This window comes from Sphaeramia orbicularis, chromosome 4 (assembly GCF_902148855.1).
Source record: "Sphaeramia orbicularis chromosome 4, fSphaOr1.1, whole genome shotgun sequence".
Classification (NCBI taxonomy): Eukaryota; Metazoa; Chordata; class Actinopteri; order Kurtiformes; family Apogonidae; genus Sphaeramia; species Sphaeramia orbicularis.
In genome coordinates this window covers 58348246-58420334 of record NC_043960.1, presented here as the reverse complement: position 1 = coordinate 58420334, position 72089 = coordinate 58348246, and the positions used below count along the sequence as shown (strand labels likewise).

Sequence of the window (72089 nt, the reverse complement as noted above, 5' to 3'; positions counted from 1 at the left end):
CAGACCTGCTCATCTGGAACAGCTGTGGACCTTACCTGCACAGGTGGGCGGAGCTTTGACTGACACCAGCTGACATCAGTTCACTCACTTTGAGCTCATTTATCTGTCACTTGTATTTGATCAGATCCTGATGATGTCAGACTGGTGGGAGGAGCCAGTCGCTGTAACGGTACAGTACAGATCAAACATCATGGAGAATGGAGACCTGTGGGATATGGTGTGTTTCAATATGAACCCTTTAGCCTGAAGGCAGCAGATGTCATATGTCGTCGACTGGACTGTGGATCTGCTGTTTCTGGGAGAAGATTGGAGTTTTTTTATCTTAAGTGGTTCATCAGCCCCTACTGTCTTCTGTCTACGTCTACACTGACGGACTGTGTGGCGACAGATTCTAGGTACACTGACTACGCCCTGTCCCTCACCTGTTCAGGTAAGTCTACTGATGATGGTCCTGATTCTGTCAGAGTTCTTCTATGAGTCCATTCAGGGGTGTTTTATCTGAGCTGGGTCAAACCAAACCCAGTCAGACCAGGTCCACACATTGGACAGTTGGACTGAAACATCAAACACATGCAGCTGAATTCAGTTCCAGTCCATGAACGTGGTCACATGACTCTGCTTTCCAACAGGCTGTTGAACAGCTCAGAAGGACTGAGTCCATTTGTTTGATCTGGACTTTGTGTTGGTCCATGTGGTCTTTTTCCAGCTCTATGTGGGTCTGCTGGACTCTGAGGACACCATGGGATCCTCTGTGTGCATCAAACAAACTGCTTTTGACATGACACATATTTACTGTTCAGTCTGACTTCAGAATGTTTGAGTCCAGTCTGGATGTAGTCAGCGCCCTCTGTTGGAATCCAGTTCAACAACAGCACACACACACTGTGTCCTTCAGCTCCACATTCAACACCAAACTCACTCTGTAGTTTTTAGCTGCTGATCAATAACAAATCCAAAGAAGCGAACAGACTTCTGACCTGGATCTGCTGCTTTACTGTTCAACTCACTCATGACTTTTCTGATCCATATCACAGGATGGAAGGATGTGAGCCTATCTCAGAGTGGGTTCCTGTAGTTCCTGGTTGCTATGGTGATCACAGTAATAGATCTAAACTTGTAGATATCGTATTGGCTGATGCTGTTGTCAAACCTCGTGCCTGTGCATACACAGAGACAGGAAGTGTGTCATGATAAAAATCAGCTCAACTCAGGGAATTAATGTTTCTGTGGCTTCTGCTGAATTAAAGGTGGGGTGTGAGATGTTTTCCTGCAGCATTTTTTACGATATTGCTTAAAATTCACTTCACACCCCGACTACAACCAATGCTCTAACACAAAAATAAAAAAAAACTGTCACCTGTGGAACGGACAGGACTGAAAAAACACCATCCAGTCATTTTGAGCGCCCAATTGAATGATTGAATTCAACACTAAAGGGCCTTTTATTGGTGTGTTCTTTGTTCTGGTGTTTTCTTTGAGGACGTTGTGTCTCTGCTTGAACTGGTCCATTAGTCCTATTTAGTTCCTGTGTCACTAATGACTGACAGGAGGCTTTGACAGAGTCCACCCTCACACTGCCGTCTGTCCAGGGGCTTTTGTGTCTTTAAACATGTGTGTGTGTTGTTGTGGGTCCACAGACTCTGTCAGACTGGTCCATGGTTCCAGTCTGTGTTCAGGTAGACTGGAGGTCCGATCCAACCAGTCCTGGTCCTCAGTGTGTGAAGAGGATTTGGACCTTAACGATGCCCAGGTGGTCTGTAGGGAGCTGGGCTGTGGGGCTCCTGGGCTCCTCCAGGGGGGGGTCTATGGAGAGGGGGAGGCTCCAGTCTGGACCAGTGAGCTCCAGTGTGAAGGAAATGAGTCTGCGGTCCTGGACTGTAGAAGGTCCAGCTCAGCTGGGAAGACCTGCTCACCTGGAACAGCTGCTGGACTCACCTGTTCAGGTACCAAGGGGGCGTGGCTTTCATATGACAGACTTTTACACATCCAATGAAGGAAGGAGCGAGATCACAGGCCATTCCGTCCCACAGCCATTAGAATGCATAACTGTTCTTAGTCCCCCACCACCACCACCACCATATCACACTGTGTGCATGTGCAAATATATTGTAAATATGAATATAATATTTTAATCTAATTATACACTACTGGTCAAAAGTTTTAGAACACCCCAATTTTTCCAGAATTTCACTGAAAATGCTGCAGTTGAATGTCTCAGTGTACTCTGAAATTAAACCATAGAGCAAATAAACTATTGAAGTTAAAAAAGAAATCATGGAATCAATTTAGAAACCAAAATGTATTCTAAACTTTGGACTCATCAAAGTGTCCACCTTTGGCAGACAGAACAGTTGAACACACTGGTGGCATTCTTTCTACAATGGAAATCAAATATTCTTCAGAAAGTTGTTCCCAACTGTTGCAGAAGTTCCCATAAATGTGGAGCACTTGTAGGTTGCTTTGCCGGTAGTGTATATATACTGTGTGTGTGTGTGTATATACGTATATGTATATGTATATATATATATATATATATATATATATATATATATATATATATATATATATATATGTATATATATATGTGTGTGTGTGTGTGTGTGTGTTAGGGCTGGGCAACTTAATGCGTTATTACCGTGTTAACGCATTCATTAAATAACACTGACAATTTTTTTATCTCCCGTTAATGCCGTTTTATTCTAACTCCTGTTCTTCTGCCTCTGCTTGTGTGTGTGTAGTGATTAGCTCGGCAGATAGACAACAGGTTTACTAAGAAAAGCCGGACGCCCAAAACTTCTGTCCAAATCTTTTGCTGTAGACTCACTGTAAAACTGACACATACATATTAAATATGACTGAGGTCTGTTCAGTGCCTTAGTACATAAAATAAAATATTCACAGGCAAACGTTTTTGGGGCCATACAAACAGAGTGAAAGGAACGTGTCTGTTAATTCCTTCTTATGTCCGAACTGACTACAGTAACACCGAAAGGACAAAACATATGTTAGTGCAACTTATTCTGACCACTAGAGGGCCCCCTTTGCTTGATTTTAACAACTGAACATCACATATTATTGGGTTTATTAGTATTAGTACTGATTAGTGGGACTAAGACTCCTGTCAGTCACTCACAACCTGAAATAAACGTGTGGACATAAACATGTGTAACAGTAGCAGTCTGTTCCATGGACATTTTCATTTTAAATGTCTTCAGATGGTGGGGGTGAGAAGGACACAGGTGTTTGGAAGCACTGACATGCGGAATTATTTTTTATCACTGGAGTACTTCAGTCTGAAATATCACTGAAAGGAAATACATGCTGTTGATGCCCCCCCCCCATATAACTACGCGATTAATCACAGAAATCCACGCAATTAATTGCGATTAAAAATTTTCATCGCTGCCCAGCACTAATACATGTATATATACACACTTAAATAAATGTAAGATTTTTTGTCTTCATATTTTTATTATTAAATTTAATAATTTCCGCTTGGGATTAATAAAGTATTCTGATTTCATGTTTCACCAATGGCCTGACTTACCAGTGCATGCCAAAGATATGGACAGAGACAGACAGACAGATGGACAGATGGACAGATGACCAACTGATGACCATACTGATAATAAGTGTATATTTTCAGCCTGTCCTCCCTGTACTTTATTTTTGTATTTGCTGCTGTCAGCTGTTTATTTTCCCCACAGTGGGGTCATTAAAGTCTTGTCTTGTCTTGTCTTCTCTTATTCTATCTCATCTTCTCTTCTCTTCTGTTTGTTTGACTCACGTCTTTGTGTCTCTGCTCACATCCAGCTGGTGTCAGGTTGGTGGGACAGTCGAGCCACTGTGCTGGTACTTTGGAGATCCAATACCAGGGAAAGTGGAGACCAGTAGGAGACCGCTATAGACCCTGGGACCTGAAGTCTGGATCAGCTGTGTGCCAACACCTGGACTGTGGATCAGCTGTTTCAGTCAACAGAACAGATAATTCCTCATTCAAACATGTGTGGTTTGTCTCAGTTCCTTGTGTGAAGCTGACGTCTGGACTCAGGGACTGTGTTGGACTACGTGGTTACCACAAAAGCTCAACTGGTTTGGACGTGGTGTGTTCAGGTACAAATGGACACAAACTGTGTCTTCAGCTGAATTCTGAGTGCCCAGATGGTTCTGATTCTGACATTTAAAGTTACATCTAATGAATCTTTTCATTTCATCAGTTGATTATTTTGTCTCTGTCCAATGTTTTATCTGTAAAATGTGTCAAATATTGACTTTTGAAATGTCTGGATAACAAATGAATGTCTTCATTTTAACCAGATGAGGCTGAAAACACAAACATATTTCACTGAGTCTCATTTAGGACAAAAAGGACCAAATGCTGATATGTGAGACTCTAAAACCACCACGTTTGTCATTGTTTACCCATGAATCTGTTTTCAATGTCAGCTGTCATCTACATGACAGATTCCTCCATGTTTTCACTGGTCCGTGTTCATCACATCCCAAACTCATTTGGAGAAACTGATCTCATGAAATCACATCGTATGTCACGCCAGTTCTTATGGCATTTGGTGTGCTACATGTACACATTTTCAACTTTTTGCGCATTATACAACACCATTTGATCGCTTGTCAAGTCACACTAAGGTCTCCGGTTCAAATAACCCTAACCCTCAGTGCCTGGTGTTTGACGCAGCATGAACATACATACGGAAAAGTTATAATGCAGGGGTTTCAAACTCATTTTATTTCAGGGACCACATTCAACCATATTTGATCTCCAGTGGGCCGGACCAGTAAAATAATAACATAATAACCTGACAACTCCAAATTTTGTCTTTGTTTTAGCGGAAAAAAAACCCAAAAACATTAAATGATGAAAATACTTACTTTTATAAACTAACCAAACAAAAAAGATGTGAATAACCTGAAAAAAAAAGAAATTTCTTAAGAAAAATAAGTGCAATTTTAACAATTATGCCTCATTTTATCATTTCTACATGTGCATTAGGGATCAGATCTACAAAGACACTAAACACTGAGGAACAGGAAGAAAATAGTTCAAATTGTACTTAATTTTCTTTAAACATTTCTGGTTGTTCATATTTGTTCAGGTTATTCCTGTTTTGTTTCAGGATAGTTTGTAAATGTCAATATTTTCATAATTGAATGTTATTTTTTGCACTAAAACAAAGACAAAAAATTGAAGTTGTCATTATTTATAGGCACAATGTAATATTATTTTTTTCACATCAAACCCAGAAGAAAGTATGGAGTCATTATATTCTGTAAGTTATTACGCTGTTATTTGACTGTAGATCATATTGGTCTGTATGTGGAACCTGAACTAGCATAAATTCGGCAGCCTTGACTGTGGAATTTTTGCACTTTGTAAATTCATCCCACGGGCCGGATTGGAACCTTTGGTGGGACGCATTTGGCCCCCGGGCTGCATGTTTGAAACCCCTGTAATGATGCGTACAGATAACACGCTAATTAAAAGCGCTGTGTATATTTACACGAGTCATGGCATCATGTTGCATGTGGATCAGATCCATCTGTGTCTCTGAGGAGGATGGATTCTCTGACTGCTTGTTTGTGCTCATGTGTGCTGCTTGGTCCAATCATGTCTCTGTGTGTGGACAGATCTGCTGCCTCAGCCCAACATCTCCCTGTCTGACGGGGTCTTTGAGGTCTACCAGCAGGGGTTCCGGCTGCTCACGGGCTCCGACTTCACCATCACATGCTCCGTCCAACCGCAGTACCCAGGAGGCTCCTTCCAGCTGATCTCCGACACCAAGAAGCCCCTGAACCGCACCCTACCGGCTGTCAATCACTCCGCCCACTTCCTGTTGTCTGCCATGGGCCGCACCCACCGAGGGAACTACACATGTGTTTATCACGTGGACGTTTTCAACCACAGCTTCTCGTCGTCTCAGAGCCCCGCCCTCTATCTCACTGTCGGAGGTAATGTCAGGACAAACGCACACAAAACCAAGGTTATTATCGTTAACAAAAACTAATGAAATGATGAAAACTAGAATTGAAAAAACATTTTTGTTAACTGAAATAAATAAAAACTATAATTAAAAGAAAAAATAATAACTAACTGAAACTGTATTGTGTGCTTACAAAACTAACTAAAACTTATAAAAATTCTGGATAAAATTCCCTTCGTTTTCGTCTTTGTCAATGTTGGATTGATACGAAAGCAATTTATTTTGCTCTAGCAATTTTAGCTAATGGCACCATACGGCGCTTGACGGTCCGTCACTTGTGGTTTCCAGTCGTCTTCTGGTCCCCACTCTACCTGGAAACATGGAGACTAAAGTTGGGAGAAAGCAGCAGAGTCCTGTCTGGGATTTATTTGAATACGACGACAGAGAAGAAGAGAAAAGAGACGACAAAAACTAAAATTAATACTAAAACTAAACTAAAACTAAGCATTTAGAAAAAAATGAAAACTAATAAAAACTAGCAAACCTGCTCTAAAAACTAATTAAAACTAACTGAATTAGAGAAAAAAAAAAGTCAAAACTAAATAAAACTAAACTATAATGAACAATTCAAAACTATTATAACCTTGCACAAAACACCCATAATGCATCAGTAACAGTCACATGACCATGTTCCACAACATTCCCAGTGAGCAGAGTGAACAGGTGGTGTGAGCAGAACCACGTTGGTAGAACTGAGATCAGGTAAACCCAGTCCAGTTGAACCAGTCAGAGACTGGGCTGAATCAACAAACACTCCTTTAATCTGAGCTCAGTTTAGTTTAAAACCAGGTTTAAAATGAGTCCATTCAGGTTGGGTGTGGAGCTCATTTACATAAACACTAATGTCACTGTAACTATTACTGAGGTGTGACGTACGGCGGTCACATCCAGGTCCTGTTATGTCCACATATGAAGCTCTAAAGTATTTCTGTCCAAGGGGTTTCACGTATCTGTCCACAGGTGCACAAATCATTATCTTAAGAGTAAGAGTTTGGTAAGCACACTTTTACAGAAGAGCCAATCAGACCTCCAACACACACAATAAACACACACTTACATAGGATTCAAAACAGTACGAAGACCTACTTAACCTCCTGAGACCCAGGAAATGTCAGCAAATTACCAGCTTTTTTTGTTTTTTTTATTAAATAAGTGCCTATATTGGAAACATCATGATGCAACAGTTTTTTCAGATGCAGTTTTTAAAATTGTTATGGAATGTCCTTTGTGGTGAACAGTTTTCTTTTCTTTTTTTTTGTATAAAGTTGTGAAACTCTTGTCCGCAAATGTGGACAGAAAACCCAAAGCTGGGTCTGAGGAGGTTAAAGAATACTAAGGATAAGAAAACAGTCCCTAGACTCTCCCTAACTCTGGTTGAACACAAAACCAACGTGATATCATGACTCGTGTAAGTACACAATATCCACTTTTATCTGGTGTGTTATCTGGACACTTTATAAGCTTTCCATGTGTATGTTCACACCACGTCAAATACCACGCACTAAGGGTTAGGGGTTATGGTTATGTGAACCGGAGATCTTGGCGTAAATGAATAAAGACTCATTTATGCTCGCTTTATGTTCGTTTCTAATGTTGTCACGCCTATTATTTTACTCGAGATCACAACTGGGCTGAATGTGGAACCGGAACTAAAACATGTATGACACCTCAGAATCTTAACTTTAGTATAATGTTTGCACTTTCCAAACTCATACTGTGGGACAAATTAGAACCTTTGGCCTTTGGTATGTTTGCCCCCCCGCCACAGTAGTGCATCTTTGGACAGGACTGTCCAGGGGACTATCCCGTCCAGCAAGGCCCTTACTAAGCACCAAGTGGGCCTTTTTGGCACACTTGTGGAATAATGTCAAAAAAAAAATTCATACAGTTTGTTTTCAATTCTTTTACACTTTTTTTCTATTTCATCAACTTGAGCCATAAATAAAAAATACCAAATACTTAGTAATTGTCACATTTTCCAACCCTTTAAATGCCGTGTTTGTAATGTAAACAAACCTTTTTTTTTTGGATGCAAAAAACACAAAAATATTTTTTTTAATATACTACATAAAAAGTGGATCACATATTATTTGATTTTTTCATCCTGGCATGTGTCAATGATTAACTCCAACATTGGTTAATTTGCATTATTATTTTTGATGGTAGGTCAAATGTTCAAAAATACTAGTATCTGTCACCAAGTGTGCCAAAAAGGCACACCTACAAATCAAACTATTAAATATTATATAATATATGTAAGAAATGGTGCGTTTTAGGCACACTTGGCAGACAGATGCTGGTCTTGTAATCTTCTTTTGTTTAAAATGTGCACATTTTAGTTGGTGGCCAGAATTTTAAAGATCATGCAAAAATGAACAACTTTTGAATTCTAACCTTATTTAAATTGTGAAAAATAATATTATGTTTTTTAACACGAAGTGCAAAGTGTGCCTAAAAGATGCACCTGGATACCAGAGGGTTAACTCAAATGTTAACCCTTTCATGCATGAATTGTGAGAACCTTAGTCAAGATTTCTTTCTTCAGTGTTTTTATTCCTCCTTAGGCATGAAAAAAACAACGCGATCGAGTTTTTTTTCCTGTGGAGTTACAAAAATATCCATGCATTTAATTTTTGAAGTAAAGAAACATATGTTTATAACCCAATATCAGAAAGTGATATAAAAACAATGAAATAAAAACATTTTAATGCTGCTAATCTGATGTCTTCTCACATTTTAACATATTCTAACGCTAGTAATTACTCATTTCATGGATATAATATGCAAAAAAAAAACTTCTTGTCTAAACAAATAACAATTGATTTACACTTAAACATGTTAGTGCAGATCAGGTTTATTCTGAACAGCAAAGTTACAGTACTGGTCTGAATGTCAGTGTATGGGATGGTGCATAAGTGTCCACTGTGTTGGCTGATATGGAACTAAAACAACAAAACCCATGAATATATAAGAGAACAGCTGGAGAAGAACTGTCCACTGGAGTGACCACGGTGCATGAAAGGGTTAAATACATGCCAGTCATTTCAACACGTCCACAGCAGTAGAACACACGTTAGCTTGGAACACCACCAGTTAGCTTAAGTTAGCTCCACCACAACTGAACTCATTTCAAGTGTTTTTCTTGCTTAATATTAGAATAAGTTTCGAATCCTGACTGGTTTTACACATATTGAAATTTTACATTCTACTAATAAACGTATTAAGTGGGCTAAATTGTGTAAGCTAAGCTAGGCTAAGCTAAACAGCCCTGCTAACTTCCCAGGGTTTTCAGTTGGTGAAGAGAGCGGATTCACAGACTTACTGAACAATTCACAAACTTTTGTCCAGTATAAATCTATAGCTTCCTGCTACAAGTTGGTTAAAGTTTCACGATTTATCTCTGTCAGTCTCTTTCTTCATTTTCATGAGTCTTAAGTCGACAAAAAAGCAGGAGAAAGAGGACTCTCATGTGAGAGTACTGTACTAGGAGAACTAAGGGGCAGTTATGTCATTTAAACTTACAGAATAACCTGGGGTACATCAGTTCAGCCAAACACAGATTAAGGATGTTCAGAGAAAGAAAATACATTTTCATCAATATGGAGAAGCAGATTTTTTCAAATGAAAACAAATCATTCTATAATGAGTCAAACTTTGTGTTTTTAGGACCGACAGAGGAAAGAATCTGTCTGTCTTTCAGCTGGCTCGGCTTTCATTTACAAAATGTCAAGTGGTCTGACAGATACAAATGTATTATTCTAATGTTGATGGTTCAAAAGTGAAGCTCTAAATTGAAATAATCCTCATTGGCTGAATCAAATGGTAAAAAGTTGAATTTTTTTTAAGAGTTTCATTATCTTAGATAGATCTATTTAACAAAATTGGCCTTTATAAAAGTTTAATTTCTCCAACAAAAGCAGCTGTTTGATGATTTGTGGATTTTTTTTTTTTCCTCCAGTTTCTTAAATGTGAATGTGTTCCAGTTGTTTCCAGGTCATTATTGATCTGATCAGTTCTTTTCTCATTGTGATCAGCAGAATACTGACAAACACATGTTCCATGGACGTTGGTTTAAAGTTTGTTTTTATTGTGTTTCAGACTTGGTGACACATCTGATCATCAGGGTGGTGCTCATCGTCCTGGCTCTGCTCATATTTGATGCTTCCCTCTTCTTCTACTATAAGGTACGTTCACACTGGAAAAAATCGAAATCTGACCAAGTGGATTTGTCTCATTTCTGTTCCAAAGATCTGATCACACTTAAAATCAGACAGAATCACATACAGAGGAACTGTTCAGTGAGACAGAAGAACTGATTTAGAGACAATAGATCTGGAAAATCTGATTTCAACAAATCTGACCAAGATCATTTTCACTTGTTCCATTGGCAGATTTTTTGCTTGAATTAAGCAAAAAAAAAAATCTGCATATTTCTTGAAATATGATTTTCTAGACACCACAAACAGAGTACATCGTATGACTCAGCGCTGAGGATCCACACCAAGCAGGAAAATGGATCCAGACATTCCAATGCACATCACAGAAAATGGACTGGTGTCCTCTGACTCTAAAGTCAAGCAGATGTGATTCCTCAACTCTATGTAAAACCCCATATTAACAGTGTGTTTACCTCTGATCTCGTGTTGTTTACAATCGTCTGTGTGCATGTGTATTTAAAAGTGTGCCTGAGGTAAAACCGAAGTCCTGTGATCGTAAATCTGTCAGTTCAGTATGTTGACCAAGATGTGAGCTGTCCTAAGAACTTTACCACTAACCAGTGACATAAAGGAATCCTAACTGATACTGACTAATGTGGGATTAAATTTAAGAATTCAACTATCTAAATTAAAATAATATTTCAACCCCACATGGGGTCGCCTGAAATTTCTAGTAATTGATTAAAATAAAAGTAGAAAACTTACTAAGAAAAAATATATGAGACAATCATAATCCATAGCAGACAAACTGAGTGTGAAACTGCAGCACTGTGGTTCTGTTTATCTGTCACATGTTCACTGTGGTCAGTTTCAGATGCTGCAGCTCTTTCATAATTCATAGTTTCAGTTCTTGTTTGTTCAGTATTAATTGTCCTCCTTGTAAATCACAGCTGGACTGACTGGACAGATCCTGACCAAGGAAAATCCAGTTCTCCCTTTGTGCAGTAATCTACACCTGGATTTACCGCCTCTGTCCATAATAATAGACATTATATAGACCAAAGGTGTCAAACATGCGGCCTGGGGGCCAAATCTGGCCCACCAAAGGTTCCATTCTGGCCCTGCAGGATGAAAGTGCAAAAATGAACCTGAACAGTCCAGGTTGTCCAGATCCTTTTGGTTCAGGTTCCACATACAGACCAGTGTGATCTACAGTAAAAATAACAACAACACAATAACCCATAAATAATGACAATGACAAATTTTCTTTGTGAAAAATTATGTGGAAAAAATTTAAGTGAAAAAAATAACATTACACTGTGAAAATATTTACATTTACAAAACTATTCTTTCACAATAAAATGCAAATAAATAGATAAATAAAAACAAAGATGAACAACCTGAAATGTGCAATTTTCACAATATTCTGCCTGTTCCTAAATGTTTGGTGCATTTATGGATCCACTGGGATCTGCAGTTGTGTTAATAATAAGAGATGGAATATTGGAGAAATTGTTCAAATTTTAGTTCCAAACTCCAAAATTTGAACAATCTTCTGCCTGTTACCAAATGTTTATGGAACATTGTGTGTAAATGTACATATAGAAATAATAAGCTGAGGTATAATTTTTTAAAAATTGCACAATTTTTTTAAAAGAAATTTCTGTTTTTTCAGGTTATTCACATCTTTTTTTGTAAAATGTAAATATTTTTATAATTTAATTGGGTTTTTTTTTTAACTAGAACAAAAATAAAAACTTGGATTTGTCATTATTTATAGGTTCTTAAGTCATTATTTTACTGGTCTGGCCCACTGCAGATCAAATTGGGCTGAATATGGAACTGAACTAAAATGAGTTTGACAGCCCTGATGCAGACTAAATGTCCTCTAAAATTAACCTGGATTTGAAACATAGGATAGAAAACTATTACATGATCAAAAACTAATTAATTTTACCAAAAAAAAAAACCTCTTCTTTTTGAATGTCTGGGGTCGCCAGAAATTTGTGATGTTAAAATGGGGTCAGGAGTAAAAAAGGTTGGAAACCACCGGGTTAGCAACAGCGCTCTGCTCGGGGTATTTCCGACGTGTAAGTTATACGTCACACTATCCGCTGCATCACCGCCCCTTTAATCTGGGATGGCAGGTCCGCTGTGCAGAAGTCCGGCCTGTCTCACCTCTGTTAGTCCTTTGTCTGTGGAAGTCGGTCAGTGGTGGAAAAAAGGTGGGATGACCATCGGACCTTTTTTCCTGGATCTCTGTGTGGAAGTGGCTTCACACACACGAGTCTGACCTGGACATGTTTGCTGTCATGTTTTTTCCAGGTCACCGTGAGGCGGATCAGAATGAAGGCTGACCGCTGAGATGACGGACTGTCACAACCACAGCAACAGTTGTTCAAGCCAGAAAGTAATTTAGGTGTAATTTTGCATATTGTGCTTCATTTAAATAGTAATCGACTTATTTTGTCTATATATTAGGATCGTAAAATAGTTTTGCATGTAATCTTTTGCTAATATTAATTTAGCGAAGTATTTGTAAAAAATCAGCCGGTCTGTGTTCTGTTAGTTCTGTCCTGCTGCCGCAAGATGACCCTCTGCTGTAAAGCGCAGTTAAGTGTAGTAAAGTGATGAGGACACCTGCAAAGCACAGCTCTGAGAGGAGACACTTTGAATTCAACAGGACAGAGAGCAGCAGTATTTCTAACCGTCGTTGTCATCTTAGTAGTTGCTGTTTAGTTAATTTTGAAACTTAATTTGGATATAGAGGCAAAACACGCTTTAACTGTCAACTTAGGTTTTTTTGAAACTGTTTTAAATTTTTCCTTTGTCTTGGAATAAAGAGACAGATCGCTTTATAATTTGTCCTTTTTTTTGTCTTCCTTTTTTCTAATTATACTTGAAACCAAGGTTATAATAGTTTTGGATTTTTCATTATAGTTTAGTTTTATTTAGTTTTGACTTTTTTTTCTCTAATTCAGTTCGTTTTAATTCGTTTTTAGAGCAGGTTTGGTAGTTTTTATTAGTTTTAATTTTTTTCTAAATGCTTAGTTTTAGTTTAGTTTTAGTATTCATTTTAGTTTAGTCGTCTCTTTTCTCTTCTTCTCTGTGGTCGTATTCAAATCAATCCCAGACAGGACTCTGCTGCTTTAGTCTCCATGTTTCCAGGTAGAGTGGGGACCAGAAGACGACTGGAAACCACAAGTGAACACAAGTGACGGAGCAAAAAGTGTCGTACGGGGCCACTAGCTAAAATTGCTAGAGCGAAATAAATCGATTTTGAATCAATCTGACATTGACAAAGATGAAAACAAAGGGAATTTTATCCATAATTTTTTATACGTTTTAGTTAGTTTTATAAACACACAATACAGTTTCAGTTAGTTATGGTTTTTTCTTTTAATTATAGTTTTTACTTATTTCAGTTAACGAAAATGTTTTTTCAATTCTAGTTTTCATCATTTCGTTAGTTTTTGTTAACGATAATAACCTTGTTCCATTCTTCCAGGAAATAATCTTCTAAAAAAGAAACAAAACCAATAAAAAAAAATGCCTTTTTAACAGTATCGTGATATATCGTATCGTAGATCCTAGTATTGTGATTTGTATCGTATCACCAGATTCTTGCCGATACACAGCCCAGGTCTTTGTAGGACGTTGTTTCGGTTGGTGTCTGTCCGACTTCCAGCTTTAAGGTTCAACGTCAGGGCCACTTCCTGAACTCTCAGATCCAGGCCTGGGTCCAAACCTCTAACAGCCTTGATTGGATTAGAGGCCGTCCAACACACTTCCATTGTTTATCGACTCAGTTTAGAGCTCACACTGACGAATCCCCAACGTCACGATCTGGACCTGGACGGCCTTCGGATTTAATCCCACAGTTTAGGTCAGCTCTAATGTAATCAATACCAGATTACAGAGAAGGAACTCAGCGGTCGCTTCGCTTTCTTATCGGACTCCAAAGTGTCAGCGTTTTCTCCATCCTTAAAGCCAAGGCAGGAGGTCTGACTCTGACACTGGGGTGGACACAGAGCTGCTCCGAGGCTGCACTCCTGAAAGTTGATGTTTTTTTGCGTTTGCGATCATAATTTCACATCATGTCGAGCCGATCAAACAAGTAAACAGAGTCAGAAAAAAAAATCAGAAATTGACAAGTTTATAAAGTAGATCTGAATATCTAAAGAGTTTAATACATTCTGCAAAGTTATTCTAATGACGAACATACGCACTATTATTGAACCTCAGCTGTGAATTTACAGCCTCTGCTCCTCTACCTCCTTCTTCTCCTCTTTCTTCTCCTCCTCTACCTCCTTCTTCTTTTCCTCTTTCTTCTCCTCTACCCACTCCTTCTCCTCCTCCACCTCCTCCTCCTCTCTACTCTGTCACCTGACATAAATATGTTGATGCATGGCATATGAACAGATTCTGAACACAGTGATCGTACAGTTTGATGGTCCAGTTACTGCCTGAGTTAAAAAGGTTTTTATTCAGTATGTGTGTTGAGCCTCTGCAGTTCTGTTCTTTTGAACTAACTTACTCTTTGACTCCTACAGACGTGTCTTATGACCAGTTTTCTTTTCTTTGACATCCTTCACATCCTAATTACCAAGCACACACACACACACACACACACACACACACACACACACAAACACACACACACACACACAAACACACACATGTCCAAATGCACATGTAAATGACTCCACTGACATTATAATCAGTCTAACTGATGTGACTCAGACAGAACAAATGCAAACATGTTGAAAACGTACGTTAGCGCTCCAACTAGCAGGTTCCTTTCACAAGTAGATGGAGTGACAGCGGGGACGGCCAATCACATGTACGTTAGCAAAACCAAAGCACCAATCAGAGAGCAACATTTACATTAGAGGTGGGACTTCTAACAGAGACCGACTGTTAACCCTTTGTGAGCCAGAATCCTTGACTAAACACTACAGACAGAGGTTGGATTGGTAGGAACTAAACAGCAGTGGATGGATATTAGTAGGGACAGGTCCCTAGAGTCCCCACACAGTTCTACACCCCTGACTTAAGGACGGAAAGACTAATGGGTTAGTGCTAATTAGGATATGACTGGGGTGGGACACATCTGAAGAAAAGTTAGTGATGAAAGTCAAACACTGCTTTAAAGATCTGATTCTGTTTCAGGTTTTTCAGTTCAGTTTCAGATTATCATGATTAGGAGATATTATCACTTTTATTAATCACTGTATTTGTAGCAAATATTTGGAGTGCATATAAATATTATAGATACCCCCACCATGGAATGTATGTTTTCATTGGGGTTTGTTTGTTTGTTTGTTTGTTTATTTGTTTGTGTCTGCCTGTTTGTTTGTGTCTGTCTGTCTGTCTGTCTGTCTGGTTGGTTGGTTGGTTGGTTGGTTGGTTGTCTGTCTGTCTGTTCGCAAGATAACTCAGAAAGTTATGGAGGCATTTTGACAACTCTTGACTGTGATGGTCTTTATGGGTTAAAATATTTACTTTAACAAGCTAACCTTTGGCAATAAAATATAAATAACCTGAACAAATATGAACAACCTGAAATGTCTAAAGAAAATTAAATGCCATTTTAACAATATTTATTCATTTATTTATTTATTTATTTGCACATCATAAAAAAGCAGGAGAAAATTAAAAAAAAAAAAAACAACAACATTCAAACTACTAACATCATTGTGCAGGAGAGGCTAGAAGCCAAAAAAGGCTTATGTGAATACCTCCTCGGAAATGAACAATACACAGAAAAAAAAGGAAAAAAGAATTAAAAAATACAATACAACTGGAATAATAAACCAAAGTAAAAACAATAAAAATGCAAATCACATTACAAATCATCAAATACAAATTAAATGATATACAGCCTCACATATTTTCATGAATTCCAGTCCTTTTCAGATGCTTTTTAAACAATGATAAAGAAGATGTGGATTGAAGTTCAGGTCGTAGATTATTCCACAGATTTGGTCCACCATATTTCAGAGAATACTGACAGACAGAAGTTCGGCATTAGGGAAGATCAAATTTGCCTGAATATCGTGTAGGATGATTGAATATTACTAAAATTTCACGTATTTTCTGTAGAAATGTCAGTTTTTCAGGTCATTCACATTTTTTGTGAAAGGATAGTTTGTAAATGTATATTTTCATAATTTGATGTTTGTTTGTTTGTTTGTTTGTTTGTTTGCATTAAACAAAGAGAAAACATTTTTGTCATTATTTAAGGACTATTACGTTATTCTTTTACTGCTCCCGCCCACTTGAGCTCCATTTGGGCTGAATGTGGAACCTGAACTAGACTGAGTTTGACCGTCCTGTTGTAGATGAACCTGTGTGTGTTTTCAGTGGATTCAGAGCATCATCTAATGGACGTCTGAGGATCTGCAGCCGCTCACATCTAAAGGCTCTGACCTGCACATGAACCTTTTCTTTCCTTTAACCCTTTGGTATCCGCTCATAGATCTCCTTCATAATTATGTTGTAGAAATGTCAAAATGTTTTTCACAGTTTGCAACTTTTTTATATATTTCATCAACTTGAGTCACAAAAAAAACCCAAAACTCAATAACTGTGATAGTTTTATCCCTTTAAATGCCATGTCTGTATGGAAACAAACCATATTTTTGATGCAAAAAGCACAAAAAACCCTTAATTTCTCAAATATCCTACATAAAAACGTTATGTTTTTATTTTAGCAGTCTGGTATGTCAATGATTAACGCCAACACTGGTTAGTATGTCTTATTATTTTATATGTTGGGTCAAATATGCCAATGTGTGTTTTTTACTCACTTTGGAGAAGGGTGTTAGTGTAGGAACTGAACCCATAAAGACCCAAACATGCACCACCAACCAAAAGCATCTGCTGAACTAAAATGTTTAATAACTTCTGAACCACTAAACCGATCAACAAGCTGAAATAATTCAGGTAAAATACAGTTCTTCATCTTTTCATGGTCATCAGATATGACCCATTTGGACATTCAGAGGCTCCGTAGTTACCGTGGAAACACCGTCATCTCCTCCAACATTGATTCACCAGTAAAACCCATGCAGATGGATCAATGCCAGTGGATGGACACACTGGGTTTATGTTCAGTTAATGACATTTTTGCTGAAAAAGTCACTTTTTCTTCAGTTTTCTCTGTTTCTGATTTAATAACCCACAACTTTAATTTGAGTTTTTAAAAACATTTACAAGATCGGTATATAAAACACAGGAAAATACCTGATTTTTACCAAAAAAATGCAGAATACAGAAGACAATATTATAATAAATGGTGATAAATCACTTCATAAAAGTTAAATATAGAGAAAAAAAATATTTGGGAACTGCCACAAAAGTAGCACTGGGTCTTTATGAGTTAACATTGTATGTAATGCGCTGATTTTAGTGGCTGGGTCAGAATTTAAAAAATATCATCTTGTCTATTTCCACAGAGCCAATCAGATGATCTGAATTCTGCACTCTGAACGTTGTCCCAGTGTCTGATTTATGTTCATCAAAAACCAGGGCAAATTCTTCAGATGAGACTAAACCAATGGTTTTCAACCTTGGGGTCAGGACCCCACATGGGGTCACCTGGAATTCAAATGGGGTTGCCTGAAATTTCTAGTAGTAGATAAAAATAAAAATAAATATTAGCAATAAATAAATAAATAATAGCGATATTCTACTTTGGGTTTTGCACATTTTTGAGTTGGAAAAACTGAAAATTTGCTTTAATTTTAAGTTAGATTAATGCAAAATGTTGATTTGAGAACAATTAAATTATTAAGTACATGCGACTTAAATCAGTTGTGTTAATCTAATTTATTAACTTAATTTCAAATAACTTAATTCATGTAGGTGTTACCAAATGAAACAATTAAATTAAGTTGGTTCAACTATTTTCTTTTTTCAGTGCAGGTGGGGTCGCCTGGAATTCAAATGGGGTCACCTGAAATTTCTAGTATTGATAAAAATAAAAACTTACTAATAAAACATAACTGGTGAGTTGAGAGAGACAATCACAAACTTAAAAGACATGAGAAACTGGTTGTGAAACTGCAGCACTGTGGTTCTGTTTCTGTGTCAAATGTTCATTGTGGTCAGTTTCAGATGCTGCAGCTCTTTCATAATTCATAGTTTCAGTTCTTGTTTGTTCAGTATTAATTGTCCTCCTTGTAAATCCCAGCTGGACTGACTGTACAGATCCTGACCAAGGAAAATCCAATTCTCCCTTTGTGCAGTAATCTACACCTGGATTTACTGCCTCTGTCCACAATAATATACATTATATAGACTAAATATCAGCTTGAATTAACATTTATTTGAAACATAGTATAGCAAACTATTACATGATCAAAAACAAACTGATTTTAGCAAAAAAAAAAAAAAAAAAAAAAAGTCTCTGTTTTGAATGTGTGGTGTCGCCAGAAATTTGTGATGTGAAAATGGGGTCAGGAGTAAAAAAAGGTTCGAAACCACTGGACTAAACAGTCACCATGTTTCGTGTTGTTTGCCTGAGTGCTGAAACTGAAAGTGTGAACAGGCACAAACCAGCCTCTGGTACCTGGTCCACTGTCCTTCTCCTGAACCTGGACAGGCCCATGGTGTGTGTGATGTTTATGTCCACAGGACTGTAGCAGCAGGCTGACAGTATTTACTCATCTCAGATTCAGATTCAAGTTTATTTGTCATTTCAGCATATAAAAAATACACAGAAACAAAACATTGTACTCAGGTCCCCGACTGTCAACAGCATTTAGTTAATAGTATAAATTACTGATAAAAACAATAAAATAATAAAATACTGCTATAAAGTAGCAATAACAATAAACCCCCTCCCGCCCTAAAAATTACCTAACAGCTAAAATTTCCTTAGGGGGTCAAATGAGTGTCCATTTTTGTCAAAAAAAAAAAAAAAAAGTTGTCATAAATGCACAGAAGTGTGTGTAAATAATGCTAATCCATTTGTGCACAGACTACTGATATTCTCTGACAGTGGAAGCTCTATTTTCATAAATATTGGATTTGGAATAGCACGTGGATGTGAAAACTTTTGCTGGTGGACGGACGTGACATTACCCATGATGCTCTGGTCAGTACCAGTACTTTATTAGGAATAAACTTATAGACTTACTATTGCTAATTGTGCTCTTCTTCCTAAATGTTGGTATTGTGGATCTAAAACAATAACAGCTGACACAAAAACACTAAATGTGTCAGTGGACGGATGTGACATGGTTGTTGTGGATCCCATCATACTGATGCTCTGCAGCCATGTCAGCGTTTACACTAATGATCCCTGTGCAAAAACTAGGAGCACTATTATTTATTGGATAGTTTAGCATCAGACTAAAGAGGAAAGAACAATCTAGAATTGTTCTTTCTGAACAATCTAGAATTGTTCTTTGTGTCTAAAAATGCTTCTTATTGTAAAAGTGTTGATGTAAACAGTGCTGTGTGCCATTCTTCATGTATGTATTGGTGGAACAGAAGCAGGATGGATCAGCACCATACTCCAGATTGAACCTGTACAAATAAAACATGTGATATGGAGGAGAGAATCTGGGAAGAAAAACTGGGGAATCCAAAAGAAGAGAAGATTTGTTTTTCAGCTCAGTTCAGTTCAAATAGAACTTGTCCATTTGTGACATGAAAATATAGCATTAATTGTGCTGAAATTGTTCATTTTTGAGCTGAAAACATAGTTCATATGAGCATCAACATGTTGAACAGAACTGAAATCCTGTCCATTTGAACAACTGTCATTTACCAACACAAAGTTCCTTTGGGGATTCACTGAGATTGGTTTCTTATGCACAAAGACACAAATAAGACCTCTGAGCACATTTTAGCTGAAATAAAAAAACTAAAAAGTTTTATTTCTAAAGTGCACAGCAGCAGAGCGCCGATTTAAAGTGCATTCTGGGCTCAAGTTCAGCAAGAGTTCATTATTCTAACTGTCTAAAAATAGGCCTCTCAGGACTCAACCACTCACTGTATAAAATAAGCAAACACTCTGCAGGTTTATGCATTCAACCCAAAACACTGAGCATGTTCTGATCCACTGGAGTAAACCTGAGTGTGACAGGAGGGATTTAACTGCATGGGTTAGAGACAATAGACAAGATCTGACTTGAGTAAACAACCATCATCAGAGCTGTGGAAAAGCATTGCTTCCTTTCTAAATGCAACAGGATTAATGGATAGATTAGAGTATTTAGCCTCAGTATACTATAGTGTACATAGTACCTTATAGCTGCAAGTTCTATTTGGGTTCTTCTCTGAAACTGGTTCTAAAAACAGGACATGGGGCTAAAAATTCAACATTTAGTACAACGTACAGATGACAGCGGATCTACAAATACACAAAACATTTATGTACAGGCAGAATATTATTAAAAAAAAAAAAAAAAGCACTTATTTTTCTTAAGACATTTCAAGTTCATGTTTGTTCAGGTTATTCACATTTTATTGTGAAAGGATAGTTTATATTTGGTTCTTCTCTGAAACTGGTCCTAAAAACAGGACATGGGACTAAAAACTCAAACCAGATGTAGACGAATGTTCTGAAGCAGGTTTGGAAACACTTTGGGTCTATTTTAAAAAGAAATATTTACTGAGATAAAAGAGAAACTATTTTTAAGATAAAACACTTTTTTAAAATTATTATTTTACATTATATTTCACCCTTTCATGCATAGTGGTCACTCCAGTGGACAGTTCTTCTCCAGCTGTTCTCTTGTATATTCATGGGTTTAGTTGTTTCAGTTCCATGTCAGCCAACACAGTGGACACTTATGCATCATCTCATTAACTGCAATTCATACCATTACCGTAACGTTGCTGTTCTTGATTGGTTCTTGAGTAGAAATCAATTGTTAATTGTTATTTTTTGCATATTATCTCCATGAAGTGAGTAATAACTAGCATTAGAATTTGTTAAAATGTGAGAAAACATCAGATTAGCTGCATTAAACATGGTTTCATTTCACTGTTTTCATATCACTTAATGATATTGGGTTTTAAATACATGTTTCTTTGCTTCAAGAATAAAATTCATAGTGTAGCTGAGTGGACATTTTTGTAAATCTATGAAAAAAAACCCCTCAGTTTCATTGTTTTTTTGTTTTTTTTTCATGCCTAAGGAGGAATAAAAACACTCAAAAAAACACACAAAAAAAAAACAAAAAAAAAAAAAACTCAACTAAGGTTCTCATAATTCATGCATGAAAGGATTAATGCAAAAATCTGCATGTAATATGGTGAAAAGGACACGAAAATTACACACTACTATTTTTTTAATATCTCTTTATTCTCTCACAGGTGCATTTTGGGAATTGAACTAATTATTCAAGGCAGAGTGTTTGACAAAAATTATCACTGTTGCAAAATCACTCACAATTTATATACGTTTAAATGTTCAGGTTCTGTATGTAACATCAGTGGACACGATGGGTTCTACACCAAACCTGGAATGAGACTGAGACTGATGAAAAACCCACATGTGTGGATTAGAAAAACCACTGGGATCCACACACTGAACACAGTGTCTGTATTTAGAGTCTGTAGAAGAGCATTTACACACATGTTTACACATCTAATGCACTGACACCCAGGGAGATTTAATGTCCATATTTGGGTCCTATTTTTGGACCCAATATTAGATTATAAATTCATTAATTATGGGATGGATCAGAGCAAGAGGATCATTATTTGTGCCTTTATCTGAGGTCATCATTAGGTCCATCCTGTCTACATTTACCTTTTATTATTGGGTCTAAACAGATGGAAAAGTGACAGAAACTAAAATGAACCCAGTTTCATGGATGTTATGACCCTGGGTCACAATTTGTCTACTTATTTGTATATATGTGTATTTTTCCGATGTGTTCTCCCCCAGTCCTGTTGGTGTGCTGTGTCTGTCTTGTGTCCTTTTGTTTCATGCAGGGTGAAGCTGATTGGTGGAGCCAGATTACCCGCCCCTTTAAAAATGCCACTGGATCCTCCAGCTCAGTCTCTCCTCGCTCGCTGGCAGCTACCAACTGTGCTTCCTGTGTCTTGATCATCAGTCGTCATGTGTCTGTATCAAGGTTATTATCGTTAACAAAAACTAACGAAATGATGAAAACTAGAGTTGAAAAAACATTTTCATTAACTGAAATAAATAAAAACTATAATTAAAAGAAAAAACCATAACTAACTGAAACTGTATTGTGTGTTTACAAAACTAATTAAAATGGATAAAAATTATGGATAAAATTCCCTTCGTTTTCATTTTTGTCAATGTCGGATTGATACGAAAGCAATTTATTTCGCTCTAGCAATTTTAGCTAGTGGTACCATATGGTACTTCACGGTCCGTCACTTGTGTTCACTTGTGGTTTCCAGTCGTCTTCTGGTCCCCACTCTACCTGGAAACATGGAGACTAAAGATGGGAGAAAGCAGCAGAGTCCTGTCTGGGATTTATTTGAATATGATGACAGAGAAGAAGAGAAAAGAGACGACTGAACTACAACTAAACTACAACCAAACTAAAACTAAGCATTCAGAAAAAAATGAAAACTAATAAAAACTAGCAAACCTGCTCTAAAAACGAATTAAAACTAATTGAATTAGAGAAAAAAAGTCCAAACTAAATAAAACTACACTATAATGAAAAATCCAAAACTATTAGAACCTTGGTCTGTATTAGTTTGGTAAGTTGTATATAGTTTTAAATAGAATTTTTGTAAATCAGTCCTTTTTTGTGGTCGGGGAGGACGACTCTTTTGTTTCACCTTTTCTCCTGTTTTTGGTGAGGGAGTTCAGGTTAGTTTATTGTATTTCATTTCTCTAATTTATTTTTGGGTTAGGAAATTTAGTTTTGAACCTTGAAGAAGACTTTTTACCTCCACCAAGGGGGTTCTGTTTTTGCTGGCGTTGGTTTGTTTGTTTGTCTGTCCGTGTGCAAAATAACTCAAAAAGTTATGGACAGATTTGGATGAAAATTTCAGGAAATGTTGATACTGGCACAAGGAACAAATGATTAAATTTTGGTGGTGATCGGGGGGGGGGCACTGATCTGCCTTGGCGGAGGTCTGCGCTCTCTGAGTGTTTTCTAGTTGTTTGTTGTTTTAGCCGAGCCCTCCCCTAACCCTCCTTTAGTTGTTTAATAATAAATACTGTGAACTTTAGTTTGGACTGACGTGACAAGAGACAAGAGAGCATATTATGTACGTCCTGGTAAACCCTTAAGCCGGGATGTAACAAGCACCCATTTCTATTTATCTTCTTTTTTTTTTTTTTTGCTGTTTCTCTCCGTCCATACTCCAGTCCAGTAGGTGGCGGTAAATGCCCCTTTCATTTGGCTATCAACTACCATTAAAAGCAAAAGAAAAAGAAGCAGGGCGACAGGTTTCCAGTCTTCATATGATAGAAGGAGGGCGCTGACTGGCTCTGTGGTAAAAGAGAAATGACAGAGTTGGTCCCACAGGCCTGTGTTCATGGACTCTGTGCACAGCCTCAGTACTTCCTGAACTGAAAGCAGCTCCTTTACTTCCTGTCTGTCATTATTGGACACACTGATTACTCCAGGTGTGTCTGTTATTTCTTGTTGTGGTCACTGGGGTCAGACACACCTGGAATAATCAGTGTGTTTAATAATGAAAGACAGGAAGTAAAGGAGCTGCTTTAACCTCCTGAGACCCAGGAAATGTCAACAAAGTACCAGCTTTTTTTGTTTTTTATTAAATAAGTGCCTATATTGGAAACATCATGATGCAACAGTTTTTTCAGATGCAGTTTTTAAATTTTTTATGGAATGTCCTTTGTGGTGGACAGTTTTCTTTTCTTTTTTTTTTGTATAAAGTTGTGAAACTCTTGTCCACAAATGTGGACAGAAAACCCATAGTTGGGTCTGAGGAGGTTAAGTTCAGGGAGTAGTGGGGCTGTGCATAGAGCCCATGGCCACTTTGTTTAAAGAATCATACAAAAATGAATAACTTATGAATTCTGACCTAAAACAAATTGTGAAAAATAATACGACCTTTTATAACACGTGTTGTAAAGTGTCCATAATCTGCTCATCCGGACACCAGAGGGTTAAACTTCCAGGATCCTCTGGTCTGTATTTAGCTCCTGACCCTGAATGTCCAGCCAAAAAAAGGAGGAAAAACCCAAACAAAGATGCCGGAGCGGATGCTGTGACAAAGGTGTGTGAGGTTTTCTTCTGCTGTTTAAGCCTCTTAGTCCCGCCCCTGGTCTGAGGAGGCCGCCTGAACGGCTCTGATGCACCCTGATGACTTAATCCCTTCAGTGGAAAAGTTTAGCCCTTAGTTTGTCACCCTGCCAGCACACACGCACAGACACACCTAAAAACCTGGACGGCCATGGAGGAGCTTCTGCTACCGAGTGGCGGCGAGGAGGAGGCGCGCTCCGAGCACAGCGGTTCGTACGTTCCGGGCGCCGCCGGGAAGACGATGGGCGACCGGGCCAAGAGCTTCCTCCTACAGATGGTGAACGAGGACGCCAGGAGGAACCTGAGGAACTTCTGCAAGAAGAACGGACTGCTGACGCTGTCGGTGATCGCCGTGTTGACCGGGTGCACGCTGGGCTTCATGCTCAGAGGGACGCAGCTGTCCACACAGGTAGGACCGCACTCACCTGGACGGACGGACCATGCACCAGACACGGATTTAACTGCAATGACAGGATCTACAGCAGGGGCCACAGTCAGCCCAATATGAGCTAAAGTTAGTAGGAACAGTGAAATAACATAAATAATAACCTATAAAAAAAAAAAAAAAAAAAAACCTCAAATTGTTCTCTTGATTTAGTACAAAAAAGTAATATTCAGTCCAATATGATCTAAAGTGGGCTGGACCAGTAAAATAACAACATAAATAATAACCTATATAAAAAAAATAAATCTAATTCTCTTTTGATTTGGCACAAAAAAAGTACTATTACGTCTTGGCTTCTCATGTACACATGCACATTACAATTTACAGATGACAGTGGATGTAAAATGGCACAAAACATTTAATAACAGGTGGAATATTGTTAAAATTTCATTCAATTCTATTAAGACATTTCAGTTTTTTTTGTGGATGTTCAGGTTATTCACACTTCTTGTGAAAGACTAGTTTGTAAATAAACATTTTCATACTGTAATTTTACATTTTTCACAATACTCTCATTGTTGTCATTATTTATATATTATTTAATTATTTACTATTTTATTCTTTTACTGGTCTGATCCACTTGACTGTTAATATCTTCAGTGTAATTTCTGCATTTCACAAATTCATCCTTTGCCCGGATTGGACCCATGGCCGTCCAGGTTTGGGCCCGCGGGCCGCATGTTTGCCACCCCTGATCTACAGGCTCAGACGGAGCTGTACCTTCACCCATGTCAGAGTGGATCCTCAGATATACACTGTATAGACAGAAGTGGACACTGACTTTGTTTTTATCTATGATTTTAAATGTTCTACCTTGAAATTTCTATAATATTTTTCCTGCTCTGACTGTAAATAATAATTTTCTTCCACAACTAACCATCTGCATTCTTCAGATCTCACTGAGGAAGAAAAATCTCCCATTAAACGTAAGGAAATATGGATGTTCTCATGTCAAATCCTCATGAACGGGACATCTTACAGCTGTAGACATGATGTGTCCCAATATGTTTGTCCATGTAGTTGGAGATTGTTCTTCCTAAATGAGATGTGAAGAAAGATGGTTAGTTGTAGTAGAGAATTATTATTTAAAGTCAGAGCAGGAAAAATAGTGTAGAAATTTAGAGGCAGAACATTTAAAATCATAATAATAAATAATAAAAATAATAAAAAAAAAAAAAAAAAAGAAAGAAAAAAAAAGATCAATATTTAGAGAAATGAAGAAAACCCATCTCTAAGACATTTTCATTAACATTTTAATTGATTTTATTGCCAAAGTTAACAATATCAGACATTACAGAACAATACAAAAGGGAAAAGTATGTGATTAAAAGAAAGACAACTGCATCATGAGAAGTGAGTTCAGGTAAAACTCCAACAGTCGGGTTATTGACCACAACGTTGATGCGATCTATTCATGTGAGAAAATAATGTCACTAATACATATGTTTTATAGATTATATTAAATATGACCCACATTTAATTTAGGTAACGTTATCTTTGATTTTACTGGTGATGAAATACAATAATGCAGCTAGCTACAATGATGCAGCTAGCTAAGTAAGTAGCCTAAATGATTAATTGGTAAAGTATTAAACCTATCTGCAATTTTAAATTACATTTGAAAGTTTACTTAAAAGCGTCAAATTATACAGGTTTGTAAAATGATTTCATATTTGTTGTACAGTTCCTTTTGTCGGACTACAGTGGTGAACAACGCTTAGCTTGCTAGTTAACGTTAGCGGCTGTTAGCGCGCTAACTATTGTTAGCTAAATTATATACACTAACAAATCTTGGCTGCTGTTAATTCTTTGGCTAACATTAGCTGCTGTTTGCTTATTAAGTAATGTTAAATAAAATTAGATCATGAGCTAATATTAGCTATCGTTATCTTGCTAACTGTCAGCTCCCCAGTGTTACTTGCTAATATTAGCAGCTGTCACAGCGCTAGCTGTTAGCTTGCTGGCTAACTAGCGAATGCTGATTTGGCTGTTTGAAAAAAAAAAAAAAAAAAAAAAAAATTTGATTTATTTTTTATGCGTTTGCTATTTTGTTATTACCAACACCAGAAGTCAAACTTAATATTCATTTTCTCTAAATTCCAGAAACTAAATAATAAAATAGAGATACTGGTGACAGAAAGCAGTATTTTTACTTCCGGTTGAACAAACTGGGTAGACATACAATACAGATGAGGTGGTGATGAATGGGAAAAAGGATTAATAGATAGTTTTGTATATGATTGGTTCCTAAAATTAATTGCATAATGACTCTTCTGTGGTTGGGCATTTTCATTACTTTATGAAGTTAAGCTGATTTAAGTTGATTATTTGGAGCATTCTTGTTCATTTCTTTCCTCCATCCATACATCTCTAACATCCGTTCTGTGCTTTTTTCTATATTGTACTTAGGACCTTAATTTACAAAGCATTTAAAGTATTGTATATTTAAGTTTCCAAAGGCTTTACGTCTGGAGTCAGATCCATATATATATATATCCAGAGCCAGATCCATTGTGTCAGTTGAGGTTTGTGACCTCTGATGACCCTTTAGGATGTACACTTCCTGAGTGGGATAAATTCTTCCTAGAAAGTACAGGTCACAAAGAAACTGGATTATTTTTAACCAGCAGAGGCTTTAAAACGCATTTTACGTATTCGATTCGGTTGAATTAGGATTTATCGTAAAGTCAAACTGTCGTTGATAGACATGAGTGAAGGATTAACACGTTCATCCAATCCAACTGGAGGGCTGATGTAAATCTAAAACCACCTGATTCATGACTTTTACTTGTTTTACATCACCACAGATGTATATTAAATTGATGACGTGACAGTGAACTCCCAAAGATAAATACCATATTATATTCTGAATATTTTTCTCATGGCAGGCCAAGATCTACTTCTCTTTTCCTGGAGAACTGCTGATGAGGATGTTGAAGATGCTCATTCTTCCCCTCATCACATCCAGGTGGGTTATAAGTGGAAATAATTTGCTATTTTAATGTTATATGATCAATTAATATCATGTTGGACATCACTGAACTTTAGCATTTTAATTGTGCAGGAAATATCTGAATTTTCCTGCTTTTTTTCAAGCTTTATTGGTGAGTTATGTGATAATGCAGTTTCATATCTAGAAAATCTCCCTGATGGTGCATTTAAGGACAAATGGATATATTTACAGGTGACTTTTTAATGGGTAATTTTGCAGATTTTTACATTTTTCTTGTCATAGGTAGCTTTGTAAATTCAAGAAACAGTGTCTTAATCTTGGAGTCTATATGTATTGTCTAGATTAATCTTGTCATATGTTAATTTTCTTGCCCATTTTTTTTTTCTTCAGTTCAGTTTGTGGCATATTTTCTTCACGTAAATTATTATTTTGTTGATTGATTATTCATTTTCATTCATTTTATTCATTACTTTACATAATTTTTTTCCTTTTTTTGCCTCTGAATATCCAAATGGGTCATATCTGATGACCATGAAAATATGATAAACTGTATTTTACACCAATTATTTACATGTATTGATAGGATTAATGGATCAACAGATATTAAACTGTTTATATCAGTAGATGGTTTTGATCCCATATCATTTGACAACTCATGTCCACCATGGTGGATTTTTAGTTCCAGTTTTACAAAGTCTGCAGAGAGAAAAACTGTTTCCACTAACTGTCACTCATAGAAAGATTTTTTTCCTTGTTTTGTGTGTTTAAAGTCAACCAAAGTTAGTCTCTTTCATGTTAAATAGGAAACTGCTCTTCATTCCTGTGACTTATTTTCACTTGAAATAGGGCAATGTATCAAATCAATCAATCGATTCTAGTTTTTACTTTTAGAGGATGTGTCAAATATTAAGATAAGTGCATCTTCTGTTACTCATACACATTTTAAAGCACTTTTTTTCCCCAAGATATATTAATTGTGAACATATTTCTCCACTTATCAGTGCTTTATTTTATTTAAAATTACTTCGAATGCTTAACAAATAATGTTGATTCACAGCAACTCAAATAAAATCAGCTGAATATTATGTTTTGTCTCGAGACTTTGTAGGTGTGAATTGTCATTGCACTAAAAAATGGTTCATGTGACAAAAATTAATCCACTTGTCTGCATTTGTTATGTTATGTCATTATGGATCATCGATATCTTCTTTTTCACCTCATACGCAGAAGTTCTGTTTTGTCTGAGTGTCTTTAAATGCAGCATCATGACAGTCAGACTGGAGCTGCAACGGTTCATTGATGAATCAGTTTTGTTGTTGAATGTTAAATTAATCAATCATTATTTAGTTTGAGTAACTGTTTAAGAAAAAAGGAAACTAAACAGTTTGATTTCTGCATCTTTTTTTGTGTGTTTTCTTGTTTCTTCCTTCTTCACCGACGGTAAATTGTCGACCAAACCAGACATTATGATCTTTTGCTGATTTTCCCTGTCTTCTGACCTTTTAGTCTAAGTATCTAATGCATTCTGGGTGTTTGTTCCAGTTTAATGTCGGGCTTGTCGTCCATGGAGTCCAAGGCGTGCTGCCGGATGGGCGTCCTCACCGTCACCTACTACCTCTGGACCACCTTCATCGCCGTCGTGGTCGGCATCGTGCTCGTCATCATTATCAAACCCGGCATCGGGACGGAGATGGAGAGCCACCGGCTGGGGGGAGGGCCCGTCATGACCTCGGCTGACGCCTTGCTCGACCTCATCAGGTGAGAGGGGTCAAAGGTCAGGTGCCCAGGCTAAATGTTTAGTAGAGGTGTAAGAAAATATTGGTTCTGCAATATATTGTGATATTATATTTTACAATACTGTATCGATATTAAAAGGTACTGTATCGATAATTTTAAGTATTTATTCCAATGCAGATATTGTGGAGGTTCATTTTTGTTTTTGTTTATATTTTATTTATTATTATTTAACACTTTTTTTTATTAAATAATGTTAGTTCCTTTGTTGGGCTTGAACAAAAATACTGTTCTGATGTTAGTTCTGAACTAATAGAATATGAACATTTGAACAGGATCTTAAACTGTAATGTCTATAAAACAAAATTTCAGTTTGAACACAGGAACATTTTGTGATATAGCATTAGATCCTGTTTTTATCAAATAAAAATGTGTTTAGTATTTGTGCAGATTTCTGGTGTAATTCAAGTATTCCAGGAAATAATCATTTAAAAAAAGAAACAAGCAAAAAAATTGCCTTTTTAACAGCATCATGATATATCGTGATATATCGTATTGTGATCCTAGTATTGTGATTTGTATCGAATCACCAGATTCTTGCCAGTACACAGCCCTAATGTGTAGAGGGGGTTTGTCTGATCAGCTGGGTAGAATTCACAAAAATCTGTGTTTAAAGCAGATGTACAACGGCTTCAAACACAAGTTATATCCCTTTATACCATATGATGGCGGCTTTTCATGGGTTGTTCCTCGCTGGTGGAATGACCTACCGATCACTACCAGAACTGGGCTGTCCCTGCTTATATTCAAGGAGTTCTTGAAGACCCAGTTCTTCAGAGACCACCTCCTGCCCCAGCACTTTCCTGCACTTCCCTACCCCATGCCCTCCTAAGGTTATTATCGTTAATGAAAAGTAACAAAATAACGAAAACTAGAATTGTGAAAACATTTTCGTTAACTGAAATAAATAAAAACTATAATTACAAGAAAAAAACGATAACTAACTGAAACTGTATTGTGTGCTTATAAAACTAACTAAAATGTATAAAAATTATGGATAAAATTCCCTTCATTTTTGTCTTTGTCAATGTCGGATTGATACGAAAACGATTTATTTCCCTCAAACAATTTTAGCTGCTGGCACCATATGATATTTAAGGGTCCGTCACTTGTGTTTACTTGTGGTTTCCAGTCGTCTTCTGGTCCCCACTCTACCTGGAAACATGGAGACTAAAGCAGCAGAGTCCTGTCTGGGATTTATTTGAATTCAACGGGAAAGAAAATAAAAGGCACGACAAAACTAAAATGAAAACTGAAACTAAACTTAAACTAAGCATTTACAAAAAAAATGAATACTAATAAAAACTAGCAAACCTGCTCTAAAAATGAATTCAAATTAACTGAATTAGAGAAAAAAAAAGGCAAAACTAAACGACAATGAAAAATCCAAAACTATTATAACTTTGCTCTGAACGTTTATCCAGCGTCTGACTCATATTCATCAAAAACAAGGGCAAATTCTTCATATGAGACTAAACAGTCACCATGTTTCATGTTGTCTGCCTGCATACTGAAACTGAAAGAGTCAACGGGTGCACGAACCAGCCTCCGGTACCTGGTCAGAGTCCTGTCTAGGATTTATTTGAATCTGACGGTGAAGAAGATAAAAATACAAAGACACTAAAACTAAACCAAAACTAAGCATTTAGAAAATAATAAAAACTAATAAAAATGCGCAAACCTGCTCTACAAACTAATTAAAACTAACTGAATTAGAGGGAAAAAAAGACAAAACTAAATAAAACTAAACTATAATGAAAAATCCAAAACTATTAGGTCCTTGTGCCCTCCTCCATCTCCCTCTATCTCCTTCTGCTCTTGTCTCCACTTCTACACCCTCACCCTTCTGGAACCTCTGCTTTTCCAAACCAGTTGTCTCTTTTCAGTAGTTCCTTTAGTGTTGCTTATTGTTGATCCTCCCCTTGTAACTCGGTTTGGAAAAAAGCATCTGCCAAATGCATAAATGTAATGTAATGATGCAAAAAAACAGAAAAAGCTTTTTTTTTTAATAACTACATAAAAATTTGATTACTTTTTTTTTTTTTTGCAGCCTGGGGCATGTCAATGATTAACAGTAACATTGGTTTAATTATTATTATTAATTTTTGTGCTTTTTCAAGTGTTCTAAAATGTGTCAATGTGGATTTTGTACTTGTTCACTACGGAGCCTCTGAACGTCCAAATGGGTCATATCTGATTACCATAAAAAGATGACAAACTGTATTTTACACCAATTATTTAAATGTATTGATAGAATTAGTGAATCAACATGTATTAAACAGTTTACATCAGTAGATGGTTTTGGTTTGATGGTGGATGTTGAGGTGTTTGAGGGTTAACTTGTTCCAAACTGTACTGAATAATCAGATAAAACCATCCTTCAAAAATTTCTCAGATTGTCAAATGAACAGTTTTGAAAGGTTTTTATTAAGACAGAACACAAATGTATTCATCATTTTATCGACTAAATGTAAACAACCGTAGTCCTCATACAAAGTGAGTCGTCGGTGGGAAGTCAACATCAATGAGATCAACGAAATGAGAGAAAACACAGCGACACACTGAGGTGAATCCCATTAGAGCCCAGGGCTGATCAGTGTATTTTTAGTAATCCTGCGGGGATAACTGGCAGATTAACCACATCAGCGGCGGTGGGATGCAATGATCTTTGCCGCGGCACGTTGGTCGACCGCGGTCTCGTGCCGAATCCACCTATCAGGTCTGACAGTCATGTGACCTGTGTTTACATACATGGTCTTCAGGCTTATTTCAGAGACTTGGTTTCTCTGGAAAGTAAAGCAGCTCCATGACCCTGCTGCGTCCATGTGTACATCACATTTTTCGGCAGTACATGTTTAACAACTTTATTAACTATTGGTAGTTTAACCTGTTCCTTCCACCTAATTAGTGTTAATTTTCTCCTATTTACCAGGTTCTAAAGCTTATGACTGAAGAACTGCATAGATAAAAGTAATCAATGACACATCATTTGAAAGGTTATAAGCTCTAGTTTGAGAAAATATCATTTTTTGGTATGTAGCTGAAACACAGCCTGAAGTACATCAGGTTAAATTTAGCTGAAACAGTTTTTTTCATAATTTTTTAAAATATAAATACTAGCGAGTTGACCAGTGGGGAACCCTGGGCTCTCGATCCTCCGATCCAGTTCATTCCGTTGCTTTCTTTCGTTTCTTGTTAAATTCCACGGTCATTTTCAGTGGAATAACCTCCCAGCTGGCATGTCTGTTTCTGCACAGGAAATTTGACACCATGGCAATGTGGCCCTAGTGTTTTTCTGTTGCTAGCAGTGGCAGCTGCTTGTCTTTCAGACAGGGGAAGCTCATTGTCAGCTTACATAAAAAAAATGTCAAGTTATTTAAACATAAATTCATAAACACTGAAATTATGTTAAATTGAAACAAGGAAGTCCGATGAGTGTGTTTTATTTACAGTGCAAGAAATGAACAAGTAATTTCATAGTGGTTTCTCTCTCTGATTTCACAGCAGAATGTGCGACGGTATTAAACTGAACTGTGTCAGTGAAGGAGTAGATCTCAAATTAGCTGTCAATCAAACGGGATTCAGCCTTTTGACTGATCCTCCAATCAGCACGTGGAAGCTCAGCGTCCGGCCCGGCTGAGCTCCGCTCACAGCTCCGTTCACCCCCAGAGATGCCGAGCGTCCGGGGGCGGGACAACATCGTGGCATTTATCCAATTACCGTCCAGTTTTGAGGCAATGAAAAAAACTGTTCCACTCAGTCCCATTGAAGTGCATGGACGCGTCTACGGACAAATGCACTGAGCAGATATCGAATGAGAAAACATCGCAACAGGAATGTATGAGAAGTGAACAACATCGAGTCCGATGATTTGTGATCAAGCTGATTCTAAACGAACTCGTCTTTGAGGTGAATGTGTTCTAACACATTTGTAGTCAATGAAATGTCAACACAACCGTACATATTTGACCATTTAATTTTTGTAATTTTAGGGGAAGCCGAGCTTCCCTTGCAGTCTTTGAGAAATCACCTCTGGTTGCTAGGTAACCCACTTCAATGATGATTCTATGATTCTGGGCATAGCAACGTGATTGGTCATTGGGAGGCCATTGTATTCCAAAATTACTAATATCTGCCAAAATATTGGTCCTATCAACTTACTGTTTTTGTTAGTTTCTTCCTTGACCAAAAATACATAAGTATGACAAACAGCAGCAGTCAGCTCTGTACGGATTTTGTGTGATGCCCGAGACACATGGAGTACACTTCCCTTTTATAATATAGATAATCATTAATGGAATGGTCATGTGACCTCGTGACACCCAATAGGTTTGAAGTCCAATTAGCTTTGATCACTATCCAGGTGATTTTTTGACTAATTGTGTTTTAATGTTTAGGAATACTGTAAAATAAACTTAGAGACTACCAGCTCTGGTTTCCATGGTCCCAGTCAGACTCTGGTTTCCATGGTCCCAGTCAGACTCTGGTTTCCATGGTCCCAGTCAGACTCTGGTTTCCATGGCAGGGTTCTCACTAGGATTTTTTCACAGTGTAGGGGCAACATGTACGCGTCCCTGCAGTGATCGATCCGTTTAAATAAGATAAATTGGTTGAAGTCTCATTGTCAGCCAATGAGCGTACGGCAAGTGATGTTGCCGGGCGGGCGTTAGACAATACCAAGGCACACAAAGGGGTGTTGATTGTATTGTTCTCATTTCCTGTCTGCAGCGCTTTGCACCAAGACAAAGGTAGGGCTGCAAGATTTTGGAAAAAAATAAAATCCTGATTTTTTTTTCCTCTAGAAACTTGATTTTTGATTTTGAGTTCGATTTTTGGGTTAAACTAGAAAAGATAACAGAAGTCAGCATGTCATTTTCATGAGCAGCCCACAATGCAAGCCACTGCTCCCTACCTCAAATCTGTGATGGTATCACTTGATGGGCCCACAGAAGTTTTTTTTTTCTTCATTAAATCTTTATTGAATTAAGTGAAGTATACAAACAATGTATACAACAAGAAAATAACATAAGTTTGCCAAGGGGAATGGAATACACTACAATACAATGTCCAAATCAGAGCAAATACTGATGGTTTTTAGAGCCTTCTTGTTTCCAGATTTATCTAACAGCTTTAAATAAAGTTAAACAACTTTCAAAAAATAAATAACATTTGGCTTTGTGTTAAAGAACTTACATTTGTGAATGAAAAATTTAGCAAGTAAAATAAATAAATACTTTTTTTTTTTTCTTTTCTGGGTATCTGGACCACAGAAGTGACACCAGTGTAAGTCAGTGACAGGCATCAGTCGTGCGTGCGTGGACCACAGAATATGAGTGATCCTTATGTGGTTCTGTTTAAACTGGAGGATCCGTGCGTGGAACAGACCGACCCAGGACACGCTAGAGGGATTATATCCCCTGAGCTGGTGGATGTGTGTGGGCACAGGGCTATCTGGGCTCCTCTGCTGAGGCTGCTGACCCCACAACCCGGACCCGGATCAGAAGAAGACAGTACGGTACGGATCCGGAACAACGGAAGATGAGTGATCCCCATACAGTTATATTTCAGTTGCGGGATCTGTGCGTGAAACATTGGCTTACATTGGTATCACTACTGCGGGTTCATTAACGCATTTAAAGTCCGGTCATTACATGGACTTCTGTGAAAGACCGCTGTCGCAGATAGGAGGAGGAGCCTATGGTAGCCCACAGGTGCGCGGCCTGGAAGCGCACGGCCCGGAGGCTCGAGAAAGATGAAATTGATTTCATGATTTCCCTTCTTTAAAAATCGTCCAAATGAAAAAAAATCCAATTTCAATTTAATCGTGCAGCTCTAGACAAAGGAATATATTTTTTTCAAATTCAAATCTTGTTATCATTACGCTGAAGGATCTCACACACACACAAAAAACACCGCTACGCTGGTTGAAAGACAGTGTCAGATCTCAGCGTCGGGGCCCCCCCAGGGACAGCGTTGGGGGCCCTGACGTTTAACCATGCTAGCGAGAACCCTGCATGGTCTCTGGTTTCCATAGTCTCTGGTTTCCATGGTTCCAGTCAGTGTGTTGCTGATGGGATGGACCCTAAGCCTCATTACAGGTCAAATACTTGTGGTTCATTCACCTTCTGTCCTTGAGTTTAAACCTAAAGCCCGTCTGCAGATACTCAGACATGTGGTTACTTACAGTATTTAACATGACACTGTCTCATTACAGTCATTGTCTGTCTATTTAAAAACCCTTAAATGACTAAACCCCTCATAACAACATGGCTCCATGCAGTATATCAGAAAAGATATGAGGTAAAAGGAAATGATCGGCTGATGCAGATGTTATCGTTAACTTAAAGTTGTACTTACCAGCAACTAAAATTTTCCTTAAACTTAGCTCAGCCTGTGAATGTCACTGTTTTTATCTGTGTTCAGTCATGTTTTGGTTGGTATTTGTGGCCATGATTATGTACTGTTGTGTTTTATTTGTTTTCTCAATATCATGGAGATTTAGGACATAACTTCAGAGATTCACAGTGATAAACGTGTGATAAGTGACATTTTCCTTAAAAACCTTACATAGACTCTTACAGTTTTTCTCCACTCGATCCAGGTTCAGTAGGACTCACTATGAACAGGAGTCCACAGGCTCCCAGGTTTATGTGTGTTCACACTGACTGCTGGTGTTTATTTACTTCTATTTAATACTGTATCATCTTCATAAGTGTTTGTAAAACTTACTTTTGTGCATGAACCTGGAGCCTGAGCCGGAGCCTGGAGTCTGTCTTGTTGGGATTCTTAAATAATAACCTTGATGTGTTATTTTTCTTCTGCAGAAACATGGTTCCATCGAATCTGATCGAGGCCACATTTCAGCAGGTAAAACATCAGCTTTAGAACAAATTACACATTACAATAAACTCAGACGTGTTCAAGTAGATTAAGCTGTTTTGGTATTTTGTGGATCACTTCTCTAGTCAGTGATGTATATAATGTAATGAATGGATATTTTTAATATATTTTTATATTACTTTTAATGTCTCACTGTTATGTACTCTCACATAAAAACTAGTTTATTAATTTTCCAGACAGTTGAACTCAGCATTAGTTCTTTTTTATAGTTTCACCTATATCTCTAACAAAGCTATCTTTCTGCAGTACAAAACAGACCTGGTTCCGATCCTGAAAGTCCCGACTAGAACGGTCCAGCCCAGCTACGTCTACGTCATCCCTGATGAGAACCACCCCAAAGGTCGGACGGTTTACCTGGAGCTGACCCCAGCCCCTGAGGTCACATACAAGACCAGCCCAGGCACCAGCCAACAGATGAACGTCCTGGGCATCGTCATCTTCTCTGCCACCATGGGTGAGACTTCACCTGTCTGTGGTACCCCTTCACCTGTCTGTGGTACCCCTGTGCCTGTCTGTGGTACCCCTGTATCTGTCTGTGGTACCCCTGTACCTGTCTGTGGTACCCCTGTATCTGTCTGTGGTACCCCTGTACCTGTCTGTGGTACCCCTTTTACTTGTCTGTGGTACCCTTGTACCTGTCTGTGGTACCCCTGTACCTGTCTGTGGTAACTCTTTTACCTGTCTGTGGTACCCTTGTACCTGTCTGTGGTACCCCTGTACCTGTCTGTGGTACCACTGTACCCGTCTGTGGTACCCTTGTACCTGTCTGTGGTACCCCTGTACCCGTCTGTGGTATCCCTTTTACCTGTCTGTGGTACCCTTGTACCTGTCTGTGGTACCCCTGTACCTGTCTGTGGTATCCCTTTTACCTGTCTGTGGTACCCTTGTACCTGTCTGTGGTACCTCTTTTACCTGTCTGTGGTACCCCTTGTACCTGTCTGTGGTACCCTTGTACCTGTCTGTGGTACCTCTTTTACCTGTCTGTGGTACCCCTTGTACCTGTCTGTGGTACCCCTGTAAGGCAAGGCAGATTTATTTGTATTGCACAATTCATACACAGGGCAATTCACAGTGCTTTACAAAAATGGAAAAGAGACAGGTTAAAAACACACAATTACAATTAAAACATAATCAATAAAACATAAATAATCAATTGAAACAAAGTAAAAGATCAGAGTGCAGATAGAACCCTTTCAGTTGTTCTATGCACAGTTGAACTGAGCTGTTTTCAGCCTGGACTTAAACACTGTCACAGTAGAGGCCTGTCTCACATCATCAGGAAGACTGTTCCAGAGTTTAGCTGCATAGAACTGAATCGCAGTTTCACCCTGTTTAGTTCTGACTCAGGGCTCCAGCAAAAGACCAGTCCATGAGGTTCTCAGGGTCCGAGATGGTTCATATGGGACCAACATGTCACAGATGTGCTTTGGTGCTAGACCATGGAGAGACTTATAAACGAGCAGAGCTGTTTTAGAGCTGTACCTGTCTGTGGTACCCCTTTACCTGTCTCTGGTCTACGTTTACCTGTTTCTGGTCCGTGTTTACCCATCTTCGGTCCACATTCATCTGTCTGTGGTCCACATTCACCTGTCTGTGGTCCATATTCACCTGTCTGTGGTCTATGTTTACCTATCTCTGGTCTATGTTTACCTGTCTGTGATACCACTGTACCCGTCTGTGGTACCCCTGTACCTGTCTCTGGTCTATGTTTACCTGTCTGTGGTACCACTGTATCTGTCTGTGGTACCCTTGTACCTGTCTGTGGTCCACATTCACCTGTCTCCGGTCCATGCTTATCTGTCTGTGGTCGCCCTTTACCTGTCTGTGGTCCACGTTCACCTGTCTATGGTACCCCTGTACCTGTCTGTGGTACCCCTGTACCTGTCTCTGGTCTATGTTTACCTGTCTGTGGTACCACTGTATCTGTCTGTGGTACCCTTTACCTGTCTGTGGTCCACGTTCACCTGTCTGTGGTACCCCTGTACCTGTCTGTGGTACCCCTTCACCTGTCTCCGGTCCATGTTTATCTGTCTCTGGTGTGTTTTGGTGTTACTCATATATGATCCACATATTCTTTAGAGTTAAACAGAGGGAGGTCCAGTTTATTTGTCAACAGTTTGGAGGTTAAAAAGCAATGATCTCTTGTATTTAGAGGCAGATTCTGATTCTCCAGTTTTCAGTCTCTGTTGCATATTATTCTTGATGGATTCACACTTAGCGCTGAGTGAAATTTGTCCATTTTCATTCTTTTCTGTGAGTGTTTTTTATAGAATATGACACTCACATTCAGACAGCTGTTAACTGGTCCGTTCACCTGCACAGGAACCGTTCATAAACACAGCAGCTGTTCAGATTAAAGAGTAAAAGAACACTGTTCCTTCAGGTGCAATAGACATATGATCAATAAAACATCATGTACAGTCCCACACAGTGAAAACTGACTGATGTTACGGCTACAATATGCCAGTGTTTCAGCTGAAGTTAGTTTGTTGAAATGTCCACAGAATACGGATTACTGATGTGTTCAGATTTAACGGAAGATTATTGAAGTTGTGACTCTTAGATATACATGCCACTTTTAATTGTACGCATTATAAGCAGTCTTATATAACATAACACAAGTGCTTCCTTTTCATCCATGTGAATGTTTGTTCAGATAAATAATGTAAATGAGTCTGTCCATGAAACTGGGTTTATTTTAGTATCTGACACTTTTCCATCTTTTTAGACCCAATAATAAAAGGTAAATGTAGACATTTTTCCCCCCAGGATGGACCTAATGATGACCTCAGATAAATGCACAAAAATTATTCTCTTGCTCTGACCCATGCCATAATCAATGAATTTTTAATCAAATACTGGGGCCAAAAATAGGACCCAAATATGAACATTAAATCTCCCTAGGTGTCAGTGCATTAGATGTAAAAACGTGTGTAAGCAGTCTTCTATAGACTGTAAATAAAGACACTGTATTAAATGCGTAGATCCTAGTGGTTTTTCTAATCCGCACATGTGGGTTTTTCATCAATCTCAGTCTCATTCCAGGTTTTGTATGTAACTCATCGTGTCCACTAGGGGTGTAAGAAAATACCGGTTCTGCAATATATCGCAATGTTTCATTTCACGGTACTGTATCGATATTAAAAAGTACTGTATCAATATTTTTTTTAAGTATTTATTCAAATGCAGATATTGTGGAGGTTCATTTTTGTTTTTCTGTTTTGTCTCTATTTTATTATTATTTAACACTCTTTTATTAAATAATGTTAATTCCTTTGTTGGGATTGCACAAAAATAATGTTCTGATGTTAGTTCTGAACTAATAGAATATGAACATTTGAACAGGATCTTAAACTGCTAATGTATGTAAAACATAATTTAAGTTTGAACACAGGAACATTTTGTGATATAACATTAGATCCTGTTGTGGTCAAATAAAAATGTGTTTAGTATTTGTGCAGATTTCTGGTGTAATTCAATTCTTCAAGGAAATAATCATTTAAAAAAAAAACAACAACATTTTTTAACTTTTTTAAAACTTTTTAACAGTATCATGATATATTGTGGTATATTGTATCGTTATCCTACTATTGTGATTTATATTGTATTGCCAGATTCTTGACAATACACACCCCTAGTGTCCACTCATGTTACATGTGGAACCTGAACATTTAAACACAATATATCATGAGTGATTTTGCAACAGTGGTCATTTTTGTCAGATATTCTGCCTTGGCTAATTAGTTTCATTCCCAAAATGTACCTGTGAGAGAATAAAAAAACATTTTAAAAAATAGTAGCGTGTAATTTTTGTGTCCTTTTTACCATGTTACATGCAGATTTTTGTATGTTTCGCGTCAAATAAAAAAGTGTTACGTATGAAATATAGTTTCTCTTTTATCTCAGTTAATATTTCTTTTTAAAATAGACCCAAAGTGCTTCCAAACTTGCTTGATAACATTAGTCTACATCTGGTTTGAATTTGTAGCCCTTCTGTCCTGTTTTTAAGGCCCAGTTTCATAGAAGCACCCAAATATAAACTGTGTTCTTGCAGGTCTATTGCTGGGCAGGATGGGAGAGCGAGGAGCGCCGCTGGTCAACGTCTGTCAGTGCATCAACGAGTGTGTGATGAAGATCATCAACGCTGCCGTTTGGTGAGTTCCAAACTCTGAATGATGGGGACGAAATGAGCACATGTTTTAGACCAGGGGTGTCAAACTCATTTTGGTTCAGGGGTCATATTTAGCCCAATTTGATCTCAAGTGGGCCACACCAGTAAAATAATGACTTAATAACCTATAAATAATGACAAATCCAAGTTTTTCTTTTTGTTTTCATCCAAAAAACCCCCAATTAAATTATGAAAATATTTACATTTTACAAAAAAAGATGTGAATAACCTGAAAAAACTGAAATTTCATTTGTAAAATTAGTGCAATTTTAACAATATTATGCCTGGACTTATTATTTATACATGTACATTTACATACAATGTTACATAAACATTTGGTAACCGGCAGAATATTGTTAAAATTTTGGAGTTTGGAACTAAAATTTGAACAATTTCTACAATATTACATCTATTATTATTAACACAACTCCAGATCACAGTGGATCCATAAATGCACAAAACATTTAGAAACAGGCAGAATATTGTTCAAATTGCACATTTCGGGTTGTTCATCTTTGTTTTTATCTATGTATTTATTTGCGTTTTATTGTGAAAGAATAGTTTTGTAAATGTAAATATTTTCACAGTGTAATGTTATTTTTTTCACTTAATTTTTCACAAAGAAAATTCGTAGTTGTCATTATTTCTGGGTTATTATGTTGTTATTTTTACTGTAGATCACACTGGTCTGTATGTGGAACCTGAAATAAAAGGATTTGGACAACCTGGACTGTTCAGGTTCATTTTTGCACTTTCATCCTGCAGGGCCGGAATGGAACATTGGGCGGGCCAGATTTAGCCCCTGGGACACATGTTTGACAGCTGTGTTTTAGACAGTTTTACCACCGTCACAGACACTAACATGACTGTAGTTCATATTTTGAATAGTATGGTATGAACAGTCACTGCTGTGCCTCCACTCAGTAACTGAAACTGATTTAACCCTTTAGGACGATTGTCTCCATGTTTCAGACAAATTGTGAGAGTTTGAGTTTGAAGCTTTAATTTATTTATTTTGTATTATTTTGTTGTTTTTTTTTAAGGGGTGCCAGCCAGGTCTCTCTCCTGGCATTAAAGATGTTAAGACAGTCGTTTTATTTCAGTCTTTTCTATATGCTTGAATCTTTGTTTTTGGTTATTTAGTTTTTGTCTGTTTGTTGTACCTCAAACCACACAAAGGATGCAAGTCTAAATTAAACAAACACCCTATACATTGAATGACGAGAAAAGAATTCAGACCTTTAAACCAACTAAAATTCAAAATCATGTATTGAACAATTAATGCACAAATTCAAACACAAAGTCCACCCCCCCACCCCCACCCCAAAGTTCAAAGTCAAAAAAATCCACCAACCAAGCAAAATCAAACACAAAATTTCCACATTAGCTTTGTAGCAGTCTTTTAGAAGAAAAGGGAAAAAAAAGAACAGTTCAGTTCGTTTTAACTAAAAGTTCTGCTCCGGGTTTTCCACCGACTCTAACTCCTATTGACAGAATCCAACCGTCATCTTTTAGCTGAGGTTGGGTTCTTTCTATTGGTCTAGAACACATGAGGGTAGAGGTTTGCATTGGCTGAGGGGGAGGGGTGGAAGTGGGCGGAGCATACAGTAGCAGAGTGCAGTCGGTGAGAGAGAGATGGAAGATTTTTATTACTTTAGCGAGGTTTTAGCGGTGAATTCTAGTAAATAATTGTATATAATAGTGATATTGCTGTTTTGTTGTGTTCTACTACTGTGTTTTGTTGTATTTTTGTTGAGTCTTGCCACCTTTTTTACCTCCGCCAGGAGGTATTGTGATCACTTTGCTTTGTGTGTTTGTTTGTTAGCAACTTTACAGGAAAACTATTCCAATCATCTTTACCAAATCTTCCCCACAGATAGGCCTAGGCCCTGGGACCAGCCCATTAAATTTTGGGCCAAGTAGGCCAAAGTTCCAGGTCACAGCAAAGTCACAAAATCTACAATTTTCCTATCTGTCATCATTGAGCAATTTTCGAAAATTCATAAAAAATTCAAAACGACTCCAATTAGCCTCCAATTTGATCCACCCGTAGCTTAGAACAATATCTTGTATCTGGCTCAAAATTGTCCACATCCACTGTGGAATGTGGACTCTGTGGACATTTACATTTAACATTGAAAATCCCATTTACCACACATTTAAAATTAGAACTTAACAAATATTGATTGGAATTGAGTCTAATTGGACAGACACATGACTGGTACCAAGCTTCAACTTTTTCTGCTGTATGGAACAACCTGGAAACTGTTGAATTTAAAAAGAAATTGTCAGTCCACACATGCACAGTGTTTGGGGTGCTTGGCAGAGGTTTGCGTTCTCTGAACACTTGTTTCCACTGTTTTTATTTGTATTTTTCCAGTTCGTACAGTTCATTGATAGTTGTATGTTGTTGTTGTAAATATTATACAAATGTCTGTATATTTGTATATATGTGTAAATCTCTATGCAGATCTCTCCAGTTCATACACAGATGCAGTGAATGTAATTGAATCAGACAGATGTTTTTGTCAGTGAAATGAGCGGCTCTGTCTACAACTAGACACAAAGTGAACACAGACTATCACACATCATAAAAATGACACCAAAGAACCAAACAGAAGAAGAAGAACATGGACACACAATGATCTAGACCAACTCAAATGTTTGAACACATGGAAAATAGTTGAACATTTATTTCTGTAATCTCATAAAGTTTCATTATGTACATTTACAGTTGTTTTTCCAAATAATTATGACACATATTCAAACCGTTTTTTTTTTCTATAACACACAGTTTTAAGCATTTATTACACATAATAATGATAATTAATGGACAGATATTGAAAGTTAAGTTCTCCCTGAAAAAAGGTGCAAAAGAATTGGAAAACAAACCAAACATTTTCTGACCCTTTTATTGTAGAAACAACATAAATAAATATAGGCCTGTTATAATGGTAGTCTTTAAAGCACAGGTGTCAAACATGCGGCCCGGGGGCCAAATCCGGCCCACCAAAGGGTCCAATCCGGCCCATAGGATGAATTTGTGAAATTCAAAAATTATACTGAAGATGTTAACAATCAACAGTGTACAAATCATGTTATTTCAGGTTCCATACAGACACATATAAACCAATTAGATCTCAGTTGGGTCAGACCAGAAAAATACTGTCATAATAACCTATAAATAATGACAACTGTAGATTTTATTTTTGTTTTAGTATAAAAAAGTAAAACTACATGAAAATGTTTACATTAACAAACTATTCTTTAACAAAAAAATGTGAATAGCCTGAAGAAATATGAACGTGAAATATCTTGAAAAAAGTAAATACCATTTTATCAATATTATACCTGTTACTAACTGTTTTGTGTATTTGTAATTGTAATGTAAGTTGTAATGCACATGTGTAAATGATAAACTGAGGAACTAAGGCAGAAAACTGTTAAAACTGCACTTGTTTTTCTTAAGACATTTCAAGTTGTTCACGTTATTCAGATTTTTTTAAGGAAACATTGTAGATGTAAACATTATCATAATGTAATTTTACTTATTTCACTGGTATTATTTTACTGGTCTGGCCCACTGGAGTTCATATTGGGGTGAATGTGGAACTAAACTGAAATGAGTTTGACAGCCCTGCTTTAAAGGGTTAATGGTCAGTGTGGTCAGTGTTAGTGGTCAGTGTGTTCAGTATGGAATCCGTCCTCCAGCTCTGAACAGGATTGTCCAGATCTGACCCGATGACCAGTCAGAGCTGGTCATGTAGTGAAAACGTGCGGTGACATCATCGCATCCTGTGGGTGTAGAGCTCCGCCCACCTGCAGCTTCAGCACATGAGCAGATTAACGGCAGTAAAGACCTGACGACACGACGGACACCGACACCATCTACTATCCAGCAGCAGCTCATTGACAACAGTGGACTGGAAAACCCCCCTGAGTCCCAGTGATATAAGGAGATTAAGACCGAAACATTCATACAGGGATGATAACACACTGTCACTGTGTTAAGTGTTTACTCACGCTTACGTTTAAGCACGGCACATTCTGAAAGATCACTTTTACATGAGAATTTAAAGTACATTTCTGCATTTTTACTCCACATGACCTCTTGGATTTGGTTTGACAGTACAGTCCTACATTGAGTTTCTTCAGGTTTATAGTCAATGGGCTCAGCAGGTTCATTGTTTTGTTCTATTTCCAGTCAGTGATTACAGTTACATTTTTTGTTTATTATTATTTTGTTCCTGTTACTTATTATTTTGTAAGGTTTAGTACTATCCACCAGCAGAACTGGAATAGAATATTCATAATCATGGTTTCATTAGTGTATAATCACCTTTCGGATCCATTGTGTTTCTTTTATTAATGACTGTCTTTTTTTGTTCATTTTAGAGTTTTTTTTTTGTCTTTTTTTCCCCAGTTTCGTTCATTTTGTGGCTTATTTTGTTCATGTTACTTATTGTTTTGTAAGTTTAGTACTATCTACCAGCAGAACTGGAATAGAGTATTCATTAGTGTACAATCACCAAAAACAATTGACTTTTTCAGCAAAATCTGTCATTAATTAAACATAAACCCAGAGTGTCCATCCACTGTCATTGATCCAACTCCATGGGTTTTATTGATGAATCAATGTTTCCATTTTTTTATCCATTTTCTTCATTTTATTGATGAGTTTGGCTGTTTTTGTTCATTTTCTTGCTCATTTTCTCCATGTCATTTATTATTTTGTAGATTTTCTTATTTGTTTTTGTTACTTTTGTTCATTTTATTTATTAATCTACTGTTTTTTTTTCATTTTGGGGTTTCTTTTGTCTTTTTTTTTTTTCAATTTCGTTCACTTTGTGGCTTATTTTGTTTGTGCAACTTATTATTTTGTAACATTTAGTAGGATCTACCTGCAGAATTGGAACAGAATATTCATAATTATGTTTTTATTAGTGTATACTCACCTAAAATAAGAATCAATGACCCTAACCCTAACCCTAACCCATAAACCATTTCTGAGGCATTTTTTGAAGCAAAGATAACAATTTAACCCAAACTAACCAGTGCAATGATATGTATCCCATAATATAAAACTATACTCTGACATTAATTATTGTTTTGGATCCCAGACCCCTGTTGGAACAGAAACACCTGAATTCAACGTGTCCACAGACTTTTGTCCACATAGTGTTTGTCTGATAGTAGGTCAGAGTTTACGTCCCTTTCAACCCCTTGACCTCTGACCCCGTGGCTTGTCCGTCCTCAGGTATTTCCCGTTCGGCATCATCTTCCTGGTTGCGGGGAAGATCCTGGACATGCAGGACCCGAGCACCCTGGGAAAGAAGCTGGGCTGGTACGGCATCACGGTGCTGTCCGGCCTCTTCGTCCACGGCCTCATCCTCCTCCCTCTCTTCTACTTCCTCCTCACCAAGAAGAACCCCTTCACCTTCATCCGCGGTCTGCTGCAGGCCATGGTCATCGCCCTGGCGACCTCGTCCAGGTGAGTCCCACCCCGCCTCTCTCTGGTCCCGGTTCGGTCTCTGGGTCGGTTCGGTGTTCAGGTTTTCACGGGGGTGTTTTCTTCCTCAGCTCGGCCACGCTGCCCATCACCATGAAGTGTTTACTGGAGAACTGCCACGTGGACCGGCAGATCGCTCGCTTCGTCCTCCCCGTCGGTGCTACCATCAACATGGACGGGACGGCGCTGTACGAGGCTGTGGCGGCCATTTTTATCGCACAGGTCAATGAGTACGAGCTGGACTTCGGCCAGTTGGTCACCATCAGGTAATCGAACACAGTGGGTTTTATGAGCAAGTAGCATTAAACTCACACTAACAGGGATGTAACGATTACCGGTATAACGATAAACCGCAGTAAAATTGCAGATGGTTAGTATTACCGTTTAAATTCTAATTGTCATGATAACCGTGTTTGATTACCACACTTTTCTGGAGAAAACGCCTATGTAAAGATCTGCTTTTATGTCAAATATTTGCGTATAGTTTTAATTTATTACAATTTTAATTGTATATACCTGATATTTGGAACCAGTATTCACTTTTAAAGTCTTTGAAAAGGTTCGTTAAGCATCTTTGTGTTACTTATGCAATAAATTATATACATTTTTCAAATCAGATTTTATATTTTTTGTGTGTTTTTTGTCTTTTTATATTTTTACAGTAGGTGAAAATGAAAAAATAATAGACAGATGATATAAATGAAGTTGTGCTGAGAAAAGAGATCCCAAACATGGGTATAGTAAACATTTGTTTACATATTATATAAAAGCAAAATCAAAAGGACTGAAAAACGGACAAAATAGGCTCAGACCACTAAGGGTTAATATTTGAATGTTTCTGCAACAGAAGGTACGTTGTGCCAATTATTTTATTTGTTTATTTGTTGTTGTTTTTTCAAAATACAACTTAGTTAAATTATTTCAGTGTGTGTATCAGTACTTTTTGAACATTTTGAGCACAATTTCAACAATACCGCGATAATAATGATAACCGTGATAATTTTGGTCACAATAACCGTGATATGAAATTTACATATTGCTACATCCCTACACACTAATGATATTTAACCCTTAAAGACCCACAACTATTTTTCTCACAACTTTCAAATGAGTTTTTTTTGTCTTTTCCAAGTGATTTATCACCATTTATTATACTATTTTCCTCTGCGCTTCATGTATTTTCCTGTATTTATTTTACTTGGGGGACCGAGCCTTCGCTGCAGCCGCCCCCACCCTATGGAACTCACTCCCACAAATCATCAGGAACTCAGACTCAATACAAAACTTCAAATCACTACTCAAAACTCACCTGTTCAAACTTGCATTTTCTTGAGCCTCTTTTATTATTTTTTTTTCTCTGTGTTCTTTTTGTTTTGTTTGTGAAGCATCTTTGAGTGTCCAAAAAAGCACTATATAAGTGTGATGTATTATTATTGTTACTATTATTATTATTATTATTATTATTATTATTATTATTATTATTATTATTATTATTACTGGTCATGTATATCAGGGGTGTCAAACTCATTTTAGTTCAGGATCCACATTAAGTCCAATGTGATCTCAAGTGGGTCAAACCAGTAAAATAATAAACATAAATGGAACTAGATAGAAAGTGAACACAGATTTTCACACAGGAACAAAATGACTAGAAAGAACCAAAAAGAAGAAGTATTTGGACACAGAATGATCTAGACCAGGGGTGTCAAACTCATTTTAGTTCAGGGGCCAAATTCACCCCAATAAGATCTCAAGTGGGCCGAACCAGTAAAACAATGAACAACGAGAAAATTTGCGGTTGTCATTATTTATAGGTTACTACGGTAGTATTTTACTGGACTGACCCACTTGAGATCATATTTGTCTGTATGTGGAACCTGTATTAAAAGGATTTTGACATCATTGATTGTTAATATCTTCAGTGTAATTTTTGCATTTCACAAATTCATCCTATGGGCCAGATCTGACCCTTTGGCGGGCCAGATTTAGCCCCCGGGCTGCATGTTTGACACCTGTGATCTAGACAAACTCCAATATTTGAGCACATAGAAAATAGTTGAAAGTTTACTTCTATAATCCCATAAAGTTTCATTATCAACATTTACTGTTGTTTTTCACAACAAATATGGTCAAAACTTCAAGCCTGTTTTAAAAAATATATATTTTACTGTAACTAGTACTGTAGTGTTACTTTTATTACATATAATAATGATAATTAATGGCCAGACATAGAAGGTTAAGTTCTTCCTGAAAAAAGGTGCAAAAGAATTGGAAAAAACAAAACAAAACAAAACATTTTCTGACATTTTTATTGCAAAAAGAACATAAATAATTCTAGATGGCCTGTTGTAATAGTAGTCCTTATTGGGTTAATGTGTTCATATTAAATATTAAACATAACTCTTATGTGTGTGTGTTTGTGTGTGTTTGTTTGTGTGTGTTTGTTTGTTTGTGTTTGTTTGTGTTTGTGTGTGTGTGTGTGTGTGTGTGTGTGTGTTATAGCATCACAGCTACAGCTGCCAGTATCGGTGCTGCCGGGATTCCTCAGGCTGGTCTGGTTACCATGGTGATCGTACTAACGTCCGTGGGCCTGCCGCCAGATGACATCACACTCATCGTGGCCATTGATTGGATCCTGTAAGTGCACGTTGAACCTCACACTTAATCTAATGTTGGATTTGTGAAGTCACCATGAGGTCTGTGCTCACGTCTGGTCCCATGTGTCTGAGGAAGACGATTCAAGTTTAGTTTGACTGATTTTAACTAAACTGTCAGAGAATCTGCACATGAAAATGCAAATGAAGTGTGTTTCCATTCACTGGTGATATGGAAACATTAGTAGATGGTTCTTCTTTACTATGAAAATGTAGTATTTATTACAATAACACAGGTGAAGCTGCTGTGGATTTGTTGCTGTTTCCATCTAATATTTGCTTTGTTTCTTGTATTAATTCTCTTCATCACTCCACACACAAACACAATTATTCAATTAATCATTTTCTATTGCACATGTATAGATTATCTTTTGATTGACACAAACTCTTCCACCATTTCAACATTTTGTGATATTTCTGGTGTTTTTAGATTCTGAATTTAAGTGTTTCTAGGAGCTTTATTTTAATGTATAAACATACAAACTAGATAGATAGATAGATAGATAGATAGATAGATAGATAGATAGATAGATAGATAGATAGATAGATAGATAGATAGATAGATAGATAGATAGATAGATAGATAGATAGATAGATAGAGAGATAGAGAGAATAGATAGATAGATAGATACTTTATTGATCCTTTGCAGGAAATTGTTTCGTTACTACAGCAGCAGTACAAGAAAAAAACACAGACCCATCACGATATACATCCCACAAACAACCAACAATGGAATGAAGAGTAAACAGAATAAAAGATACATATAATATGTACAATACAAGTAATGTAAATAATACAATAACCCAAACACCTAAGTATGCACAGCATACAATGATTTATCGCACAGCGATATTAAAAAGTCTAATGGCAGCAGGCAGGAAGGACCTCCTACTGCGTTCAGTCCTGGACCGAGGGGGAATCAGTCTGTGGCTGAAGGTGCTCTCCCTGAACACCTCAAGATGGTGAAGTGGGTGAGATGCGTTCTTCAAAATAGAGTCCAGTTTCCTGAGCATTCTCAGCCCAGCCACCTGCTGAACTGTGTCCAGTCCAGTCCCAATGATGGAGCTCGCTTTCTTAATGAGTTTATTCAGTCTGTTTCTGTCAGAAATGCCAGCCCCCTCCCCCCTACACACCACACCAAAAAAACAGGGCACCAGCCACCACAGTCTGGTAGAAGCTGCACAGAAGAGGCTTGGAGATGTTGAAAGACTTTAATCTCCATAGAAAATAAAGTCTACTTTGCCCCTTCTTGTGCAGAGTCTCCATATGACAGGACCAGTCCAACTTGTTGTCCAGCTGGACTCCCAGGTACCTGTAACTGGAGACAGCTTCTACCTCTGTGTCATGGATGGTGACTGGCACCAGTTTGGACCTGTTCCTCCTAAAGTCCAAAACCATTTCTTTGGTCTTAGAAATGTTCAGTTGGAGGTGGTTGAGGTCACACCAGTCCACAAAGTCCTTAACCAGGTTAAAGACAGTTTGATGAAATGCTCCTGATGATGTTTTGTGGATGTTGTTGATAATATTTTAGAGCTTGTTGTTTCATAGAAAACATGGGCATCAGGTACTAATTTAGTGTCTAATGAAACCCTTTCTGAGTTCTTTGTGTCCACTACAGAGGATGTATAAGCTAATAGTTATGGTCTGTATTTTTTATTACCTCGCCCCCTGAAGTGGAGGCAAGGGGTGTTGGTTTTGGTTCAGTTTGTTTGTTTGTTTTTTGTTTGTTAAAACTATTGGTTGAATTCATACTAAATGAGGTTTATTCATTGTCAGTGATCCAGAATAGATGTGATTACATTTTGGGAAAAGTAGGTCAAAGTTTACATTTTTTATGAATTTTTTAGATCTTTTTTCTTCTCTCATTTACTTATAATGGGCAACATTTCACATGTCTATAACAACATCAATTTAGTTTCAGTTTACTTCAGACTTGGCTCATATATAGAGGCAATTGATATACTGACATCAGCACATGCATGGTGACATCAGCTGGATCCATGACAAAATAAGATACAATACATGTGAGGGGTGGGGTTTGTTGTGCCTGGAACCACTTGTTTATTGTTTGGTTTGTTTTCTTTGTTTGTTTGTTTGTTAACACTTTAGCAGCAAAACTACTGGTTAAATTCATACCAAATTGGGTCTATAGATTGCCAGTGACCCAGAACAAATCGGATTACATTATGGGAAAAGTAGCTCAAACTTCAAATTTTTTCAATGAATTTTTTAAATCTTTTTTTTTCCCCATTTACTTATAATGGGTGAAATCAGTCTATGTTGTCTATGTCTATGCTGACATCAGCACACTCATAGACATGATGACATCAGCTGGATCGATGCTAAAATAAGATACAATACATGTGAGGGGTGGGGTTTGTTGTGCCTGGAACCATTTGTTTACTACTTTATTTGGTTGGGACAGTTCCCATTAATGAACATCTGTATTGAACATCACATGTACATATGCTGGATTTTAGAGAAATGCTCATTTGCATCCGTAGTCCATAGGCAGGTAACACATAACACCACAATTAACATTTGGATTTGGGCAGGATACCGGAGAGTTAGGATACGCTATATATAGACGATGTAGATCCAATACTAACGGTAAACCTTCTCTTCTGCAGTGACAGGTTTCGGACCATGATCAACGTCCTGGGTGATGCTCTGGCAGCAGGAATCATTGCTCATCTCTGTCGGAAAGACTTCCCACTCGGCGAAACTGGAAAGGTAAAAAGTAGAGTCATGATCTGAGTTTGAATGAATGAATGAATGAGTGTATGACTGAATGAATGAATGAAGGAAGGAAGGAAGGAAGGAAAGAAATCTTTATTTTGAGCATGTAGACAGTGAAATCAAAACAAAAACTGGTACATAAATGACTGATAAGCAAACAAACAACTAAATAAATAAATAAGTAGTAGTAGTAGTAATAATAATAATAATAATAATAATAATAATAATAATAGGATAAATAAAACAAATGAAGTGAAATTATACATGCTCGAAAAGAAGTAGGAAGAAGTAAAAACTTATGTACTCCTACCTCCATTTTCTGTTCCTTATGATCACTATATAGCAATTATTATTTTGTATGAATATCAATGTTATAGCAATAATAATAATAATAATAATAATAATAATAATAACAGCGATTACAACAACAATAATAATAGTATAACAATATCACACATTCTTTTTCCTATATACACTATTATGATAATACCCATTTACAACTTATTCTACCAGATATTAATACCAGATATTAATAAAAACAAAAAAAACAAAAACAAAACAAACAAAAAAACAAACAAAAAGAAATATATGTATTGTGTATCTGTTGTAAACTCAGTGTGTTGTTTGTGTGTCTCAATGTGTTGTTTGTGTGTCTGTTGTAAACTTAGTGTGTTGTATGTGTGTCTCAGTGTGTTGTTTGTGTGTCTGTTGTAAACTTAGTGTGTTGTTTGTGTGTCTGTTGTACACTCAATGTGTTGTTTGTGTGTCACAGTGTGTTGTTTGTGTGTCTGTTGTAAACTCAGTGTGTTGTTTGTGTGTCACAGTGTGTTGTTTGTGTGTCTGTTGTAAACTCAGTGTGTTGTTTGTGTGTCACAGTGTGTTGTTTGTGTGTCTGTTGTAAACTCAGTGTGTTGTTTGTGTTTTTCGCTCCAGCGTGTTCCTTCATACGGGACACACACTCCACACAATCCACACAACTCCCACACTGTCAACGTGCCAATGACGGAGATCCACACACACAAAGACTGTATGTTCGACGACTCGTTGACGGAGAGACACGCCCACACCGTCTACTACAACATCTGTCAGGTGTGACCAGAACCGGACCGGAACCGATACCAGAACCGGACCGGAACCGGACCAGACCCACCGGCTGACCTAGAACAGCGCCGAGTCCAGGAAACGCCGGGTCGACCCTCGCCGTGCCATCCGTCTTTTCCTCAGTTGTGGATTATTTGGCCAAACGTGGATCGGAGCTTCGTTTGGTGCTAAGTTTCCCCTTTGAGGATGAGAGGTCAAAGGGCGCGAGGATCATGACATCATCTAAAGTAAGGGTGTCAGAGTCAGTGTAGTTCAGGTTCTACATTCAGCCCAAGTTGATCTCAAGTGGATCAGACCAGAAAAGTAATAACCTATAAATAATAATCCAAGTTTTTCTTTGTTTTTGTATGAAAGTTAAATTTCATTATGAAAATGTGAATAACCTTTTGAAAAAATAAGTGCAATTTCATTATGTCTCAGTTCATTACTAACCGTTTATATTTGGGTTCTTCTCTGAAACTGGCCCTAAAAACAGGACATGGGGCTAAATATTCAAACCAGATGAGGACGAATGTTATGAAGCAGGTTTGGAAGCACTTTGGGTCTATTTTAAAAAGAAATACTTACTGAAATAAAAGAGGAACTATTTTTCAGATAAAACACTTTTTTTTTTATTATTTTACATTATATTTGATACCAAAATCTGCATGTAACATGATAAAAAGGACACGAAAATTACACGCTACTATTTTTTAAAATATATTTTTATTCTCTCACAGGTACATTTTGGGAATCGAAGTAAATATTCAAGGCAGTGTTTCACAAAAAATGACCGCTGTTGCAAAATCATTCGCAATTCATTAGTGTTTAAAGGTTCAGGTTCTGCATGTAACACCAGTGGACACGATGGGTTCCACACCAAACCTGGAATGAGACTGAGATTGATGCCAAACCCAGATGTGTGGATTAGAAAAACCACTAGGATCCACACATTGAACACAGTGTCTTTATTTAGAGTCTAAAGAAGGTCATTTACACACGTTTTCACATCTAATGCACTGACACCAAGGGAGATTTAATGTCCATATTTGGATCCTATTTTTGGACTCAATATTTGATGAAAAATTCATTAATTATGGGATGGATCAGAGCAAGAGGATACTTTTTTTTGCATTTATCTGAGGTCATCATTAGGTCCATCCTGGGGGAAATCTGTCTACATTTACCTTTTATTATTGGGTCTAAAAAGATGGAAAAGTGACAGATACTAAAATGAACCCAGTTTCATGGTCAGACCCATTTACAAATACACAAAACATTTAGTAACAGACAGAATATTGGTAAAATTACACTTATTTTTCTTAAGAAGTTTCAGGTTTCTCATATTTGTTCAAGCTATTCTGACAGGATAGTTCGTAAATGTAAATATTTTCATAATGTAATGTTTGACTTTTTTCACATCAAGCCAAGAAGAACATTTGGACTTGTCATTATTTATAGGTTATTTATGCTGTTATTTTACCTGAGATCCCATTGAGCTGTATGTGGCCCCTGAACACCCTTGACTGTTACTATCTCCAGTGGAATTTTTGCACTGAAGGGCTGGATTGGACCCTTTGGCGGGCCGGTTTTGGCCCGCAGGCCTTATGTTTGACACCCCCCATCTAAAGGAAACTCTTCCGATAATGACCTTGACAACCTGATTCGACTTTGTCATGTCGTAGGTCTTTATTTCTGGGATTAAAGGGACACTTTTGTGCTGCTTTTCTCTGTCTACACTCAGTTTCCAGGTGTCACCGCTTTAACCTTCAATGAGCCGTGAATCTGATTGGCTGCTGCTCAGACTGGTCGAAGGGTTAAAGGGTAATCCGTCCAATCCAAGGGCTGAACAAATCCAAGTGCTCTTCCTTAAGCGGACTCAACCTTCTTCTTCTTCTTCTTCTGTGGTGTTTGTATTCAACTGCATGCTGGCATGCGTTCTCACTGGCTTCATATGAAGTCGAGGTGCTTTACTTTCTTTGATTTGTCGTGTTTTGTGTCGGATGTTTCAAAGTGCTGTAGTGTTTGAGGAAATCTTCCATCCATTTGCAGCTACAGAACAGTTGTTAGTTTGGTTTTCAGTTCATCTTCTGCCTCATCTCGGTCTAAATACAGCACAGTAGAACCTTGCAGTACAGGTTTAATTTGTTCCATGACCAGGTTTGTTTTGTGATTTACTCATTTTATTAAATCAGTTTTCCCCACTTAAATTAATTGAAATATAATTAATACATTCTAGCCCCCCCAAACCACCCAAAATCAACCAAAAAACTATCTGAAAACAACTGAAAAACCACTTGATAACAACCTAGAAATCACAGAAAAACCACCCAGTAACAACCTGAAAATTACAGAAAAACCATCCCAATAACAACCTGAAAATCACAGAAAAAACACCCAATAACAACACAAAAATTACAGAAAAACCATCCCAATAATAACCTGAAAATAACAGAAAAACCACCCAATAACAACCCAAAAGTCATTGAAAAACCACCCACTAACAACCCAAAAATCACCTAAAAACCACCCAATAACAATCCAGAAATCACAGAAAAACCACCTAATAACAGCCCAATTATCACTGCAAAAACCAACCAATAACCACAGAGAAACCATCCAATAACCCAGAAGTCACAGAAAAACCACCCCAAAACCCAAAAATCACAGAAAAACCACCCAATAACAACCAAAAAATCACAGAAAAACCACCCCAATAACCCAGAAATCACAGAGAAACCACCTCAAAACAACTCAGAAATCCTTTTTTAAGGGTTTTTTAAACAGAAACAGTACAGACAGATCTGTGTGTGAGAAGGAGGAGGGTTTCTCTCTGAAGGAGAATCTCCTTCAGTAAAACATCAGTTAATAGAATTCCTGTTATTTTTCTCTCCATTTAATTTCTTCTTTCTTTACTCACTTTCATCACTGTCTGCACTTACAGGTGTTTTTTTTATAAACCTATTCAGAGAAATCTGCTCTGTTCTGCTTTTTTAAAACGTTGTGAAATGCTCCAGACCTTTGTCATTAAATAAAACAGCTGCGCCACCTTAACTTAATTTATCTGGTTGAGTTTTTCCACCTAAATCATAAACCTCTGCCCACTTTCACCTCGTACTGTGGATTTCCACTCATATTACGAGATAAAAATACTTGAGATCCACGTTTCGTAAAGTGAATTACTCACCAATGGTGCTCTCGTACTGCTGGGTTCTGCTGTATCTGAGTAGAATCTGTGGACGTCCTGTAAATGACTGAATATTTACTGTTACAGAAAGTTACAAAAAAAGTGTGTTTATGTCACTCTGAATTCAGAGCATCTCAAAAAAGGAGGAAATCGATCTGTTCCAGTCCCCATGAAATTAAAAATGAGGTTCCAGTGTTTCTAGATGATTACAATCATTACTTTGATGTATATTCTTAATAGTATCTATTAATTTACTCTTTTTGCTGCCATCAGAATGCTTTCTCTAATTTTTATTTCCCTTCAGTTACTCCAAGTTCTGCCCGTTGTCACTACCTCATCCGTACCGTACAGATTTTCATATCATCAGCTTCCTAAAATAAGTGTCTAAGAAATTGTTTCAGATTTGTTAGGAAACACAACAAACTTAACCAGAAATTCAGTATTGAGAATAAAAATAATAATTAGAATGAGCAAAAATGAATAAAATAATGGAGGAAATAACAAAATGAATAAAATAATGAACAAAAGTGAATAAACTAAAGAACAAAATGAACAAAAATGATCAAAATAATGAACAAAAATGAATAAAACAATGAACAAAATGAGGAGAATAATTGAGCAAATGAATAAAATACAAAAAAAAGGGGAAAATAATGATTAAAATGGGCAAAAATGAGTAAAAAAGTATGAACAAAATGAACAAGAATGAAAAGAATCATGAAAGTAATGAATAAAAATAATCAAATGGGGAAAATAATAATCATCAGTTGGATAAATGCATAATAACACTTCAATATCATATATACTGAAAACATCTGATTATTAAAGTATGTAAGATTTAACACATTTAATCTGAGCCAGATAATTATTAAAAAAAAACAACTGAAGACCAGTGTAATTGAATAAGAAGTGACATTAAAACCACAACTACATCTAAATGGTTTTTAAACACATTTCAAAACACTGGTGAAAAGGAAGTAGTATTTTTGCAGCTGTTGAACAGTTCAGGCTTGTGGTTCAGATCAGGGAGTGACACCACTTATTGATCAATGCATTGACAATGATCTAATAAATGGATTGGATCGATCAGAGTTGACTGACTGGAACAGCCTCTTCATGGGGACTTCATATTTCATAGTTCTTTGATGAAGTATTCGTGGTCACTGATGTGGTCCTTAAACTTTTTTTTTCTTGAAGTGCTCCTTCAACTTCTGTCTGTGTTGAAGATTGAAAACCGTTCTTGATTTCTGTCTGTTTCAGTAGTTGAACATGAAAACGTAGACCTGCCTTAACTCGACTGCCGACCCTCAGCTGTTGGAGGTTCAGTGTGTAACCAGTGACCTATAGTCCTCATAACTGCAGCTACTTTTATCTGTTTTATAGCATCAGGTGATATTACAGTCACATTTATTGTCTTATTGTGGACCAGAGCCCAGAATGGACTAATGCTGCGTTCCAGGACGGTTTTTGAGCCCATAAGTAGGGATGGGAATCGAGAACCGGTTCTTTTTGAGAACCGGATCCCAGTAGCACAATTCCTTGGAATCGTTTGCCTGCCTGCTTAACGATTCTGCTTATCGATTCCGCCTTCGTTGTGCATGCATGATGACGTCACACATACGCTGCATTGTTTTGGTCAGAACGTAGCCAACATGGCGTTGAGGCAGAAACGGTCTAAACAGACCACACCAGGTCCACTGGAACACTGTCAAAGCCTCCATGTCTTCAAAAGGGTGGAATCCCTCCAATATGTTCAAACATTTGTCCACAGAATGTGATTCATTTACAGGAATGTCACGTATTTGATAGGCTACTTAGCGACGCTTGTGAATGTAGCGGCAGAGTGAACATCAGGACGTCATCCCAGTTCTGGTTCCGGTGCGGGCAACAAACGTCGTACCCCCTCAAATACAAGTTTCTGAAGGTAGGGAAAAGGAAATGAGGAGCAAAACAACGGGAGACGAGCAGAGTCGAACCGGTTCCATGTAGTGGAAATGCAGCAGTAGAGGAGTGGACTCTATGCACAGCCCTGCTACTTCCTGAACTTCAGGTGGGTCCTTTATTTCCTGTCTTTCATTATTGGACACTAAATAATCCAGGTGTGTCTGCTACTTCTTGTTGTGACTACTGATTAATTAGGCACACCTGGATTAATCAGAGTGTCCAATAATGAAAGACAGGAAATAAAGGAGCCACCTAAAGTTCAGGAAGTAGTGAGACTGTGCAGAGTCCATTAGTAAAGCGTCTTTAGTTTCACTTTCACTGTACACCCCCTCCCAAACCAGGCCCGGCGTCATCTGTTCTTATTATTTGTACATACTGTATATGGTATATTTTCTGTGCAGAGATGGAAATATAAAAGACAGTTAATGCAAACACACCCATTTGTACTCTTTTATTCCCTCACCCAATGAGAATCAATAAGAGAACTGATAAGGAATTGGATCGATAAGCAAAATCGATAATGGAATCAGAATCGTTAAATTCTTATCGATTCCCATCCCTACCCGTAAGTCACGACCTCAAACCATGAGTCATGACTTCGTAGCGTTCCAGGTGAAGTCACGCCAAACTGCCTGAGAGCAAGGCATTGTGGTAGATAGATGTAAACAAACCAGCATGGTGGAGCGTATGTTATGCTCATTTATGATCATTTCTATCGACAAAGGTGCTGGTTCTTTGCTTATTTGAGGGAAACAGAGGAGTAAAAACAGCCCATAAGGCAAGAGAAGCTGTTTTACCTTTTATGTTATGTTATTTGTATATTTGGATACGTATTTGGTATTAATTTATTCTTGTCCTAACGCTAGAGCAGCTGCTGATTGTGCAGAACATTTGCAGATAGGCTAAATAACGTCAGAGCAATACCTTGTTTTAAAAAACAATTTGCATAAACATCCATTGGGGTCGCCATTGTTGTTTCACGGGTTACGTGACATCAGAGCTCGGAACTGGGAGAACATTGATCTAGTATGAGTTCACAGGTGGGAAGTCACAGGTCTGACTGACATTCCAGTGCATTTACACCGGTAGAACACGAGTTATGGGTGGCCTTGAACGCAGCATAAATAAACACCAGGGCTTTTCACATCCTTCACATTTCCGCAGCTGCTATAGGAGGAGTATTGATCTGGTCGTAATCTGAAAATATCTACGACTAAATGTTACACACTGAACCTTTTCATCCATAAACCTCAATGTTCATCTGCCAATGCACAACATCATCAACAGTTCAGAATCCTTTCATCAAGTTGCAACCTGTTTTGCTGTATGTACATAATGTGTTGTTTTTTGTTTTGTTTTTTTTACATAAAATGTGCTTTTGGACTTTGTGTGATTTGTATGACAATAAACCCCAAGTCAATACTGTGACATATTCTCATATTCTTCAAAGAAAATTCAATTCTTTTAATGTTAAGATTACTTTAATATCAATAAGGTCCATGATGTGTTGCCCACAAAACCAGCAGACAAACTCTTAGCTTAGAGAAAACATATTCAACTTCTAAACCACTTTGAATCTCTGATGATATTTTATTAAACGCTCGTCACCAGTTTTATTGATGGAGTCAGTCCATAATCCATCTCTACATCTGGCTACTTTTAACACAAATGAGACTTTACTAGTAGCATCTAAGTATCTTGCAAAATATTTAACATATCTTAGATGTAGCTGCTTGGTCATGTCATACAATTCCTACTAGTTAGCTTCTACATCATATTAAATTACAATTAGTTTACAAATAGATCCTGTTGGCTTCTGTTTCTAATCCAGCATGGAGGTGCTAACTTCTTTGATTTATTATATCAGAGATTGTAACAAGGTCTTTGTATTTAATTCTCACTAGCATAGATTTTATTAGCTTTGAATTAGTTTTGTTAGCATACAGTGCCTGTTAGCAGTCCCCTTACTACTAGCATAGGGGTTTTGTTAGCTGGAATAAGCTAACCGGATCTATGTACAATGTAGCTGGAATGTAAGATAACATAATTTAGTCAGTACCTCCAAGCTAATATGTCAAAGAAACAAAATCTGTTAGCTAGGATATGCTTAACATATTATCTTAATCTAGCTGCTTGGTCATGTCATACATTTCCTACTAGTTAGATTCTACGTCATATTAACTTACAATTCGTTTACAATTAGCATAGATCTTGTTAGCTTCTGTGTCTAATTCCTATTAGCATGGAGGGGCTAACTTCTTTGATTTATTATATCAAAGATTGGAACAAGGTCTCTGTGTTTGATTCTCATTAGCATAGAATCTATTAGCTTTGAATTAGTCTTCAAGTTTTATTAGCATACAGTGTCTGTTAGCAGTCCCGTTACTCTTAGCATAAAGGTTTTGTTAGCTGAAATAAGCTAATCGGATCTATGTATAACGTAGCTGGAATGTAAGATAACATAATTTAGTCAGTACCTCCAAGCTAATATGTCAAAGAAACAAAATCTGTTAGCAAGGAAAAGCTTAACATATTATCCTAGATGTAGCTGCTTGCTCATTTCATACAGTTTGCTTAGCTTAGTTAGCTTCTACATCATATTAACTTACAGTTAGTTTACAATTAGCATAGATCCTGTTAGCTTCTGTGTCTAATTCCTATTAGCATGGAGGTGCTAACTTCTTTGATTTATTATACCAGAGATTGTAACAAGGTCTCTGTATTTAACTCTCATTAGCAAAGATTGTGTTAGCTTTGAATTAGTTTTCAAGTTTTATTAGCATACAGTGTCTGTTAGCAGTCCCGTAACTATTAGCATAACAGGTTTGTTAGCTGGAACAAGCTAACCAGATCTATACAGTAGCTGCCTGGAAGATAAACTAACATAATTAAGTCAGTACCTTTAGGCTAATATGTAAAAAAAAAAAAAAAAAATGTTAGATTGGATATCGATACTAATGGGAATCAAACTAATACAAACTACCTTGATCTATGGTAATTACAAGCTAGCAAACTAGCTAGCTCCAAGCTAACATGATACAGATGCTAATTTTAAACAACCGGGCTAACAGGATGTAGCATTATGTTGCTTATGCTATGTGAACCATGCTAATTCCAGTCCTAATAGTCGTTAAGGAAATTATAAGAAGAAAAACCTGCTTTATCCTTTTAAAAACGTGGCAGGTAGAGATGACTTTCCATTATGACTTTGTCAAATCATGTCTTTTTGTCTGTGCAGGTAAGTGATGTTTATTTGATTTTGTCTTATTTGTGCTTGTGTTTTTTTTGGCCTGTCTAAATTCTATTTTACTTGAATGATGAATGATGCTTTTTTCCACATCTGTGCAATTAATGAGGTGAGTACAACATAATTATTAGCATTAATATAATTATTAATAATGTTCCAGCTGGAAAATAAGAGCACCTGTGTAATGTGTTGTAGAAATGACTGGATTACAAATGGAAAAGTCTTAGAACACAGAACAACAATTTAAGCTTAGAAACAACAGATTATAAATGATTTTAGTGTGTTCAGTGTTAAATCACTTTTTCTGTGGCATAAACTGCACATGAAGGGAGAACTGACTAAGTACAAATACTTGTTACTTAAGTTGAGTTTGTAGGTGTCTGCTTAATTAATTATTAATTTTAACACAAATATCTAAACTTTTTGTTTCTCAAATATTCTTGTCATTTTATTTTTAATGAATCAACATCAGGACTGGATGGAACAGTAACACATTGACAAGGAAGTGTCATGGTCACTTCATCTGTGAATATTACAGATGAGAAACTCAACAAGATAAAAAAAATGGCTTAAATTAAATAAGATTATATCCTTCAAACAGCTGCTTTTTCTCTTATATGAAATTAGCTGAGTGCTGTTCAGTGCTTCTACTTTTACTAATACAAATACATGAATGAAGCAAAGAAAGTTTATTAAAAAGTGAATTTCACAGCCTTTTTAAAAATAATGCATAATTGATTAGTACTACACCGTGCATTAGAAAGTGGACCAAGTGAATAAACCTAATTTCCGTGTAAATCTTCAGCCCGCAGACCAGTGGAGTTTTCCAGGCTGACTAAACCAACCCACTGCTGTTATTTTTAACTCACTCATTCTTCATTAATCCAATGAAGGAGGCGTGAGAACGCACGAGACTGAATCCCTGCGACGACACGCGTCCGCAGGTGCTTCAGCCGTTAATCCTCCGCCACAGATTAAACCACAATGAAGCTTTAATGAGGGAGGGACGAACAACGGGGATTACCCAGGTTAACGGGGTGGGGGGGGTCTTCACCTTTGCATGTCGGAGGCTTTTCTCCTCAAGGACGTGAACGGACACACATGAATGTCACTTATAAAGAACTTAAATCGAACAAACCAACCACATCACACAGACCTAGAGGTTGTGAAGGAAATGGATTAATGAGGTCTAAGGCGGAGTCAAACGGCGCCTCTAGAGGTCGACACAAGAAACAGTTCAGTCCCACAGGTCTGATTATATGACACAGAAGAACCAAACAGAGCAGTAAATAGATTTCACCCACAAAAACCCAAACAGCAACAGGGGTCCAAAACCATCTACCGATCTAAAATATTTAATAACTTCTGATCCACTAATCCTAGCAATACTAAGGCTGTGATCAGCAAGAATCTGGTGATACGATACAAATCACAATACAAGGATCACCATACCATATGGCACGATATATCATGATACTGTTAAAAGGCAATTTTTTGTTTGTTTCTTTTTTTTAATGATTATTTCCTGGAAGAATTGAATTACACCAGAAATATGCACAAATACCAAACACATTTTTATTCGATCACAGCTAGGGATTTAACAATACGAAATTTTCATATCACAGTTATTGTGACCAAAATTATCACGGTTATCATTATTATCATAGTATTGTTGAAATTGTGCTCAAAATGTTCAAAAAGTACTGATACACACACTGAAATAATTTAACCAAGTTGTATTTAAAATAAATAAATAAATAAAATAATAGTCACACTGTCCCTTCTGTGTCAGAAACATTCCAATATTAACCCTTAGTGGTCTGAGTCTATTTTGTCCATTTTTCAGTCCTTTTGATTTTGCCTTTATATACTATAGAAACAAATGTTTACTATACCCATGTTTGGGATCTGTTTTTTCAGCACAGCTTCATCTATATCATCTGCCCATTATTTTTTTCACTTTAATCTACTATATCAACAGAAAAGGACAAAAACACACACACAAAAAAGTAAAATCCGATTTGAAAAATGTATATGATTTATTGCATAAATAACACACAGATGCTTAACGAACCTTTTCAAAGACTTTAAAAGTGAATATTGCTTCCAAATATTAGGTATATAAAATTAAAATTGTAATAAATTAAAACTATACTCAAATATCTGACATAAAAGCAGATCTTTACGTAGGTGTCTTCTCCGGAAAAGTGCGGTAATCAAACACGATTATCATGAGAATTAGAATTTAAACGGTAATACTAACCGTTGGCAATTTTTCCGCAGTTTACTGTTATACCAGTGATCGTTACATCCCTAATCACAACAGGATCTAATGCTGTATCACAAAATGTTCCTGTGTTCAAACTGAAATTCTGTTTTCTAGACATTCCAGTTTCAGATCCTGTTCAAATGTTAAGATTCCATTAGTTCAGAACTAACATCAGAATATTATTTTAGTTCAATCCCAACAAAGGAGCGAACATTATTTAATAAAAGAGTGTCAAATAATAAATAAAATATAAACAAAAAAGAAAAACAAAAATGAACCTCCACAATATCTGCATTTGAATAAATACCTAAAAGTATCAATACAGTACTTTTTAATATCGATACAGTATTGTGAAATGAAATACTGCGATATATTGCAGAACCGATATTTTCTTACACCCCTAATCAATCCATGTAAATAACTGGTGTAAAATACAGTTCTTCATCTTTTCACGGTCATCAGATATGACCCATTTGGACGTTCAGAGGCTCTGTAGTTACTGTGGAAACACAGTCATCTTCTGCAACATTGATTCACCAGTGAAACCCATGGAGTTGGATCAATGACAGTGGATGGACACACTGGGTTTCTGTTCAGTTAATGACAGATTGGACTGAAAAAGACACTGTTTATTCAGTTTGATCTGTTTCTGATAGAATAACGCTCAACTTTAATCTGAGTTTTTACATGATCAGTGAATTAAATACAGGAAAATACATGATTTACACTGAAAAAATACAAAATACAGAACGTAATATTCTAATAATTGGTGGTAAATCATTTAATAAAGGTGATATCGAGACTGAAATTCATCTGAGAACTCACACAAACGTAACACTGGGTCTTTATGGGTTAATGACCAGTTTGCAGAAAACAAGTCTTTTAACCATGTGTTGCATAAAAAAAAATCCAGACCGGATGTTCTCGTATGTCTCATTTTGTCCAATAAAATGAGACACGAAAGATGTTCATTATCAACCTTCTGGTATCTGGATGAGCATATTATGCACACTTTACACTTCATGTTATTAAAGGTCACATTATTTTTCACAATTTGTTTTAGGTCAGAATTCAACAGTTGTTCATTTTTGCATGATTTTTTAAAATTCTGATCCATCCGCTAAATCCATCCCATAATAAACAGTGTTAAATTCTTACATTAACACCCTTCTACCAAGTGAGTACAAAATACACACTGACACATTTTAGTATTTAACATTTGACCTAGAACCAAAAAAAATAATAATATGAACCAGTGTTGGTGTCAACACTGACAGGATGGAAAAGTAAAAGAAAATCCAATTTTTATGTAGAATTTTTTTTTTTTAAATTGCGTGCTTCTTGCATCAAAAAAATATGGTTTGTCCTCCAGCCCACTTTTCTTTCTTTCTTTTATTACCTCCGCCAAGGAGGTTATGTATTTGCCAGGGTTTGTTTGTCTGTCTGTCTGTTTGTCTGTTTGTTTGTTTGTCTGTCTGTCTGTTTGTCTGTTTGTTTGTTTGTTTATCTGTCTGTCTGTTTGTCTGTTTGTTTGTTTGTCTGTCCGTTAGTGTGCAACATAACTCAAAAAGTTATGGACAGATTTGGATGAAATTTTCAGGGTTTGTTGGAAATGGGATAAGGAAGAAATGATTAAATTTTGGTGGTGATCGGGGGTGGGGGGGGCCCACGGGGGGGGGCACAGACCAGAAAATTTCATCCAAATCTGTCCATAACTTTTTGAGTTATGTTGCACACTAACAGACAGACAAACAGACAGACAAACAGACAAACCCTGGCAAAAACATAACCTCCTTGGCGTGGGGGGGCCCATGGGGGGGGGCCACTGATCAGCCTTGGCGGAGGTCTGCACTCTCCGAGTGCTTCTAGTTTGTTCTATATTTGACTAAAAATCTTGGATTAGCACCTTCTTTTCATTTGACGTGTGGATATTGAATTGTACCCGTAAAGGAAGTCTTGTAGAATTGCTTTTCCAAATACACAAAGAATGAAAAAAAAGGGTTTGTTTACATTACAAACATGGCATTTAAAGGCGTAAAACCCCAAAAATATGAGAGTTACTAAGTAACTGGTATTTTTGTTTGTGGCTCAAGTTGAAGAAATAAGAAAATTGGTTAAAAAAAAAAAGTAAAAACAAACTGTATGAAAATAATTTTGCCATGACTACGTCACTGCACAGATTCTGCCCTTTTGATGATTAGAAGGAGCTCTATGATCAGGACACTGGAGGGGTGAATAGGAACAGGAATACATTTAATTGTCTTTGCAAAAATACAACTGCACAGTGCAACGTAATCTAGTTTTTATGTTCTGTAAAGTGCCCAGGATTATGAATACAGGAAGCAACTATGAAAGCAGTTCTAGAATAGAAATATAAAATCAGTCGAGTAATAAAAAACCACACACACACACAAAAACAAGTCTTTTTTTAGAATCTGATACCAGATTTATTTCCCCTCAGCCAGAATTGGCCGAAGGGGTATTAACTTTAAATTTTACTGTCGCTAACACTGCATTATTAACATTAATGTTAACATTCTTGTCACGTTCACAGGCTTGAGCAAAATCTTGGTTAAACTTACTCTTGCTCAGGTACATTTGTCTCACCCTTGTCACATTTCATGAGTACAGTTTCACACTCTTATTATGGTCTGTAAATGTGCACAAATATAGACTTTATGTTTATATGGATCCATTCATACAATATAATTTACATCTGTAACACCTGAAAAAAAAAAAAGATCGTAGTTCTGAAGGCATGGCAGCTTTTAGCAGAAACCCTGAGGAGTATTTTATATATTTTATTTTAACTGTGATCTTCTGTTCTGAGTTTCTATAGTTGCTTTTCCATTGACACTCAAATTGTGTGACTAAAACTTGTGCATAAAAATTTACCTAATGGAAAAACAACAATTTCTCCAAAACTCATTTTCCAATTAAAAGTTTCTGCGCTGGCAAGAGGGGGTTTTTCAGGCAAAGCACAGTTTATATGTCACAAAACTGCAATGGAAAGACCTTTTTCCACAACTACAGTCACGTGAATAAAAAAAAAACAAAAACGGATGTTGACGTACGTTACAACAAGAGAAGAAAAAGAGTTTTAAAAAGAACATGTCACGGTATGTGTGGACACACCAGGAAACCCAATCATTTTAGAATTTAGTAGGAGATAGAGGGGTAATATATAATAATAATGAATATATCTGTAAATCGACACCATATTTATGTTCGTCACCATGTTTATGGAATGACGTCTTGTGTCATCTTGCGATAATAAATAAACAAATCGCATTTATGATTTAATGGAAAAAACGACATAATGCACTTCTGTTTTTTTGACATTTAGTAACTATCGGTAAAGTTTTGCGCAGATGTCCGATGGAAAGGTGACTTATGTTAAGTTATACATTATATGTATTAAAAGCTTTTATTTTGAAAGGTAATAACAATAAATACTGTATCTGAAATGTGCAGCTATTGAGAAATTTAATTGTTTTTTAAGAGACACCAAGTTGTATTTAAGTGATAAAATGTAAACTTAAAATTTAATTTAACTGTTTAATCTCCGGAGTTTAGGGTTAGGAACCAAAATGTGTCGCAAAGCTGTTATTTTAGTCCGACTGAGCAGTCACCAAACGGCAGAAAAGAAAGAAAATGTATATATAAAATATGTGCGAGTTCATTTTCCATATTAAAACAGAAGCAAAGTGTCTGATAGAGGTGTTTCTAAGTGCTGATCAAATGAACGAAAAATGACCGAAGATGCAACTAGATGAAAATGAAAGAACATGACCGAAAAAGAGACGGTGTTTAGAATTTAAAATATAGATCTATGGCAATGCATCATGTATTTGTGTCAATTTCACATTTTTTTGCATTTGTGTTTTTGCAGCATAAAATGAGGTAGAATAAGTCGTCTGCTGTGGTTGAAACTGTTCACCTGATAAAACTCACGTTAAAATCTTTCAGCTGTAAATTCACAGTGTTAGAGCGTCGTTATTCAGGTCTTTTTTTAAACATGAATCCACCACAGCTGGGTTCCAGCAGCTCAGATCATCACTAAGACGTTTCATTCGTCATCGAAGTCGGCGAAGGCGGGAAACCAGTAGCTGTCCTTCCTCTCCCACTGACTCCGCACTGAGTTTTCTCTCTCTCGTTTTTGGACTTTTTTAATCCAGGAGATCTGAGCGGCAGCCAGACCGATCATACAGACCTACAGAAGGAAACACAAACACTTAGCAGCACTTATTCATCTGACTCAAAACTCAACTTTATTTATAAAGGACTTAAACAACAAGCACAGCAGAAACAAAGTGACAACAGTAAGACTAGAGTGAAAAGGAAGTGAAAATACCAAGGTTATTATCTTTAACGAAAACTAACGAAATGACGAAAACTAGAATTGTAAAAACATTTTCGTTCACTGAAATAAATTAAAACTATACTTAAAAGAAAAAACGATAACTAACTGAAACTGTATTGTGTGCTTGCAAAAGTAACTAAAACAGACAAAAATTATGAATAAAATTCCCTTTGTTTTCGTCTTTGTTTCTTCTTAATTTTGGCCCAAAAAAATGTCTCTGTTTAGAATGTCTGGGGTCGCCTGAAATTTCTAATAATTTCTTAAAAAAAAAAAAAAAATTTAAACTTACTAATAAAAATTTACATTATATAGTCCTAAATGTCTAAAATTAACATTTATTTGCAAGATATTATAGCAAACTATTACATGATCAAAAACAAATTAATTTTAGCCTAAAAAAAATGTCTTTGTTTTGAATGTCTGGGGTTGCCTGAAATTTCTAGTAATTTATAAAAAAAAAAAAAAAAAATTAAACTTACTAATAAAAATTTACATTAAATAGTCTAAATGTCTAAAATTAACATTTATTTGAAAGATATTATAGCAAACTATTACACGATCAAAAACAAATTAATTTTAGCAAAAAATGTCTCTGTTTTGAATGTCTGGGGTCACCTGAAATTTGTGATGTTAAAATGGGGTCACGAGATAAAAAAGTCTGGGAACCACTACTGTAGACCCTGCACACTACAATGAAAAAAGGATCATCTTAGTTTTAGAATCTGAAATGCTCTGTGATCTCATAAAGTGAACCTCCTCAGACCCAGCTATGGGTTTTCTGTCCATGTTTGTGGACAAGAGTTTCACAGCTTTATATATATATAAAAACTGTACACTGCAAAGAACATTCTATAATTTAAAAAAAATGCATCTGAAAAAATTGTTACATCATGATGTTTCCAATGTAGGCAATTATTTAATTTAAAAAAAGCCAAAAGTTGTACTTTCCTGGGTCTCAGGAGGTTAAATATTTTCTTAATAAAACCATATTTCAAAAAAAAAAAAAAATCAATATGCATTTCATCTTTAGCCTAATTTAGAGAAATAAAATCAATCTAAAAAACATGTACTTTTTTTCATAATTCATGCACAAAAGGGTTAAACTTTGTCTCACAGCTGTGACAAAAGATACATTTCTGTTTTTACTTGGAACAGACAATAAAGCTATCTATCTATCTATCTATCTATCTATCTATCTATCTATCTATCTATCTATCTATCTATCTATCTATCTATCTATCTATCTATCTATCTATTTATCTATCTATCTATCTATCTATCTATCTATCTATCTATCTATCTATCTATCTATCTATCTATCTATCTATCTATCTATCTATCTATCTATCTCAGTTATGTTTATTTTTCATAATTTTTCTCATCTATTTTGTAAAGTTTTTAAAAATTTTGTCTAATTTTGTTAATTTTTCATTCATTTTGCTGCTTATATTTGTCTTAAAAAAGGAACAAAATAGACAAAATAAGCAGTGAAATGAATGAAAAATGAACAAAATTACACAAAATTAAAAAAAATAGGAACAAAATAGATGAGTATAAGTAGCAAAATGAATGAAAAATGAACAAAATTACACAAAATTAAAAAAAATAGGAACAAAATAGATGAGTATAAGCAGCAAAATGAATGAAAAATGAACAAAATTAGACAAAATTAAAAAAAAAAAAAAAGGAAAAAAATAGACAAATAAAATTAAAAAAGGAACAAAATAGACAAATATAAGCAGCAAAATCCATCCATCCATCCATCCATCCATCATTCTGATCCTGTCTTTACCTCCAGCAGCAGCAGCCCGGTGCTCAGTCCACCCACCAGCAGGAGGTTGTTCTTCACCCACCAGATGGTTTTCTCCAGACAGCCCATGGTGTAGACGTCCTCAGCGGCCGAGGTCTCCTCCAGCTCCTGAACTCCATACCCACACATGGTGTCCAGCACCGTCTGCAGCGTGAGTCGCATACGTTAATACGTGACCGCGCCTTTAACCGACTCGTCCACGTGAACGCTCCTCACCTGGTTCTGCAGGTTGACGCAGCAGGAGAATGGGACTCCACAGGCCTCCAGGCTGGGGTTAGTATCCGAACACTCAAAGTAAACGTTCTGGGACCAGTCCTTATAGCTCTCAACTCCACAGCACTGGAACTGAACACACGGCAGAAACAACAACACGTCAGTAAAGCAGCTTTGAATGCCAGAAGTAATCTATTACCAAACTATTTACAGAAAATGTTTCAGGAAAAAGAGGGAGGGTAGAAATGAAGGGAAATGACAAATTTTAAGATACAAAGATGTCGAACCACGAAGAAAATATTCTGTTTATCAAATAATGGTGTCAAGCTATGGAACAGACTGAGTGTGGAGCTGAAATAATGCCCAAACATCTGACAGTTTAAAAACAAATACAAAGGATTTTTACTAAATACAGAGGAAAGGGCCTGAGGGGGGAATCCGGTTGTTTTTCATAGTGGGGCTTTGCCACATATGTGTTGATAATATCTAGTTTAAATATAGATATATGAATACATTATTACTATATTACTATATAGGACAATATAGAATATTATATGTATTTATATTACATATGCATATGTGTTTTTGTTTTGTTTTTGTTTTTTTAGTTTTTATTAATATCTGGTATTAATATATGGTAGGATAAGTTGTAAATGGGTATTATCATATTAGTGTATATAGGAAAAAGGATGTGTGATGTTGTTATACTATTATTATTATTATTATTATTATTATTATTATTATTATTATTATTATTTATTACTATTATTTTGTTGTTGTTGTTGTTGTTTGTTTGCTTATCAATCATTTATGTACCAGTACTTATATTTTGTTGGTTGATTTTTGTTTTGATTTCACTGTCTCCATGTTTGAAATAAGGATTTCATTCTTTCATTCATTCAGAATCTGCATGTCCATCACTAAACCAACAGGAATGTTTTCACCTTCTTCTGGATGAAGTCAATGGCGTTTTCCAGGTCTGGGTCTTCCCTGTAGCGGACAATGGCCTTCATCATCAGCTGCTCCGTCCTCTCCATCACCTCAACAACAACAAAAACAAAAACAGGTACAAATCTGTTTATGCCAGTGTTTTTCAACCTTGGGGTCTGGACCCCACGTGGGGTCGCCTGGAATTCAAATGGGGTCGCCTGAAATTTCTAGTAATCAATAAACAAAAAAAATGAAAAACAAAACTTTCTAATAAGAAATATATGGTGAGTTGAGAGAGACAATCACAATCCATAACAGACATGACAAACTGTGGTTGTGAAACTGCAGCACTGTGGTTCTGTTTATCTGTCAAATGTTCACTGTGGTCGGTTTCAGATGCTGCAGCTCTTTCATAATTCATAGTTTCAGTTCTTGTTTGTTCAGTATTAATTGTCCTCCTTGTAAATCACAGCTGGACTGACTGGACAGATCCTGACCAAGGAAAATAAAATTCTCCCTTTGTGCAGTAATCTACACCTGAATTTACTGCCTCCGTCCACAATAATATACATTATATAGACTAAATGTCCTCTGAAATTAACCTTTATTAACAAAGTACAGTAAACTATTACATGATCAAAAACAAGTTAATTTGAGCAAAAAAGAAAAGGCTCTGTTTTGAATGTCTGGGGTCGCCAGAAATTTGTGATGTTAAAATGGGATCACATGCCAAAAAAGGTTAGGAACCACTGACCTAATGCATTCTGCGATAATGAAGAATTTGGTGTTATTCAGAGGCAGCAAACGCGTTACTCTCAAGGAGGATGATATGACAACTGAAAAAATGGTCAGGATCTTCCAGGTGTTGTTGTTTTGTCTGATACAGTGGGTCCACGGTAGACGATCTAAGGAGAAGACACTTGGCAGAACACACCAAGAAGTCAGGAACTTCCAGGTCTAATCACGATCTAATCACCGTCAGACGTATTCCTTATACACCACAACTTCCTCTGTGCATATGTCCCTGTGCTGGACAAAAAAATATTCCGTCTCCCACTTTTCCTGAAGTTGCCTGTGCTCGTTGCCAACCTTTCTCTTCACAGCACGTTTTGAGAGGGACATGACTGGAACTGGGTGATGGCAGATATTTTCCGTCCACTTGGTGTCACTCCGGAATATGTTTCAACTAAGCAACTAACATTCATACCCAGGTACTTCGTGGTTGGCTAGCTTGACAACCGTTGACAACAAATGCCACTGGAAGCTGTCACAAGACTATCTATGGTAGCCCATAAGTGATAAAAAATAAAATAGAAGCGTCGTAAGACTCAGCAAAAAGGTGTGTTTAGAACTAGATGTGGGTCGCACTAATACTAAACTTTGATGTGAAGTAGGGGACCACAAAATATCATCCCACAGGCCACAATTGGTCCCTGGGCCGCGAGTTTGTGGCCCCTGACCTAAAGGATCTGCTTCTAATGCCTTAGTTGCTAAAG

At 36.9% G+C, this 72089-nt stretch overlaps 3 protein-coding genes across 3 annotated transcripts in view; 2 read left to right on the top strand and 1 right to left on the bottom strand.

Moving 5' to 3' along the window:
- Positions 1-12825, top strand: part of LOC115417638 (scavenger receptor cysteine-rich type 1 protein M130-like) — a 19677-nt gene extending 6852 nt beyond the window's left edge. The window contains exons 4-8 of the mRNA XM_030131650.1: positions 1891-1943; positions 3814-4113; positions 5647-5967; positions 10098-10183; positions 12482-12825. Of these exons, the coding sequence (XP_029987510.1) occupies positions 1891-1943; positions 3814-4113; positions 5647-5967; positions 10098-10183; positions 12482-12520 (799 nt within the window). The 3' untranslated portion in view covers positions 12521-12825. The remainder of the gene's footprint in view (positions 1-1890; positions 1944-3813; positions 4114-5646; positions 5968-10097; positions 10184-12481) is intronic.
- An 11643-nt stretch (positions 12826-24468) lies between these two features.
- On the top strand, positions 24469-53001 carry slc1a8a (solute carrier family 1 member 8a). Its single transcript, XM_030132616.1, has 11 exons — positions 24469-24793; positions 27718-27797; positions 29325-29540; positions 36401-36443; positions 36723-36930; positions 40531-40630; positions 45905-46138; positions 46228-46422; positions 48659-48793; positions 51442-51544; positions 52484-53001. Exons 1-11 carry the CDS (start codon positions 24536-24538, stop codon positions 52643-52645), a joined length of 1734 nt encoding a protein of 577 aa, XP_029988476.1. The 5' UTR covers positions 24469-24535; the 3' UTR covers positions 52646-53001.
- Positions 53002-66537: 13536 nt separating this feature from the next.
- Positions 66538-72089, bottom strand: part of LOC115418220 (tetraspanin-33) — a 14243-nt gene continuing 8691 nt past the window's right edge. Inside the window, exons 5-8 of the mRNA XM_030132618.1 lie at positions 70608-70703; positions 69667-69795; positions 69433-69594; positions 66538-67490 (exon numbers count right to left, since the gene is read on the bottom strand). Of these exons, the coding sequence (XP_029988478.1) occupies positions 67347-67490; positions 69433-69594; positions 69667-69795; positions 70608-70703 (531 nt within the window). The 3' untranslated portion in view covers positions 66538-67346. The remainder of the gene's footprint in view (positions 67491-69432; positions 69595-69666; positions 69796-70607; positions 70704-72089) is intronic.

What these genes read in the sequence shown, in the direction of transcription:
- slc1a8a (XM_030132616.1), top strand. Translation starts at nt 24,536, where the DNA reads ATGGAGGAGCTTCTGCTACCGAGTGGCGGCGAGGAGGAGGCGCGCTCC. An exon ending in GTGGCCATTGATTGGATCCT is followed by an intron (nt 48,794 to 51,441) that starts GTAAGTGCACGT and finishes TCTCTTCTGCAG; the next exon opens with TGACAGGTTTCGGACCATGA. An exon ending in CACTCGGCGAAACTGGAAAG is followed by an intron (nt 51,545 to 52,483) that starts GTAAAAAGTAGA and finishes TTTTCGCTCCAG; the next exon opens with CGTGTTCCTTCATACGGGAC.